General features: G+C 37.4%; 1 protein-coding gene across 1 annotated transcript; it reads left to right on the top strand.

Annotated features, from left to right (window-relative positions):
* The first annotated feature begins 23,947 nt into the window (after window positions 1-23,947).
* OPRK1 (opioid receptor kappa 1) lies at window positions 23,948-56,557 on the top strand. Its single transcript, XM_028518707.2, has 4 exons — window positions 23,948-24,273; window positions 24,635-24,939; window positions 37,864-38,216; window positions 52,503-56,557. The coding sequence occupies exons 2-4, from the start codon at window positions 24,683-24,685 to the stop codon at window positions 53,033-53,035; spliced, it is 1,143 nt and encodes a 380-aa protein (XP_028374508.1). The 5' UTR covers window positions 23,948-24,273; window positions 24,635-24,682; the 3' UTR covers window positions 53,036-56,557.
* The last annotated feature ends 15,532 nt before the right edge of the window (window positions 56,558-72,089 follow it).

The following is a 72,089-nucleotide window of genomic DNA, read 5'->3' as shown; positions in this document are numbered from 1 at the left end:
TGTGATACACAATATAGCAAAATGAAGGACAAAATCATATAATTATATCAGTATATGTGGAATAAGATTTGACAAAATTTAACATCTATGTATGATAAAAACTCTAAGCAAAGTGGGGATGGAAGAAACATATCTCAGTGTAAAGGCCATACATGACAAACACACAGGTAACATCATACTCAATTATGAAAAGCTGAAAGCTCTTTCTTTAAAATCAGGAGTAAGACAAGAATGTCCACTTTCACTACTCTTATTCAACATATTACTGGAAGTCCTAGGCCCAACAATCAGACAAGAAAAAGAAAAAAAAAGGGATCCAAATTGGAAAAAAGGAAAAAATACCATTATTTGCATATGATATGATATTATTGTTATACAGAGAACCCTAAAGAGTCCACTGAAAATGTATTAGAGCTAACAAATGAATTCAGGAAAATTGCAGGATATAAAATTAATTTTTAGAAATCATTTGCTTTTTTATATACCAGTAATGAACTTTACACAGAGAAACTAAGCAAACAATCCCATTTATAATTTCATCAAAAAAAATTACGTACCTAGGAACAAATTTAACAAAGGATGTAAAACACCTGTACTCAGAAAATTATAAGACATTACTGAAAGAAATTGAAGACACACAAAAAATGGATAACATATCATGCTTATGGATTGAAGAATTAAGATCATTAAAATGTTCATTCTACCCAAAGTAATCTATAGACTCAATGTAACACCTGTCATAACACAAATGACATTTTCACAGAACTAAAACAAATTATCCTAACAGGTATGTGCAACCACAAAAGGCTCAATAGCCATAATAATACTGAAAATGAAGAATAAAATTAGAAGGTTCATGCTACCAGATATCAAACTATACAATAAGGCAAAGTAATTAAAACAGCCTTGATGTGGACCCTGACCAGCGGAGTCCATGTGTTGTGGTTGCAATGAACAAATTCACATGGACTGCAGAAGTCCTGTGGAGAAAAAGGGACGTCATGGCCACTTGTGAGTGAGAGAGCCCCCTGACCCTTGCCTGGACAGGCTTTTAGTGCTTTTCTGGGAGCATTATATCAAGGATGGTTCTAATTTATTATGCACAGAAAAGGATGTTGCAAATTCAATGGGAAAAGTGGTCGAACTGGTTACACTCCATCCTTGGGAAAATTAGCACAGAGTTTAGAAAGTTACCTTAAAGATATACTGTACACATTTGCTGCTTCAATTCAGGGTGAGAGAGTTTTAGCAAAAGCAAGCCTCATAGCAGCTTAGGTACAATGCAGGCCTGGTTCCCCATGGGAAAGCCAATCTGTGAGCCTGCCTCCTGAGTACTGCCTCATGCCTGTAGGTTTTCTAAAGCAGGGGTGAGCTACATTCACCACTGCCACATGGACCAGTTCACTATACAGCCTGGCACTGGCATACAAACAGACATAGATCAAAGGAACAGAAATAGGGAGCCCCCAAATAAACCCATGGTTATATGGTCACTTAATCTATGACAAGGGAGGCAAGGATATACAAAGAGATAAAGACAGTCTTTCAATAAATGGTGATGGGAAAACTGGACAGATACATCTAAAAAATGAAATTAAGACCACCTTTTACCCTATATACAAGAATAAACTCAAAATGGATTAAAGATACATATAATACCTGAAAGCACAAAACTCCCACAGGAAAACATAAGCAAGATGGAGGCATAGGTAGATATGCTTTACTTCCTCAGCCAACCAAAAGAAGGACAACAACAAATTTAAAAACAAAAAAGAACCAGAACTGCCCCAAAATCGAACTATATGGAAGTCCACAACCAAAGAGTTAGAGAAGACACATTCATCCAGACTGGTAGGAGGGATGCATCCAGAGCAGAGAGGACATGCTACAGACTGGGAAGGTGAGGCAGTGGCTGGCAGACCAGGGGGTGCCACATTTGTGTGTGGATAAGCTGAGAGTAACAACTGGGGAGCGAGTCACACTGTGCAGCCTAGGGTTCCAGCACGGGAAATGAAAACCTCAAAACCTCTGGCTCTAAAAACATGTGGGGATTGCTGTAGCAGGAAAAAAATCCCAGCCTCACAGGAGAGAGTTCATTGAAGAGACACACAGGGTCCTAGAACATATACAAATCCACCCACCTGGGAATCATCACCAGGAGGGCCCAATTTACTTGTGGGTAGTGAGGGATGTAACTGAAAGCCAGTAAGAGCCCAGCAAGCAGCATTGTTCTTTTTCTGGCACCTCCCCCATAGACAGCAACACAACCCAGTGAAGTGGGTTGCCCAGCCCTGGTGAATACCTAGGGCTCTGCCCCATACAATGTAACAGGTGCACCAAGACAAAGAAATATGGCCCAAATGAAAAAGCAGATCAAAACTCCAGGAAAAACTAAGTCATGAGGAGATGGCAGAGTTCAAAACACTGGTAATCAGGATACTCACAGAAGTGACTGAGTATGGCTGCAAAACAGAGGAAGAAGTAAAGCTTACACAAAGTAAAATAAAGAAAAATATAAAGGGAACTAACAGGGAAGGGAAGGAAACTAAGACTCGGATCAATGATTTGGAACGTAAGGAAGCAATAAACATTCAACTGGAACAGAAGGAAGAAACAAGAATTTGAAAGCATGAGGAGAAGCTTAGGAACCTCTGGAACAACTTTAAATGTTCCAACACCCGATTCATATGGGTGCCAGAAAAAGAAGAGGAAAAGCAAGAAATTGAAAACGTATTTGAAAAAATAATGAAGGAAAACTTTCCCAATCTGGCGAAGGAAATAGACTTGGAGGAAGTTCAGGAAGCTCAGGAAGCTCAGAGATCCAAAAAAATTTGGACCAAAAGAGAAACACACCAAGACACATCATAATTAAATTGACAAAGATTAAAGATAAGGAGAGAATCTTAAAAACAACAAGAGAAAAGGAGAGAGTTACCCACAAAGGAGTTTCCATAATACTATCAGTCGATTTCTTGAAAGAAACCTCGCAGGCAAGAAGGGGCTGGAAAGAAGTATTTGAAGTCGTGAAAGGCAAAGACTTATATCGAGATTATTATGCAAAGTTGTTATTTATCGATTTATTTTTTAAATATATTTTATTGATTATGCTATTACAGTTGTCCCATTTTACCCCTTCATTCCCCTCCACCCTGTACACCCTCTCCCACCCACATCCCCCCCTTTAGTTCATGTCCATGCATCATACTTATAAGTTCTTTAGCTTCTACATTTCCCACACTATTCTTAACCTCCCCCTGTCTATTTTCTACCTACCATCTATGCTACTTATTCTCTGTACCTTTTCCCCCTCTATCCTCTACCCACTCCCCTATTGCTAACCCTCCACATGATTACCATTTCTGTGGTTCTGTTCCTGTTGTTGTTTGCTTTGTTTGTTTTTGTTTTGGTTTTAGGTGTGGTCATTAATAATTGTGAGTTTGCTGTCATTATACTGTAGATGTTTTTTATCTTCTTTTTCTTAGATAAGCCCCTTTAACATTTCATATAATAATGGCTTGGTGATGATGAACTCCTTTAACTTGACCTTATCAGGGAAGCACTTTATCTGCTCTTCCATTCTAAATGAAAGCTTTGCTGGATAGAGCAGTCTTGGATGTACGTCTTGCCTTTCATGACTTGGAATACTTCTTTTCAGCCCCTTCTTGCCTGCAAGGTCTCTTTTGAGAAATCAGCTGACAGTCTGATAGGAACTCCTTTGTAGGTAACTGTCTCCTCTCCTCTTGCTTCTTTTAGTATTCTCTCCTTATCTTTAATCCTGGGTAACTTAATGATGATGTGCCTTGGTGTATTCCTCTTTGGGTCCAACTTGTTTGGGACTCTCTGAACTTCCTGGACTTCCTTGAAGTCTATTTCCTTTACCAGATTGGGAAAGTTTTCCTTCATTATTTGTTCAAATAAGTTTTCCATTTCTTGTCTTCCTCTTCTCATTCTGGCACCCTTATAATTTGGATATTGGAATGCTTCAGGTTTTCCCAGAGGTTTGCAAGAGTCTCTTCATTTTTTTTGAATTCTTGTTTCTTCATTTTGTTTCAGTTGGATGTTTATTTTTTTTCCTTTTGTTCCAAATCAATGATTTGGGATCATTGGTTTGTTCTGGTTTCAAACCAGAGCCAGGTTTCCTTCCTGTCACTGTTGGTTCCCTGAATATTTTGCTTTATTTCACTTTGGGTATCCTTCATTTGTTTTTTCATTTTTCGACCAAGCTCAATCATTTCTGTGAGCATTTTGATTACCAGGGCTTTAAATTCTCCATCAGATAGGTTGGCAATCTCCTCATCACTTGGTTCTGAGGTTTTGCTCTGTTCTTTCATTTGGGCCATATTTCTTTGTCTTGACACAGCTGATAAGTTGTAAGGGGGCAGGGCCTTAGGAATTCACCCTATAAGGGCAACCCTCCTTGCTCTGTTGCAGCTCTGCCTGTTGGGGAGGGGCCAGAGAGGGAACAGTGAAGTTCGCCTGCCTGCTTGTCTCTAGCACACTTTCCAAGGGACTCTTGTGAGACTGGGAGTTTCTCCCACCGCCCACCACTGCAACCCCTGTAGTCCACAGCCACCTCTGAGTCTCAGTTTTTTCCCTTAAGTTAGCCCCTCCCTCACAGTCTGCTGAGCTCAGCAGCCAGCCCCACCCCCATGGTCCACCACTTCACAGCAGTTTTTCTAGCTGGCCTGCGTGGTCCGCTACCTTACTAGCCTGGTTATTCTGGTGGATTTTTTTTTAAATTCCTTGGTTGTTGTTGTTCCATGAAGTTTGATTTTCTGGTGCTTTTGGTTGTTTATTGTTTTTAGATTGGTTGTTAAATCCTCCTTTCGGTTGTGTGAGGAAGCCAAAGGTTTCTACCTATGCCTCCATCTTGGCTAGAACTAAACAAGCATTTTTACTACAGGTGCTGTTAACCATTATTCTATATGCATAAGAGTATATGTACATATTCCACTCAATGAAGGAATATTGTGCTAAATACAGTGTGCAAATAGGTATTTTATAACATCTTTTTTTATCATTAACACTATTACAGATATCCCCCATTTCCCCCCTCTTTTCTCCCTCCACCCAGCTCCTGCTCTTCCTCCCACCCCATACTTCACCACATCGTTGTCTGTATCCATAGCCTATGCACATATGCATGTATGTTCTTTGGCCATAATAACATCTCGATCACAAATGCTTTCAGACATGCTTTAGAGAATGTGTATGAATTCCACTCACTGAAGAATACTGTGGTGAATGAAATTTCAATGTAGGACCCTGGCTGGTGTAGCTCAGTGGATTGAACACAGGCTACGAACCAAAGGGTCGCCAGTTTGATTCCCAGTCAGGGCACGTGCCTGGGTTGCAGACCAGGTACCTAGTGGGGGCCATGTGAGAGGCAACCACACATAATGTTTCTTTTCCTCTCTTTCTCCTTCCCTTCCCTTCTTTCCAAAAATAAATTTTAAAAAATTAAAAAAAAAAGAAAAAAGAAATTTCAATGTAGGATAAAAGAAACATTTTCCTTACAAGTGTTGTTAAACATTCTACTACATGCATGACAAATTATACAGGCATTAAAATATGAAAAATAACCATACTGAACACAATATGCAAGTTGCTTAGTTAGAATATCTTTACTACAAGTGCTTTCAGGCATGTTACCACATGCATTACAGAATGTGCATGAGTTCCATTCATTAAATGAACACTGTGCTGAATGATGATTCAATGTAGCTTGGAAGAAACAGCTTTAGTACAAATGTTAGACATTCTACACTTGTTAGCAGGCAGAATCAAGAGACAAGAGTAAATAAACTCAACTCACCTCCTTCCATGATCTCATCAAAATTACCACTAAGTTGTAGAACAATTACAACTGAGAGCCGCCTGAAGACTAGCTGAACAATATCCCTTTAACTAAGGATATAAGCAAGAAGCCACTTGAGACTTGTAGAAGTCTGCAGTGCCAGCAGAGGCCAGATGCCTGCTGCTGAAAGAGTCTCAAATAAGGTGTTACTAAGGTGGGGTGGTGTCTCAGGAAGTCACTTGGTTAGGAGGAGTTGAGTGGTGTTCAATTGAGATAGATGGGAGGGGTGGAGATGCAGAATGAGCAGGTCCCACACCATCAGTAGGCCTATTAAGTGATGGGAGGGATAGCATGCTCAGGTACAGTGATCCCCACTGAGGAGTGAGGGATCCCAAACTCACATCAGGCTTCCCAGCCTGAGATACCTGTGCTGGGAAAAGCAGTTCCTATATTAACTGTCTTTGAAAACCATGGGGATTAAATCTGAGAGGGATAGTGCTTCAGGAGACTGAGATGCTGCTCTTAACAGGTTTTCGCAAAAACTCACTTGCTCTAAGCTCCAGCACAGGGGCAACAGTTCAAGAAAAACCGTGGATATATGGGGAGGAACTAAATTGACTAACTTCAGAGCAAGAGCTGGATGGACAAGAACTGGTGCAACTCTCTCCACAGACAGGAGCTCTGGCAGGAACAATTGTTTCTTTATTAATCTTTCCACCCACCCAGCTGGTTGGCACAGGCAGGCATAAAATCTTTCTCTCTCCATTAACTTGGCTAACATCATTCACCCCACCCTGGTGTCTCCCTGAGATCTATTCTATCCAACTTCCTCACCCAGAGGCTCTTTCAAACAAGTGACCTGCCTCAGCTCACACTGCAGACTCACTCAAAGGATTGCAAACCCCACACTAGCAGTAGCTGCCAGCTTTGGCAGGCATTGTAAGTCCTGCCAAGTGACCACAAGGCTGGCACAAATGGTAGCAGGACTTGTCTTTCATCGTAATTCCCACCAAATGGTCCAAGCCCAGCACATGTAGCAGCTGGCCTCAGCTTATGTTGTAGCATGCACCAAGTGGTACTGAGCCCAACAAAATTGGTGGCTGGTCTTAGCTCACATTGTAGCTGTAAAGGGGCCCGAAGCCCAGAACAAGCAGTAGCTGCCCTCAGCTTGCATTCTAGATCCAACTATGTGGCCCCAAGCCTGGAACAAGGAGCAGCTGACTTTGGCTTGTGTCAGACCCCATACTCTGAGGCTCCAGACCAAATACACTCAGAGGACAATTTTAGACCATACCAGATCTCTACCCAAACAACTCCACAAACAACACACATGATGAGTGGCCTCAGCAGGCACCAAAGTCCTTGGAGCCAGCCCCCACACAACAGTTCATCCACTATAGTCATGGCTAGCCATCACAGTCAGTCAGCCTAAGGGTTAAACCCACCCACCATTGTACCAGCAGCAATTGAGGCTGACTAAAATAGGAGGGCGCATACATCCTTAACAGGATCACCCTAAGAAAACTAGGTTAAGGTGACTGGGAGAAATGTGTCACTGGTCCCAACAGGATACCCTGTACCTAAGATCATTCTTTTAAGACTGGGAGACATAACGAATCTACCTAATACATAGAAACAGTCAGACAAATGAAGACACAATGAAACATATCCCAAAAGAAAGAAGAGGACAGAACTCCAGAAGAAAAACTAATAAATGAAATGGAGATAAGCAGTCAAATAGATAAAGAGTTCAGAACATTGATTATAAAGATGCAGGATGAACTTAGGAAGAATACAAAAACTCAGTGAGTACTACAACAAAAAGGTAAATTACATATTTAAAAAAAACAATCAGAACTAAAGAATGGGTGGATCTCAGAGCATTTTGCTAAGTGAAATAAGCCAGGAGGTGAAAGATAAATACCATATGATCCCACCTATAAGTGGAACCTAATCAGCAAATCAAACAAACAAGCAAAGTAGAACCAGAAACCCTGAAAGAACAAACTGACAGTAACCAGAGGGGAGAGGGGGGAAGATAATGGAAGCAAATAGAGGAAGGGTCACAAAGGAACATTTATAAAGGACCCACAGACAAAGCCAAAGTGGGGGTAGGATTGAGGGTGGGAGATGGGGATGGGTTGGGCAGAGGATAGTTATGGGGAGAAATGGAGACAACTGCACTTGAACATTAATAAAAAAAGAAGTTAAATAAAAGACCTAAGAATACAATAAGTGAAATTCAAAAATACACTAGAAGGAATTAACATATAATTAGATGAAGCAGAAGATCAAATCAGCAATCTGTAATACCAGTTAGTGAAAAACATCCAGTCTGAACAGCAAAAAGAAAGCAGAATAAAAATAAATAAGGATAGTTTGAGGGACCTCTGGGACAACATCAATTGTACCATTTGCATCATAGGGTTTCCAGAGGACAAGAAAGAAAGAAAGGTACTGAAAACCTATTTGAAAAAGACAAATACATGGCTAGCGTAGCTCAATGGATTGAGCGCGGGCTGCGAACCAAAGCATTACAGGTTCAATTTCCAGTCAGGGCACATGCCTGGGTTGCAGGCCATGGCCCCCAGCAAGCGCACATTGATGTTTCTCTCTCTCTCTTTCTCCCTCCCTTCCCTCTCTAAAAATAAATAAATAAATAAATTTTTAAAAAAACAAATAAATATGATCTCACTTATATGTTGAATCTAATCAACAAAATTGATAGACAAAATAGAAACAGAGGCATGGACACATGGAACAGAATGACAGCTGACAGAGGGAAGGGCAGAGTGGGAAGGGGAGAGACTGGTTGAAAGAAGATGAAGTAATTAGCCAAAGAACATATATACATAACCCATAGACACTGAAATCAGTGTGGTGATGGCCAGAGGGAAGAATGGCTGAGGCTGGGTGGAGGCAGGCAAAGAGGGAAAAAATGGGGACACATGTAATAGTGTGAACAATAAAAAAGGAAGTAGGTGAAATCAGAACTACTACACTGTCATAAACAACTATAAAATCTGAATATATATATTTAAAAAACAGATAAAACCAAGGCTATAATAAAGACAAAGAAGGGACACTACATAATGATAAAGGAAACAATCCAACAAGAGGACATAACCCTAGTAAACATTTATGTACCCATAGGAGTACCTAAATATGTGAAGCAAATGTTGATGGACATACAGGGAGAGGTTGATGAAAATACATAGTAGGGGATTTTATCACCCCACTGACTTCAATGGATAGATCTTCCAGATGGAAAATCAAAAAGGAGATGGTGGTCTTGATTGACACACTAGATCTAATGGCTTTAATCTCACATCTTTAGAAGATTTCACCCCAAAACAATAGAATATATATTCTTTTGAAGTGTACATGGAGCATTTTCTAGGATACATTGCATGTTAGGAAACAAAACAAGTACCAACAAATTTAAGAAAACTGAAATCCTATCAAGCATCTTCTTTGACTATAATTCTATGGAACTAGAAATCAATCACAAGAATAAAACTGAAAAATATACAAAGATATGGAAGCTAAATAACATACTGTTAAACAATGGGTTAACAATGAGACTAAGAAAGAAATCAAAATACCTCCAAACAAATAAAAATGGGAACAAAACAACCCCAAATCTGTGGGACGTGTATAGCATTATGGGCCTTTCTCAAGAAATAAGAAAATGCTCACATAAACAATCTAACTTTACATTTAAAAGAATTAAAAAAACAACAACAAAGTCCAAAGTGAGTAGAAGTAAGTAATAATGATCAGAGCAGAAGTAAACAAACTAGAGTCTTAAAAAACAATACAAAATATCAATAAATCCAAGGGCTGGTTCTTTGAAAAGATAAACTAAGTTGACAACCTTTAACCAGACTGATAAAAAAAAGAGAGATTAAGGACCCAAATATATAAAATTAGATATGAAGGAGAAATAACAAATGACAGCAAATACATACAAAGGATGGTAAGAAAAAATTACTAACAGCTGTGTGCCAACAAATTGGACAATCTGGATAACCTGGATAAATTCCTAGGAACATACAATCTTTGAAAACTAAATCAGGAAGAATCTGAGAATCTGAATAGACAGATTACAACTAGTGAAATTGTACCAGTAATCAAAAAACTCCCCACATTGAAAGTCCTGGACCAGATGACTTCACAGGTGAATTTTACCATACATTTAGAGAAGAACTAACACCTCTCTTTCTCAAACTATTAAAAGGAATTTAAGAGGAGGGAAGACTTCCAAGCTCATTTTACAAGGCCAGCATTATTTTAATTATAAAATAATTAAAGACACTACAGAAAAAGATGATAGGCCAATATACCTGATTAACGTAGATGTTAAAATCCTCAATAAAATATTACCAAACTGAACACAGAAATACCTCAAAACTATCATACCTTAATCAAGTGGAATTTATTCCAGAGATGCAAGGTTGGTATAATATTTGTCAATCAATAGAAGTGATACACCACATAAACAAAATAAAGTATAAAAAAAACACATGATCATATCAATAGAAGCAGAAAAAGCATTTAGTAAAATCCAGCACCCATTTATGATAAAAATTCTCAACAAAGTGGGAATACAGGAAACATACTGATAAAGTATGTGGTAAAGTATGTGGTAAAGGCCAAATATGACAAACTCACTGCCAGCATCATACTCAGTGGGCAAAAATGACAAGCATTCCTGTTAAATGAGGAACAAGAAGGGATGTCAGCTTTCATTACTCTATTCAACATAGTTTTGGAAGTCCTAGCCACAGGAATCAGACAAGAAGACAAAGTAAATGGCATCCAGTTTGGAAAGGAAGAAGTAAAACTGTCATTATTTGCAGATAACATGATACTATACTTAGAGATCCCTAAACATTCTGTTAAGAAATTGCTAGAGCAGATAAATGATTTCAGTAAAGTAGCAGGATCAAAATTAATATTCAGAAATCAGTTCTATTTTTATACACCAGCAATGAACTATTAGAAAGGGAAATTAATAAAACAATTCCATTCATAATTGCTTTAAGAAGAATAAAATACATAGAAATAAATTTAACAAAAAATACAAAAGAATTCTATTCAGAAATTTATAAGACACCAAAGAAAGAAACTAAAGAAGATACAAATAAGTAGAAGCATATACCATGTTAGTGAATAGAGAGAATTAACAGCATTAAAATGTTCATACTTCCCCCAAACAATTAGATTCCTCACACATCAAATAGAAATATCAATGACGCATTTCACAAAAGTAGAACAAATTTTCCAGAAATTTATTTGGAACCACAAAAGACCCTGAATAGCAACACAACACTTCTCTTCTTCTTGAGAAAGAAGAACAAAGTTAGAAGAATCACACTACCTAATATCAAACTATAGCATAAGGCTATAGTAATCAAATCAGCATGGTACTGTCATAAAAATATACATATTGATCAACAGAACAGAATGGAGAGCCGAGAAACCCTCACCTTTATAGTCAATCAGTATTTGACAGGGGAGGAAATAACATACAATTGGCTGAGGATAGCTTATTCAGTAAATGGTGCTGAAAAACTGAACAGATATGCAGAAAATAAAACTAGAATGCCTTCTTATGCCACACACAAGAATAAATTCTAAATAGCTTAAAGACTTAAATTTATACACAAAACCATAAAAATACTAGAAGAAAACATAGGCAGTATAATCTTGGGCATTGCTAATAGCAATATTTTTTTTCTGATATATCTTCTCAGGCAATGGAAACAGAAGAAAAAATAAATAAATGGGACTATATCAGAGTAAAAAGTTTTGCACAGCAAAGGAAACAATCAATTAATGAAAACACAACCCACTGAACTGGAGAACATGTTCACTAATACATCTGATGAGGGGTTAATATCCAAAATTTATAAAGAAGTTATACAACTCACCACCAAAAATCCCCTAAACAGTTTAACTAAAAAAGGGGCAAAGGACCTGAATAGATATTTCTACAAAGAGGACAGAAAGATGGCCAATAGACATATGAAAAGATGCTCAATGTCACTAATCATCAGAGAAATGCAAATTAAAACCACAATGAAATATCACCTCATATCTGTTAGAATGTCTAGCATCAATAAATCAACAAACATCCATACAAGTGCTGGTGAGGATGTGTAGCAAGGAAAACACTGCTGGACTGTTAGTGGGAATGCAGATTGGCGCAGCCATAGTGGAAAGTGGTATGGCTTTACTTTGAAACATTAAAAATGGAACTGCCTTATGACCCATCAATTCCACTTCTGGGAATTTGTCCAAAGAAACTTGAAACACTATTTCAAAAGAATTTATGCACTATTAGGTTCATTGCAACATTATTTACAATAACCAAGATTTGGAAGCAGCCCAAGTGTCCATCAGTAGATGAGTGGATATAACACCTATGGTACATTTACACAATGGAGTAATGCTTGACCATAAAAAAAGAAAGTTTTACTCTTGGTGACAGCAAAAATGGACCTGGAGAACATTATGCTAAGTGAAATAAGCCAATCAGAGAAAGGCAAATACTATATGATCTCATTCATATGTGGAATCGAATGAATAAACTGAACTAACAAGCAAAACAGAGATAGACTCATAGATAGAGAATAGACAGACCACTCTGGGAGGTGGTTGGGGGTCATGAAGTGATCAAGTAAAAAAAGAAAACAACTTGTGAACACAGACAACAGTGTGGTTATTGTGTGGGGGTGGGGGTTGTTATAGATGAAAAAGGGGATTCATGGTAATGGAAAGATACAATAAAATTAACTATTAAAATAAAATAAAATGTCAATATTAAGATAGAAATTAGTTTTAAAAATTGAAGCTCAGAAAAAAAATTCATATTACTTTTTAAGAAAAATCTCATTTAAACACACAACTCTTAGATAGAAGAGGATTTATAAACCAAAATTAGAGAGTTTCCTGAGAGCAAAATAATGAAAATATTATATTTAAAAACCTTTGAAATAAAACAAAATCAGAAATCACAAGAAAATTTATAGCCTTAAATATTTTATCTATTTTTTAAAAGGAACACATTATCCACCAAATAAAAGCCTTAGTAGAACAGTAACAAATTAAATCAAACAAAAACAGTAGAGAGGAATTAGTGAAATTATATGCAGAAATTATGAAATTAAAATAATAAATTTAGAATTGATTCTGTGACATAATAACTACAAATACTAAAATAGTTAAACCACTAACTAAACTATTTTTGAAATGGGGGAAATTTTTAATATAAAAGCAATAAATCATTATGGGGAAAATAAGACATTATATGAATGTATAGTTTACCAAGCCTGACACCATAAAAGACACTGATTTCTCTAATTACATTCTAGTAAAAAGAACATATTTTTACTGAACTTATACAAATAACCATATTGTCATGAAAGGTAAGGAGACTCAAAAGAAGTGAATTCTGTGGCAGGTAAGAATGAGATGTCAATTAAAAATGTTTAATTTCAGTTCACCAAAGTAAAATCTACAAAAGTGTTATGAACAGCAAATAGTTTAAAGTCATTAATGAGTGGTATGTGGCTAAATGTTCAACAACTAGCTCTGTATGCGGGGGCGGGGGCGTTAGAACTCTGATTCCTAGCATTTGCCAGTTTCTGAGTTTTAACTACTTCTATCATTGCTAATTTCAGCTACTAATGTGATTCTACAGAACATGGAGTTGGGAAGAGATGGGCAGTAGCAGCCATTATAAAGTTTCCTTCATACTGATAACAATATGGAATGTTCTGAAGAACATAATTTTTAAAAGAATGAGAAAACTATGTGTTTATATAGAAATATCTTCAGTATATACTGCTATGTGAAAAATACATGCAGAATATTGAATATTTTTGCATAGAAATGTAGAGAAAGCAAGTTAATTATATTTGCATAAAATACACACACAAAACAAAACTCAAAAATGTGGTTTACTTATATAAATTAGAGATAGAATGGGAAGATAGTGATAGGTCTGGAAGGAGCAAAATTTCTCAATACCTTTGTAAATAGTTCTGATATTTGGTTCATGTGACTATATTACCAAAGCAAGTAATGACTCTTTGAACTAATAAAAATAAATCTTTGTCTATTTTGAACTATAAATGGTATTTTCTCAATGTTTACCAACTAAACTTGATAAATTGTAATTATTTATAATATGTTATTTTCACATGTGCTACATAATCTGGCTTGTCAATAATTTTTCTCAAATAAATGTGTTTGCAGTATTCACTTATTCAATATCTATCTTTGCATTGACTGTGGAATTGATCAGTCTTTCCCTCTCCTTGCTTTAGTTGTCTAAATATACACCTTAATACACCTTATAAAAGGGAGGTTAACATAGTAACTGATGTATTTTTTCACAAGAATTTCTACTGTGACCATTTGTCTGTGTTTCATAAAGTACAAAAAAACTGGTTTTTGTACAAGAGAATGAAACTGCAGTTCATATATCAATGTTAAAGCAAACACTTGACATTCTTCTCACACTTTAATTTTACCTTTATGATTCATCCCTGCTTTCATTCAAACTAAAATTTTTGTGCATCCTGGGGAGGTAAAAAGATCACTGGGTAAGGTTTAAAAGAATGATTCTATTCCTAGTTCCTTCACTTATTAAATGATCATGGTTATGTGGCTTAACCCCTAGGAGACTGTTTTAAATTACAAAATAGAGACAGTCATGGTTATTCTGCATAAGGCACAAAGAGATTATCATGACCAAATGAGATATTATCATACGAAGTACTTTGACAAAAGCAGACTTGTACAAGTTTATGATATTGCCATCAGCACAAAGAGATGTTTTGATATGCTGCATTGATTCTGAAATCTGAATATAACAATACTTTTGAAGTAATAATAGGTTCAAATTTTGTTGTACTATTAAAAATATTTATATATTATGTTTATATAAATATTTATATTTATATTATCTATTTGAATTTATTTTTATCTCTTTACCAAAAGTAATATTTCACAGCAGCTACTCCCTCTAGTGTTCAAATGTCCTTGTTTTCATTTTGTTAAACTGCAGGTTTGGAGAGGGAGAAAAATCAGAAATAAAATGAAACAGAATTTACCTCTGTGCCACCTGAAATATTTTTTTCTTGTAATTATCTCTTTACTTCTTAGGGTAGATTGTTCAAACTTATTTTTTTGAGAACCAGTCTTTGATCTTTTTAAAGATGACTTTTTCAGCACAGTCTAAAGTTTTTAATTTTAATGGCATGTGCTGTAAAAATGCCAGAAATTGAAGAAGATCTTTTTTCTTATAAGACAAAAGAGTCCATCCAAAATGGTATTATTAGATACCATGAGCTATTTGTGGCTTCTCCACTCAGTGGATTTTGTTTCTAGACTCTAAGTGCTAAGTGAATAATTGTGAAATTTATTGCAAAACAAGTAATATATTGGCAAGCACTGACTTCAAATACTAATCTGAATCTGAATCTGAATCTGAACTTTTTGGATTTATGAACTAAGTTTTGTTAAACTCAATGAGTTTATTAATCTTAAATGCACACAGTGCTATGTAGGACTCAAAGGAGTCCATAAGCTTGTTTTCTGCAGATTCATTACCCCTTTAGTTCTATCACTTTGCTCTTAAGTATGTAGATATGGAAACAACCCAACAGAAGAGTAGATAAAAAAATGTGATAGATGCATAAAATGTAATATTACTTGACCATAAAAAGGAATGAAATCTCACCTTTTGCATGGATATGGATAGACCTAGAGGGTATTATGCTAGGTGAAATATGTCAGCAAAAGATAAACACCACATGATTTCATTTATATGTAGAAGCTAAAGAACAAAATAAATGAAAAAACTGAAACAGAAACATAGATAGGGAAAGGTAAAAATGAAGAGATTAAGAAATACAAATTGGTCATTAAAAAATAGTCATGAGGATATAAAGTACAGCATATGAAATATAGTCAATAATATTGTAGTAACTATGTATGGTGCCAGGTAGGTACTGGAAATATCAGGGGGACAATTTGTAAAACGGTATTTGATTATTTAACCACTATGCTGCACAACTTAAACTAATACAAAATAATATTTAATGCAAAATGTAATTTAAAAATAAGTCTTAAAATTATGTAAGAAAAAGAATAAGAAAATACTATTAAAGTTGGTAAATCAAATCAATGACTGTCTAAAGTCATTGCTACCTTTCAAACACTTTCTAACTTTCTATCTGTACCTCTTCTGATTTCTTTTTTCTTAATATCCTATAGGGTATTTTGTTTTTTATTGTTATTTAAGCACAGTTATCTCCATTTTCACCCCACCTCAGCCGCCTGCCACACCCATCCCCATCCCCGACCCTCAAACCAGGCTTTGGCTTTGTCCATGGGTCCTTTACACATGTTCTTCAATGGACCTTGCCCTACTTTCCCCATTTTCTTTTTCCCCTCTCCCCTCTGGTTGCATACCTTCTCTTATTTCAAGCTCATTAATCCTATTTTGCTTCTTTACTATGAAGTGTAATGTATAACCTGCCATTATTCTTAATTCATTCAGTCAATATATGTTTTGTGGATGCCAGATATGGTATTGGGGAATATCAGTAATAATATCATTATGAATATTCATTAAGTCAAAATGCTCTTCAACCTTTGCATATAAGACAGAGATTTTGGCGAAGTCAAGTGAACTGAGTGAGAGGAAGGAGGGGTTTGTGTCTGTGGGATGCCCTGGCTACACTATAGGGATTCTGTGCCATCTCTTTGGGGCCATTCCAGGGCAAGGCAGAGCTCTTCAGGGTCTGAGGAATGCTTCAGTTCTTGGAAACTCTGTCATCCTCCAAAAGAGCAGCCAGTCAATCCCTCAACCATCAGCAATTTTGTAAACCTAACCTAAATGTCCATGCTTGCTGGGTTGTGAATTAGTAGTTACAGTTATTCCCAAAGACTAAACGCTCCTGACCTTCTTGTTCTTTCTTGAAATTCATGGTTTTATACATAAAGTGAAATCATGAGACAATCATATGAACTATGAGCAATACTTAAATAATGTGTTCATGTTTTAAAAATATTTTTTTCTGATTCAATTTTCAGAAGATGAAGATCTGAAGTGCCTTCAGCTACACTGCAAATCAGTGTTTTGCAAGCAGAGAGAGGCAATAAGGATGGAAGTGGAGAGGCATCCTCCTCTCCTCCAGGCCTGTTTGAGGTAGACTATACCAGAGGAGGAAGGATGGGTTCAGGAAATGTTTATGAAAAGGATCCCCAGGAGGATCCCATCTTTCTATATCTTTTCTAAGCCACATGAGTTGCATACAAACACTGGGAGAGAGAGCATAATTTTCAGAAGAGTAGCCTTAGTAATAACTAATATACCCATTGGGGCTGAGCTTAGAATGGGGGACTCATTATAGTAGAAAACAATGAGAAAAGAATAAAAGAATCCCTTAAAATTCTAATATGTTCTGCAAAGTGTTACACAAATAAAATTATGGGAAATATGGTATCACTAGGAATCACATGAAAAATTTTGACTTTACAAATAATGCAAGTAGTATCTAATTAGTTGAGATACAATGTAGCTTCAACACGTATAACCCCATTGACTGGCAGAATTGGATCAGGTGGCCATGTCTCTCTACAATAATCAAAGAGTAAGTACATGGTCTAATTATGACCTACAATGTGTGGGGGTGACTATGTTTTAACCACAGTGGGAATATACTTAATGCTGATGATTAAAAGCGTGAGGGAACATCTGCTTGGGGTGTCTCCATGTTGATGTTGCTTTGTGGCACTGATGAATTATTTCACTTATTCTAAGGTAATTCTAAAGCAAGTTCTTCCCCAGAAAATAAAAGTTGGGCAAGGCAGCATCTTTTCATATTCTATTGGGGCATTTGGAAAGACAGGTGATCAATCACAAGAGTGTAATCTTTCAAAATGAGCTTAAAGAAAGTCAGAACCAACTTCCTTTACTGTTATGTGGGTTAAGCGTGAACAGGGTGATGTATGTGTTGCTTCTCTCCAGCTCCCTTCCTGTAACAGGGTGAATACAACCAGAAAAGATCTCCCACGAATCATGGAATGTGGGTCCTTAAACTTGGTGACTGAGACTTCAGTAAAGGAATATTTATAAGATGGGGGAAGGGAGTTTTTCCACTTGGTCTAAATGGTCAAGAGGACAGAAGAATTCTTGGTTTTGAGAGTTCAGCTGTGTAGGGTGAGCTACTGGGCAGGAGCTCTGACCTCAGCCTGGGACACAGAGCCCTGGGGAGAGGGCATTGAGACAGAAACAGGACTTCATTCTCAATCTCCCCTTTGATCTTTTGCCAGAGTGTTCCTATACATGGACCCAACCAAAACTTTCCAGGCACAGAGCAGGGCAGGAAGGTGCAGAGCAGATATGGAGGGGCTAACTAAGAATATTGGCATGGTTCTGGCTGTTGTCCTCGTGACCCAGAGTTGAGTCCTTGACTCCCAAACATCCCATAAGCTGAAAGCCTGGGACCTTGTCTAATATAGAGAGGGAAACCCCACCCCCTGGAGTGCTCAGGTCTCTCATCTAGCAGATAACCTGGATGGGTGGGCTTCCCTGATCCTACAGTGTGACATAAAGTGAGAAAGGGTCTCAGGGCAAAGCAGAAAAGGCAGTGTCTTTCACACTAGCCACCTGACATAACTCTCTCTCCCAGTGTAAGAATTCCTTCAACAGGAAACTCTAATATCAAGTGAGCCTTCAGAATTTCATTGTTTCATTATGTTTATTTACATTCTATAATTCAGATATAAATAATAATTTTAATTATACATTATGCTAGGACTCCAGTGATTTTCTCTATGTCAAATATCTTATTTACATCCTCTGTCATGTGGACACTTGATCACTTCTACTTCCTAAAATTCTGTCCTCTCTTGATTTCTCTGATCCAGTTTCTCTTTCCCCTCTTTCTTTTATGCCCATTATCAAATACAGAAGTGGGTATTTAGCAAGGACAAAAATGAAGAAAGAAAAAGGTATTACTTGAAAAGATTTAGGAACATTTTAAGGAGGTGAAAGCTTTGAAGAAGTTTCCAAGTTGGTACAATGCCAATAATTCTAACTCTTGATCTCCCTTTCTTACATACATACAGGGGTAGGCAAAAGTAGGTTAAATTACCAGCCATCATTATTGAAAAAATAAATAATAAGTAAAGATATGAGATAATAACAATGATAATAAGATAAATAATACAAATAAATACTACAATAATAAGTAAATAATAGTATAAAAATAAACTGTGTGTCATGTACTCATAACTGTAAACCTACAATTGCCTACCCCTGTATAATGTGTGTGGAGGGGTTCAGCTGGGAAAATACTTCTGTAACAAAAATAGAATGCAGAAATCTGCCTGAGACTTTCAAAGTATAAAGTGATATTCTAATTTTGATCATTAATAGGATACCTCTACTAGACAGTTTTTTGAAGACAAAAGAATTACTTATTATGATAAAAGCAGTTTTGTTTCATTTGAGTACTTCACTCTCCCCCATTTTTTTTTTTTTTACCAGATTGGTGGCCAAAATAAAGTGAAGACCAAAATTGCAGACCACTGATAGGCCTTCAGGCCACTCTGGTTGCCAGGGGAACCTGGCCTGTGTCTCTCAACACAGTGAGGACAGCTGCTTATGTGCTGTCAGGTTGTCATGAGTATGAGATTTTATCATAATATTGGAGAAAAGCTTATAAAATAGAAAGGAAAAATAAAGTGCTAAAAACTGTACATGATTATACACTGACATAAAACACATGTTATTAAACTTATTAGGGTTTTACCTCTAATTCTGCTCACTCTGCTTATAACTACAGAGTGCAAACACTCTGCTTATAACTATAAGTAAAGCACACTGAGAGCTGAAAACTGTGTTTTCAGTGATTTTTATTAGTTAATGCTATAAAGAATTTTTAGTGGTGGATGCTTTGGTATTTCTATCATGGAGACTAGAAAACCTACCAGCAAATTGTGATCAACTCACTTTCTTGTGAATCTGAAAACAGAGATCAAACTACAATGAGTTTATAGCTGAAAAAAGCAGTTCCATTAGCCTAAGACTCCTGGTGCAGCCCACACAACTTTGAGAAATCCAGAATGCAGCCAGCTCCAGGTCACTTCACTCACCAGTTGTTGCTGAATGTCCTTGGTGGCAGATGAGAAGGCTAGACTTGTGGGTGCAACAACAAACAGGACAAATACAATCTCCTTCCAAAGGGGATGTATAATCTGCTGTGAGAGACCAAATCTAAATTTTTTAAAGTTTGTGAATAATTATTAACAAGTAAAATTAACTCTGGTAAGTGTTATATAGGAAAAGTGTTTAATCAAACAGAGTAGCCAAAATGGTTCCCCTTTTCCAAGACACTTTATTAGTATCTATTAGCAAATTGCCATAATACATATTCAAGTCCCCTTCATGTCTTTGGCATGAAAGCATGCTGTGAGCTATTGCAGCTGTGCAACCTGCCCATGTTTGTAGTGGCCCTGTAGACCAGATGTCACTAAAACTTAGTACAAAAGCATTAGGGAAGTCCTTGATGAAGTGGCATCAAAGCTGGCATATAAAGACTCTGTGCTATCTCTCTAGGTGAAGAGACACAAAGGGACCATTCTAGGAAGGGAACAGCATATGTGAAGGACATTGATGGACCACAGTAGAGCACATTTGTGGAGCTGAAGGGAAGCAAAGGTACCTGAGCCTGGTGGCCAACAAAAGTATGAAATAAAATAAAATGTCAGTCAAGGCACTCTGGACCCTAACAAATATGTTTATGATTTTGGATTGTAGCATAAGGGTAATAGCGAGACACTGAAGAATCTTAGGCAAGAGGGTAGTAGGCTCAGATCTGGGATTTTTGAGACATTACTTATCTTTAATTTGTAGAATATATTGGAGGGGCAAGAATAGGTGTGAAGAATTCCATATTGTATCAGCATCATGCACTGTTAAAACAGTCAACACTTGGTTCTATCCAAAACATTCATAGAGACATTGGGTCTATACCAAAAGATCTTTGAAATTTGATGCTATCAAAGACCTACATCAGTATATATGCTCCATGTCAAATGGTTCTTGATATTGGGTCCTGCTCAAAGTGTCCATGCTTAGAAAACATCCCTGAGTTCAAATAGCCCATAAGGTTTATTTATAGTTTGGGTTTATAGGATTAATACATACAAAATACTATTATATTTTTGTATGTTTTATTGACCTGATGTGCTCTGGTTATATTGCCAATAATAACCTTTATCACCTTGGTAGCCTAACTGGTAATGACACGTGGGATTAGGTAGATGACCAAATGTCTTGGTGGACATTTTGAATAGGACCTAATATCAAGAACCAAATATTAAGGACCTTTTGGTTTGGTCTAAATGTCTCAGTGAAACTTTTGACAGGACCAAATGTCCTGCAAGGGCACTGTTATAACAAAAAGGCATCTTAGTGTGCCACACTAGTGAGCAAGAACTTATCATGAAAAAAAGGCATGGAAGCACACATTCAAAGGCATTGGAACCTGACACCTAGTTGTGTGTTTGCAGTGTTACCAGCACCCATGGTGCTAAGGTGAAAATCAGGTGGAGAATGGAGGGACATGGAAGTGGAGAGTCACAAAAGTTGAGTGCTGCACAGACTGAGAGTATGTGTGCTAAGGCTGTGGGTGGATTGCTTAGTGGAAGTGGTATTTCATGGATTTGAGGAGGGAATTTTTGGAGAGAGAACACTGGTAAAGCTGTTATAATGGTCTAGGTGAGAGATGATTCAACCCAAAAGCAAGACAATTGCTAAGGAAATAGTGAGGAGAAGATAGTTTTGAGAATCATTTAGAGAATTAAATGGGGAAGACTAGTGGTTTGAATGTATACAGAAGTTAAGGAGAGGGAAGAACCTAGAATTACTGTAGGCTTATGCTTGAGTGACCAAATGAATGACAGTGCCATTCACTGAAACAGGAAATCTAGGAGAAATCACAACAAGCTTGGGTGAGGGGGGGACGAAACTTAATGAGCACAGGTTTTTTGAAGCTATATTTGAGGCACTGGTGGAGCATTTGTCTGTGTACGTGGTGCAGAACTATTTAATGCTGGGGAGATTCAGTGTTGAAGAGATAAAGGGCAGTTGGCACCATCATGAAAAGGAATAAGGGTGCCAAAGTGAGAATGGCAAGAAAATCAACTTAATGAGAAAATGCTGCAGAAACATTACCATTTAATAGGGATCTTTCTAAATACACCCTCCTGTATCTATTGATTTTGGAAAAGACTGTTTCTGCATTTCTTCCCTTATGTGAAATCATTCTGTTCAATCAGCATATTGCTAGAGCCAGAAACACCTGTGTTTGAGCCCAGCTTTAATATTGCCAGCTGTGTGAACCACCTGAATAGGAAAAAAGAAAGAAAGAAAGAAAGAAAGAAAGAAAGAAAGAAAGAAAGAAAGAAAGAAAGAAAGAAAGAAAGAAAGAAAAACCCAGCCTAACCAATATGGTAAATGAGTGCAAAGGAATGATAGATATTGCAAACACTCTTTCAAAAATGTGTAGCACAGACCAATTGTATCTTTGATGCATGAAATTATAAATAAATAGCCAAATAGATAACAGATATATAGAAAGATAAATGGATAGTTCTGCCCTTCCCAACTGTTGTTCTTAACATATTATTTTTACTGACTTGAGACCTCTCAAATTTTGTGAACTTCAAACTTTCCACTAGCAGAAAGTGAACTCTCAAACATCTGAAAGTCTGCTATCTTTCTAACAGAGACAGAGAGAGAGAGAAAAAGAGAGAGAGAGAGAGAGAGAGAGAGAGAGAGAAAGCGCGCAAGCTCGCACTCCAAGACACATGCAGATATCAGCTGGTCCAGTGTTTTGTGAAAGCAGATGATATCTTCTAATAAAATTTGCAATCAGTGTTAAAAGAAATATAAGATTTGATACTACTTATCAAAACTTTGAAGATGTCCAAAGTTGAAGGGAGATTGCTGGGCAAAGGGGAGGTTTTCTGTTCTTCATATCACACTGGCTCAAGAGACCTGAGCGTTTCCAAGCTGGATAAAACTGGTGGCTAAAATTTCTCTTTGGAAGTAACAGTGTCTTGAAAGAGATAGGAGTCCTCTTCTGCTGTCAGCTGATGGATGGAATAACTGTATCCATCTTAATGGTGTCCCATTGTGGACATGGATATGAGCTGTGGGAAGCAGTGGGGAACATATTTGTCTCAAGAAGTCAGTCCTAGACAGGAATCCACTCAGGAAAATAGGGTGCCTTGGTCTTCTGGAAACCTGCCTGCAAAACCTGATTAGGAAAGGGGACCCTCCCCACCCCCCTTCTGGATCCCTCCTGAGTCCTGGCTTCCCTCCTCCAAACTACCCTTGCTATTCTACCTTTGCCATTGTCTCATGGGTTCCTTTGCTTGAGGGCCTCTTTCGGCTAGCAGAATCTGACAGCGATCCCTGGACAGGCAGAGTTATGCAAAGAAATGATGATATCTGAATTTCTCTATGGGGGTTCAGTTTCTCAGAGGTATCATAGAGAAGGCTTATAATCAAGAATGGGTGACGGGTTCAGGGATTACTGTAATAGAGACATTATCACCTTACATGGATCAACACTGAGGCTTGAGTAAAGAGAGTGTTTTGTTCTTCTGCAGGCAGTACAGGTAATAACTGCAAGGTTCATTCAGTCTGTATATCAGTTAGAGGATACTGAAGGGAATGGAAATATTCTATTTATGCATATTAAATCATTAATATTTTATGGTCTGTCTATTCTAATCAGATCATTTTGCAATTGTATTCGGATGGGTCATTCAAATAAACAAAACTACAATTTTTCTGCTCACCTGAAAAAAGATGTGTGCTGAGAACTATGCCTACAATAAGTTCTAGGCATATTAAGAATAATTTAGATGCATACTTGCACTAAACAGGCACATGCTTCCTTACTACTAAATCTAAACGACTCAGCGGCTCTCGGTATTAGAACGAGAACGGTGGAAAGACTGCCAACCCATCCAAAAGAGGCTGTTGTGAGGGTCTGAGAACTTCACACGAAGGGGGAGCTCGAGAGGCGAGTTTGGGGCGCACGGCTGAACCTTCAAGCCCCCCCACAGGTTGTGAGCGGCCAGGGCGGGGCGAACGCGCCACCCGAGCTCCCAGCCCGCAATTAGGGTGAACCCGACACGTTCTCTCTGAGTCCCGCCTGGCTGAACGCCGCCACTGGGAGCCGCGCGCTGAGCCGGGGGAACGGCGCTTGGCCGAAAAGGTGCCCTGGGGCAGATCACGGAGCGGTGGTCTGAGCGCCCGCGCGTGGCTGCGGGTGCGCAACAACGTAGAGAGCTGAGGAGGACCCAGGAACGCTCCGTTCAGCTCCGGCCAGGGCGTCCTCTGGACTTACGCTGCACCTGTCCGAGAGCCAGAGGTGAGCTTTGGGCTTTGGAGGCGCAGTCCTTGGGAGCTGAGACACGGCGTTTGGGGTCTTGTCCCTAGGGACTCCCAGCGGCATTCTGAGGACCTTTCCACCAGGGGACTACGCCTAGGAAAGGAAGGGTGCATCTCAGGAGCTAGAGAAAAAGATCAAGAGCTCTCCGTTCCTCCCAGCACCCAGCCTTGTGCGTGTCACCTAGGATGGCAGCTGGACATCCTTCTGCTCGTCCCGCCCCGGGATCGTACAGATGGGGTGGGCATCAGTGGGCCGTACGTCCCCAGCACCGCTGGCCGCGCGCTAACCTGGGTGCGGCAAAGTTTGCCTCTCCACGTCCAGCCCTTTCTCTCTTCCACAGCCCCGCAGGTGCAGCCTTTCCTCACTCTCCGCCAGCGGCCGCCCAACCATGGACACCCCGGTTCAGATCTTCCGAGGGAACCTGGGCCCCACCTGCGCCCCGAGCACCTGCCTGTTTCCCAACAGCAGCAGCTGGGACCCAGGCTGGGCCGAGCCGGACAGCAACAGTAGTGCGGGCTCCGAGGACGCGCCACTAGAAACCTCGCACATCTCCCCCGCCATCCCGGTCATCATCACGGCAGTCTACTCGTTGGTGTTCGTCGTGGGCTTGGTGGGAAACTCCCTGGTCATGTTCGTGATCATTCGGTGAGCGCAGGGTCCGGGCTTGCAGTGGCAGGAGCCAGGAGAGGGGTCAGGGACAGCTACCGAAACCCGCGGTGGGGCGCCAGCCAGGTGGTGGGGCCTCTATTCCGCCTGTGCAGGGCTCCAGGGATTCTCAGAAGGTGGCCTTTTAGACGTGAATGATTTCCTAGGACAGTTTTTCTTGGGGGACTGCCAGGCTCACACAGGGTAAATCCCAGCGGCCAGAGGTTCTTGAGGATGTAGGAATTACCTCATTCCTCCAATCCCTCCTGAAAACTCTGTGCAGGGTAAGTATTAGGGTGTGGAACAAGGCCGAAGTCTGCTGGAGAGAAAACTAGTCAATTTGCTTGGCCTTTTGCTTGGTTTTCTGTGCCAGAGAACTGTTTTGTTCTTTGAAAATATGTTTTAAGATAAAATTCTGACCCATAGATGCTCTGATTTATCAGATTAGTATTATGTTTTATGAAGCAACTGCGGGTTTACTATTTAAAGTTGTTGGTATACATATATGAACCTTTTTAGCACTGAAATTGCATTGTGTTTTATTTCCCACCATGAGAAATCGAAGTTTTTATGTTATTGTTCTTTCATGGAATTATGTTGAATTCAACTTCCAATAATAAATATCCAGTTATCCACATAATGCTAATTTTCTGGTAAGTAGAGTGATTCTTATTTTGGCCTTTTTCAACAAAGAAAAAGAAAAGAAAAAAACACCCCAACTTTGGTCTGGTTCCCCTTTGAGATGTATTTCACTTTCTAGGAGACATAATACTCTGGAGATGCACCTGGCAGAGTGAATTAGACACTTACATTCAATTGAGAAGTTCCTGTGAAGTAAAGTGGGCAAGTCACTCAATTTAGGGATATTGAAAAAATGAGGGGTTAATTTCTTTTATTTTATTGTGACTTTAGTTTTGAAACAGCCTTTTAATTTTTATTATGAACTTTAAATTCATAAAAGCTATTTATGAAGGTGCCATAATAGCTTTAAAAATCTATTATGAACTTATTTTATTATGAATATCTACAGTAGCAGGAGTCTGATTCTTTTGGGAAATCATTGTCATACAAATGTCTTTTATCTTTTTCTTTTTGTATTGGGAATGTCAGGTTTTTTATCCTTATCCATGCTCCAGAACTAAAAACCATCATTTAATGCTCCACATACATTATAAAGCTCCTTTTACCTACAATTGCTGTCTTTATCTTGGTACCCTTGGTTTCCATAATAGCTTAACAGGAATTCTATCAGTGATGAGTAATGGCTATAGGAGAGGGAGATATTTTAAAAGCAAATTGTTTTTCCAAGTCATTGGTAATTTCAATGCTGAAACTAAAAGAAAAAAGACAGCTGTATTCTATAATTCAAATTTTAAGAGATCTATGGTACAGAGCTTTTGTTTTGTGATAAAATGTTGTTACACTTTTACATAAAGAGAGGACGCTAAGAAAAACCTGTCTATTCTTGCTCTTATTATATTTAAGGGCTTGAGTAAAACAGATACAGCTTATTGTCATTGGAATGAGCACCTGATGTTTTTGCTTGAGAAGAGTTCCTTAGCTGCTCTCAGTTTTTTTATATGGCCCTGCACACTGGGATTAAAGATAATGAAAAATCCTAAAATATGTGTAAAGACAATGGAGAACATTAGACATGTCAGAAAGAAAAAGAATCATTGCACTTGATATATATACACATATATATAATGTGTATAATATCTCATATATAACATATATAATATTCAGAACTACATTTGTTAGAAAGGGATAAACTCAGCTAAAAATACAAAAGTGAGTTCATATAACAACATCATTGATCCTCCCACCTCATTCTCAACTACTTGGAGATTAAATTTGGTAATAAGTAAAACATGAAGAGTTGTACTAGCATCCTGAAATGCTAACCTATTAATGATAGTTCTCTTAAACCTGTAGCTAAAAGGATTGCAGAGTATTTAGAATTTGTTCAGACTGATATATAGTCAAAGAATTGAAAAATAAAACTTCAGAGGACAAGTTGGGAGACTTGGGTTTAGTTGGGTTGGGTGAAGAAAGGACTGAAGATTGGAGAAGGCGGCACCAAGAGGGCCCTGGGATGCTCATCAGAAAGAACCGAGAGCAGAGCACAAGCGTGGATTCAAATGCAACTTTTATAACTGATGTTGAGGGCTGAGCAAGATTACTTGAAAAGATGGAGGCTCACTTTTGAGAAGAACACTATTTTAATATACATGCAAAGGGTCTTGGTGTAGTTCGGTCATCTGAGTGTAGCGACTTATTCTGGAGATGGAATTTAGATGCTCAGATGGCAGGGCAGGTGCCAGTCTAGTATAGCCAGCTGAGACCTGGGGAGAAAGTTAGGGCTGTGGGAAAAGCATTGACTGTTTTTTGACCTGTGTTACAAATTAAAGTTTCAAATGTTTTCATCATTTAATATGCAGCATCTGCCTCGGTTGCCTAATACTAGGGCACATTAAACCCTTTCACTGTGAAAACCTTAACATTTGTGGATTCCAGTCTCCTCTCCCTCCAGGCTTTAGGGTTTGTGGCCCTGGAATAGGAACTTCTTCCTCAGCCTTTGATTGACATTCTTGGGTCCCACCTATGTGCCTATGGGTGTGACATTCAGGATCCAAACCTCATGCTTTCTTCACCCCCACCCCTGACTAAACCCTGGAACTTGCCAGGCAGTGCCACCTCCAACATCTTAAACATCTATTGTCCCACTCTTCTTACAACTTCCCACACAGACAGCTGTCTCTACCCTTCGCAAAATATAATTAAAATTTAATGAACACTTAATATATGCCAGGCTGGTAAAGTTGCCTATTTCATGTGAATTATTTTAATTTTCCAGCCAGGGGTATGTTACTATGACCATCTAGCAGATGATTTAATGAAGGCAAAGAAAGATTAAATAACTTAGGGTCACATCTTTCTAACTTGTGGGACTAGAATGATCCTAGCAGCCTGACCCCAGATCCTGTGCTTTGATCCATTCTGCTGTTCATTTTCCACTATATCACTTCTGCAGACATTGGCATACTCCTTACCTGGCGGTCCTTCATTTTTTCCCAGACTGCCATATTTCATCTTTTCTTACCTAGTCTAGACCCCAAGAGCAATAACTTTGGCCTCTCTGGATAGTATACTCAACTACCTTGCCTTCTTGCTCTTTTGTCACTGCCTTCCACCAAACCTTAATCCTGGATCAAGCCAGTAACCCATCTTCCTTGTTCCTATACCCAGCTAACTGAATGCTGCCAAATAAAATTAATTTTATGTTTGTCAGGGCAATACCTCTGCCTTCAAGTGTACCTGACTTTAATTTTGCCTAGTTTCCCTGTCTCTATCCTATTTTCCAGAAGGAACCAATTCTTTTTACCATTTCCTATTACAAAAATTAATTGATATTAATTCCCAAGCCCTGTATCTGACCATACTCCCCTCATGGTCAGCAAGCATTCACTGTAATACCAGCATCCAGCTACTAGGAACACTCCTCTTACCTATGGGCATCAGCAGCCATCCTCCCCTTACCACCTTTCATTTTGGTCAAAGGCAAATTCCCGCTCCTGTGTTTGAACCTCATTGCCTCCTGCTTTCCTGGCATCTTTGCCATATCAGTTATCTTCTTTCTACTCTATCCATAATCTCTCCCTTTCCACTACTTTTGTCCCTTAAGCACTTGGGTATACTCAAGTATCTCTCATCTTAGAAATAATCAATACCCATGAACATTTCTTTTTTTTTTAGTTTCCTTAGCTCTTGTCTGCCATAGGTACACTTCTTGGAGGAATCATCCCTCCTCTTCATTTCTTAGTCTCCACCTATTCTTTAGCTCAGTGCACTTAGTTTCTCTCCCTGACACTTATTCACCGAAGTGCTAGCACTCATGTGTCAGATGTTCACATTAGGCTGGCCGGCACTTAACTTCTATGGAGATTTAACATAGTAGACCAATCTTACATTCCTCACTTTCTCTGACAGCATCCTGTCCTTGACTTCTTTCCACATCCTTTGGGTTTCTTTTCAGTCTCCATCACAGACTTCATTTCCTCTGGTGTTTCTTTTTTTTTTTAAGTGTCAGAATGCTGTTTTTTTTTTTTAAAAAAAGATTTTATTTATTTATTTTAGAGAGGGAAGGGAGGGAGAAAGAGAGAGAGAGAGAGAAACTTCAATGTGAGGTTGCTGGGGGCCGTGGCCTGCAACCCAGGCATGTACCCTGGCTGGGAATCGAACCTGAGACATTTTGGTTCGCAGCCCGCGCTCAATTCACTGAGCTATGCCAGCCAGCCTCTGGTGTTTCTTAAATGGTCATATTTCCAGAGCTTTCTTAGCTCTCTTCAGTTTTCACTTGGCATGCAGGTTTTCACTAGAGAAGCAGAACCCATCAAGGATATACATGGTAAGAGGTTTGTTGTAAGGAATTGTCTTACATGATTGTGCGGCTTGCTAAGCAAGTTTGGAGCCCATAGACCAGGCATTAAAAAAAGGCAGGCTGCCATCCCCAGGTGGAATTTTGTCTTTCTTAGGAAAGCCTCAGCTCTGTTCTTTAGGCCTTTTAACTGTTTGGATCAGGTCCACCAGATTATCTAAGATAATGTCCCTTGTTTAAAGTTAACTGATTATAGATTTTAACTACCTCTACAAAACACCTTTACAGCAATACCTAGGTGAGTGTTTGACTAAGTAGTTGGGGAATGTAGCCTGGCTAAGATGGCATATCACACTGACCATCACACTCTCAAGGATATCATTCATTCCTCTGGCCATAACATTCAGAGGAATTCTGACCAATCCTAAATCTGTGAGTCTCTCTCCCAGGTACTCATACCTAGCTGCAGACTCAGTTGACCTCCTTCCTTCAGGATGGCTCTATATCACTATCTTGAAAGTACCTCAGGTATCTAGAAAATCTGCCTGTATTAGTTGCAAAGGTGGCTACAACAAAGTATGACAGACTATGTGGCTTAAACAGCAGATATTTATTTTTTTATACTCCTGGAGGTGAGAAGTCCAAGATCAAGGTGTCAGCAGGGTCAGTTTCTTCTGAGGCTTCTTTCCTTGATTTGCAGATGGCTGTTTTCTCCTTATTTCTTCACATGGGCTTCCCTGTGCACGTGTCTGTTTCCTGATTTCCTCTCCTTTCTTACAAGGACAACAGTTGTACTGGATTAAGGCACATCTTAAAACCCCATTTTATCGTAATTTTACCTCTTTGAAGGCCCTATATTCCAAAACAGTCACACTCTGAGGACAGGAGATTGGGACTTGAACACATAAATTTGGAGGGTGGAGGCACACAATTCAGCTATAAACACTTCCTGTTCCTTTCCTGTTCTACTTAGGAAACCACTCTCCTCAAACTTTAATCTTCATTATAATTATATTCCCTTTTAATTTAAAGAAAAGCTTTACCTGACTCATTCTGGGCCTCATGGTTGAACTTGAGCCAGTGATACCAAAACTATATGGCTGTAACCAAATTGGGGAAATTGGGAGGGATGAGTGACCCAGTCAGAATGTCCATTACAGTGCATGCCTCTTTTCCTTCCCAGCTGTTTTATTCTTTCTCCTTGAATGCTCATTATAATTACTGCAGTTTATGTGCACTTATATTCCATAATCTCTCAAATTGCAACATGACCTACTTTAGATAATATTGTCAAACTACACCTAGAGAGGAATTAGAGAAAAGACAGAGGTATGTCATGTTATTAGCCATGTGCTGGTCTCTAGTATCTAAAATTAGTCTTAATTTACCCTTTTGTTTAAAAAAATGTTCTTGTTTATCCTAAATTCTCTCTTGGAGTCAACATTAAACATTTCCTTCAGAAATTGTTTGCAAAAGACCCTTCCCGCATTTCTCAAAGTACTTTTATCATTTGACAAACTCTAAACAAAGAGATTTGATTTTATTCCAAATCTTTATGTAGATTAGCTAAATGAAATTATTTTCTTCTCTGTGGGACATGTGATTCCAGATGAAGTCTAAATCCTTGTGGAACTATTTCAGAGATGAGAGACTAAATAGTCCCCTATCCAGAAAAAGAAAAAGGAAAAAAGGAAAAGAAAACTAATTTGGAGATCACTATAGAATCCCTAAACTCTTACAGGCTCCAGGAAAAATTGTAGTCTCTATGATCACTTCTTGATTATGTTGACTTTACAAGACAGCAGTTTTTCCTGGTGCTTGTTTTAGAATTAACTCCAAGAGGAACTTGTTCCTCACTCGGAGCTGATAGATCCTCTCCATTAATCATTAAGCTTTATCTTCTGAGCAACAGTATCTCTGTGTGAATTGAACTGTGCAGTTGGCATCTCTTTCTGTCCATATTAATTTATGAATACACTCACTTGTCACCCTGGGAGGCTCTGTGCTCAGTCAAAATCCTATGGCTTCAAGATGGGCTTAGAACTATATTAACAAAAGATGGTTTCAGAATAACATTTATTTATTCAACAGAAAATCAACCAATAGATCTTTTTGTTTCTTTATTTGGAAAGGATGCTGGTTTATGACTTAGATAAGGAAAACTTATCTAAGAAAATTAATTTTAGGAGTGGGAATAATATTGCAAAAGACTTGCTGATCAAACAAGTCAGAATTTACATGAGCCTGGTGGGTTAGCACAGTTGGTTAGAGCATCATCCCAATTCACCAAGGTTGGGAGTCTGATCCCTGGTCAGGGTACATACAAGAAGCATCCAATGAATGAACAGATAAGCAGAATAACAAATTGATCTCTCCTTCCCTCCCTCCTATCTGCCTTCCCTCCCTTTCTTTCTCTCTCTGAAATCAATAAATAAAATAAAGAATTTACATAAAAGACAAGAAAACATAAAATGTGATAAATTGAGAGATTCCAATGGAATTGTTCTATAGGTGGGCAAGGAGCTATCAGATTAAGAATGGCTAGTTATGAGCATTTTGAGATCAGCTGTAACAATAGGAACAATTCTCTGAGTTCCTGTTGAGCTCATTAACTCATTGTTTCACAACAAAACTGAAAACTCTATGCTTTATCATATTTTCCTATCTACAAAGGGCTCCCTTCCTCTGACAGAGGACAGAGCAGGAGGGTAATTGTCTCTCCTCTCTGCCAGCTGTCTGTAGCCTACCTTAGCATGGGATTTGGTACTTGATAATTGCTCAGTGAATGCCAGCCCTCATTGTCATCATTGCTATTCCTGCTGTTGTTATTGTTATTGTTAATGTTATTATCAGTTACCTACTACTGTCCTACTAACCTGTTTCACAATCCTGTAAGATGCCAATGCCCTCACCTTTTCTAAAGATGATTTTTAGGTGTTCTCAAAGCCCATTATCTAATAAGTAAAGGAATTCAGGACTGTCATTCCAAAGCTTCTTAAAGAGTTGGAAATTTTATCAGAGAACTCAGTTTTCAGTATAAAAACAGAAAAATAACTTAAGATATTTACATGTATATCCAGATAGCAGTACCCTAGAAACAGCATTTCAGTCATTTGAGATTGGTAGTTTTCCACCAGGTGTTATTGACCATTGTAAGTACACTGCATACAAAGTTGAATGGACTTGAACATAGTTCTGGGAGTCAGGGCCCTCACCACAGACATCATGAGTAGTTCCTGGGGTGCTGGCTATTCGAGTGCAAACATTACTTTGACATTCCCCTTCTTCCACTCTCTCCACCACCACCCTCCAGGGGGTGTGATGCGATACCAGAAGCCCACCTTTCTGGCTGTGTAGCTTTTCTAGATAGAACTGTGTAGTCAGTTCTCTTTGTAGCTTTTGCTCTTTGCATAAGAGTAATTCTGAGGAACTGAAAGGTACTGACGCCTATGGGAATATGACTCCTGACTGCAGATCAAGGCAAGTTCAAAGTCAGATCATTGAAGAAAAAATAACTGAATTTTCCTTCTTTTTCTAAAATAAAAAGCTACTTCCCTTTAGGAAAGGATATTAATTTTAATAGCAAATAGTCCAAAAGGACAGATAGAAAGTTAATTTCATCAAGATAAACTGAAAGTATCTGCATGATTTAATCAAGCAAATTCATTATGTTTTCAAATTAATTTTCTGAGAATTCACATAAATACAGTCATCATTATTTCTGACCATTTCAAACATAAAATCTAGAAAGCTATGTGCCTGGAAAATACACCCAGGAAAGTGAGTAAATTGTGCTTTTTGGCAATGCAGAGAAAAGAGTGCCAAAACTTGTCTCTCACTATGCTAGCCTCCACTGTTGGTTAAAGGACTGCATTTCTCAGGGGCTGCAGAACTTTCTTCTTACTGAGTTTGGTACTTGGAAGTCTTCAGATTCCTGGTGCAGCTCCAGCATTGCAAGTTAAAGGATGCTTGTAGGTGTTTGTTGTTTTCATTATGTTGGAGCTATAGCTTGACGAGTCCTCAAAAGGCTTAGATTTTACTTCTCACCATCTCACAAATTTGTAGTTTCAGGCAAGTCATTTACTCCCTTTTTACTCAGTTTCCTCACCTGAAAAATGAGTACTGCCTTTGGAAAAACTAAAACACCATAATGTATATGGAAGCATTTATCCACCGAGGAGCAGTATGCTAATGTTCTGTATCAGTATTATCTTCTGGATCATGCCCTGTTTCCTGATGCCAAATGTTGTCTACTCTCGTGGCACATATGTGACCACACTAATCAGAATGTTTTTTAATCTTAGCTGATGGAATTTTCAGAATCACCTTTAGCTTTATGATCATGCTATCATAAAGCTAAAAAGGAACTTCTGATTAATGAATCATTATTTAAATTTAAATACTTGGGCAATATACCTCAATAGCAAGTTCAATATTCCTCCCACTAGTGTCTCATTTCTTGGGTGGTGAGTGTCACACTTCCTCAGAAACTCTGTCTGGTGACATTGGTTCCTGATGGCTCAGCAGATAACTTTGTTCCCTTTGGCATCACACAAGCATGTACGGTTGCCAATTTAAAAGCCATGCCTAAATTTTCTCTAAAGAGAACTACACTAGGAAGGCCTTGAGTTAAGGTGTCATGGAGAGCATTTTTAACTCCTGGAAACACCTCTGCCATGTTGTCTTACAGCTGGTACTCTTAGCTCCCTAGCTGACCCCTCTTTCTGGCCTGCTCCACTGCTCCTCCTGGTGTACTGTCCTGTTGTTTTCAGGGTTGGAACATTGTCAAGTTCAATGAGGACATTCCACAGACTTTGCTCTTTTCGTGCCATATGCTCCTGTGGTATGTGTGTTAAAAAGGGCAACCACTTGCTGCCAGCCCTCCTCCAGCTTCCCCTCGTGAGCCCCCGCTCCCCACCCACATGTTGCCATTTTGCTTGAAATACTTGTGAATTTTTGTAGAGCAGTGTAGATGAAATGGAATCTAATTTTATATATTTATCATAGTAAGAAAACTTACTTTTTTCCCACCAGTGGACATACAGTGACTGGGAGGACTAACTACTGTTTCATTTTGGTTAAATACAAGCAATATCCAAAACAGCTCAACAAGACTACTGAGGCTGAGAGCTTTGTCTTATAATGATGTGTTCATAGGATCCAGTACGGTATGGTATATAAAAGATTGTCAATAAACATTTGTTGAACTCATTGTTATTTATTAATTTTAATTGTGCCTGTTTTGTTCTCCCCTTCCAGCATTTTAGGTTTATAAGCATGTGTCTTTCAGAAACATCCATATCCTCCCACTGAGCCCCTGCCTCTGCAACCACAAATTTTGTACCTGAGTCAAACTTTCTTCAGCTAAATTGAAAAAAACCCATAAATCTCCAGGGTAAACTTGAAGGACAGTTTTTGTGAGAATCAAATAAGGTACAGAGAGGTTAAAATACTGATTTTTGTACAATAGATTATGCAGTGCTGAGAAGAGATAAGAGTATGGGAGCTGGGATCATACTTCTGGGTTTGAATTCCTGCTCTGCTCTTTATAATTATATTCCTTTGAGAAATTTACAGACTAGGGAATTTTACAGAATTTATGCAGTAGGGAGACTGATATCTACCACATAGAGTTGCTCTGAATACTAGATGGGATAAAAGCATGTGGAATATACAGCAGAATGCCTGACACAGGGAGTGTTTTGAAATAAATGGTTATTATTAGTGTTGTTGTCATTACTATGAAACTTCTCAAAACAGGAAGGTAATGCCATGACATTGGGATGTTGGCAGATCCAGGGTCACCACGGCAGGAGAGTGCAGGCACCTCTAGGTCCCTGGTAAATGTTCCCAGCCCATTGGGATGGTAACAGTGGTAGCTCCCACATAAGCGATGTGGGCTGAGCTTGTTTCTCTGGGAGCAGGGGCTTTTGCTACAATTGATGTAATTTGTAGAGATTTTGTTGTGGGTGTTTCTCTCTCATGTTCTGAGATCTGATGACAGGATTTGAATTCCTTATAAGTTCTTAAACAATTTCATACATTATTTGTTATAAATACTTTTGCAAAGGTATGAGCAGGTTACCACTCAACATTTTATGATTACTTAAGATGTATATTGTGTTATAATATTATAAATCATTCTATTCTTGTTCTTCCAGTATATAAGACTCTGGGCTTCATTTTACTCTTATCTTCTATTCAAAATAAATTGGGTAGATACAACCTTGGACCTTAACCAGAACCTACATTCCCCTTTGCTTCTAGTGGTAACTGATGTCTTCTACCCACAGGAGAAAAGAAAGATGAGTTGGGAACATGAAATAAATTAGACATATTTTCCAGATTATGTGCATGCTACTAATTATTTCAGTGAATTTTATGAAGTTATGAAGAAACTTTATGAACTTTCCCATTTTATAGTTTGGAAACTTCAACTCAGCATTTTTAATGACCTATCCAAAGTCTATCAGTTGGAAGGAAAAATGACTAGAACCCAGGCCTACTTAATAGTGTAGGGCAGGTCAGGCTAACTTTATTAAAAAAGCAGAGAATATCAGGGAAAAAATGTGAGAGTAGAAGTCAAAGATATTGCCTGCTAAAATCTTTGCTAGTAGTAGGGATTTGAGGAGAAAATGTTGAAAGGGTAAGAAGTGAGTTCATAAGATGCATTTTTCTAACATAACTATATTTTAAGAAGATATTTGAATAGACAGAATTTCAGCCTTGCTCACTAGAAATATTTGGCTGTCTCAGTAAATGTACTTGCTTAGTTGTCTATGCCTTTATAAAACCTATGCTCTGAGCATTGGCCTTGCACGTTTAAACACTTTCTAAAGCTTACAGGTCATTAAAAATATTTTAGTAAGAACTAGCCCTGGCTGGTGTAGCTCAGTGGATTGAGCGTGGGCTGGGAACCAAAGTGTCCCAGGTTCGATTCCCAGCCAGGGTACATTCCTGGGTTGCAGGCCATAACCCCCAGCAACCGCACATTGATGTTTCTCTCCCCCTCTCTCCCTCTCTCTCTCTCTCCCCCTCCCTCCTTTCCCTCTCTAGAAATAAATAAATAAAATCTTAAAAAAATATTTTAGTAAAAACTGTAAGGCAAAGCATAGTTTTAAATAAACTCCTCACTGTCCAGATTAAATCACTGTTTAGTCAACAACATCAAAATGAAAATCAAAAGATGTTGACTCTAGTACCAGTCCTTATAATGCCTTCATCCAAGTACAAATACCTCTCCTAACAAGAAGAGAAGAGAGAAAGGAAAGATCAGAGGCATGGGGGGTGTTGAGAGAGAAGTGTGATCCTGTGAGTGAGATCATACTTTTGAGTCAGGCCATCGACCACCTTTATCTCATGTATTGCCAGTTAGGTTTTACTAACATTACGTGACAAGAACTGAGACTCAGAAAAGTCTTATACTGAGTTCATACCCAGGACTAGCTGACTTCACATTAGACCACACTGTTTCCAAGGGGAGCCAAGGCTGCTCTATCATTTCGTGGTAAAATAAGTTTCTCATCTGGAAATTTATGTCTTGAATGATACCAACACAGTGACCAATGAATACCATTGATATTGACTTTTATAACCAAAGCAGAAGTGGTCTTCCATAAGATAGATCCTTTTTAAATGACCTTAAATAAAAGTCATGACCATAACATTGATGAAGCCTGGCTCCTTGAAGGTTCATGGGGCATGGCTGAATTAATTGTGTTAAAGTCTACAAATCTGAAGTGTGTGGAAAGTAATTAATATATGGATTTCCCTAACATATACTAGCATTTGGCCTCTGAAAACCTGCTGATATAGACTGGAACATTTTATGCCATATAGATGCCTGAGGAAATGTTCTAAGTAAAAGAATTCTCTTAATTTGGTTTTAGTTGAAAATGGAATTATTCTAAATTTCATGTTGTAATGAAAAGAATAATTTGGGCTTAAAGGCAATCTTTCTTACCTATCTTGAAAATTATTCTCTCCTCAGCTGGAGGGTGAAACAAATTGTGTTTTTGAAAACTCATTCAAGAAGGAAGTAAAGAAAAACAGACTTCTTGCACACCTACTGCAGTGTATTACATTTAATGCCATGACATGTATAAGGGAAGAACTCAGCCTGCTTTGTTTACATAATGCATTGAAAATGAAAAACCAGTGCACAGTAGCAAGCAAAAATCAACAAACTTATGTATGTTAGCCAGTGAAATTAAAAATACCTGTATTATATACAAGTCTGTTGAGAAGATCTATACTGTGTAAACTCATCTATGTATTTACACTGTTTTCTTTACCTGTTAATTTTTCATTTAAATAAATTTTTCACAAAACACTATAATAAAAGCTAAAGTCAGAGATTTTTGCCCATTTTTATAGTATCCCTGAAGTCTAGAACAGTTCTTTTACTAACATTAGACACAAAATAAACATGTAAAGAATAAGTGAATAAAAAACAAATTTTGTAATCCAAAGGTTTTCACAAACACATTACCCTCATGGATTTGACATGAAGATGGAGGGAAATGATCTTGTTTCTTGTCTTTTAGATACACTAAGATGAAGACAGCGACCAACATTTATATATTTAACCTGGCTTTGGCAGATGCTTTAGTTACTACCACTATGCCCTTCCAGAGTACAGTCTACCTGATGAATTCCTGGCCTTTCGGGGATGTGCTATGCAAGATAGTCATTTCCATTGACTACTACAACATGTTTACCAGCATATTCACCTTGACTATGATGAGTGTGGACCGATACATCGCTGTGTGCCACCCTATCAAAGCATTGGACTTCCGCACACCCTTGAAGGCAAAGATCATCAATATCTGTATCTGGCTGCTGTCTTCATCTGTTGGCATATCTGCTATTGTCCTGGGAGGAACCAAAGTCAGGGAAGGTAAGGGAAGGCATTTTCATTTCATTTTTTAAAATATAACTTCCAAGGAAACAAACTTAATTTTGGAGTGATTAGGAGATTCATCTGTGGGAAAAGCCAAAAGACAATAGAAATATAAGCCTAAATTCATGGAAGATGAAAAATAAAATGATTTTGTGTTCCTTTCCACATTTAAACAGAAGATGAGATAATGACATTACCTGAACACAGAACCCAACCTCTCTCCTGTTTCAGAAATGCTAGCAGCATGTGGATTTTTAAAGTATAATTCCATTGTATTCTGGCAATTCTGAGATACACCTCCTCACTGCTCTTGTTTTTTTCCCCCAAAAAGCACCCCAAATCATTAGAGACATATTGCTATTTACCCTCTTCTCCTTAAGGATTAATCTCCACAACACGATCATAATAGCCACACTTGATTGTAGGCCATTGAAAATCAGGTTCACAGATGGGTGGTAGTACAGATAACTAGACCATTTTGGACATAATAGTTCTTTTTTACCCCATGCCAACAAGTTACTTGATGTTTTCCCTGTATTTCTAGACAGTGGTTCTCATCCTGGGCTGCACATTGGAACTACCTAGGTATTTTTTAAAACACTGCTGCCTGGTCCCACCCTGTAGGGCCTGGTTTAACTGACCTGAGGCACAGTCTGGATATCAAGATTGTTAAGCTGTCCCGAGGTTAACCCTGACCTGCAGCCAAGGTGAGAACTACTGTTCTAAGAGTTTTGCTTTATCAGTAAAAGATAAAAGAGTAAAAATATATTTGGTCTTAATAGAGACTTGTGGGAAAAATGGAGTAGAACCATCATTTTGGATGTTATTAATGTTATTTACTGCCTTAGCAATTGTCTAGATCCCCCATTGTGTTAGGGAAGTTCATGAGACCTTTGAGTACAGATAACTGACTGTGCAGTAGGGACTTTCCAGGTCATAGTGCAAGGACAGGTGCTAAAAGTATAGCTTATCTTGCATGGTACACATTTATTTAATGGAGCACAATTTTTTTTCTTCTGAAACTATAAAATGAATTTCCAGCATAACCACTGCGGGTGTTAAGCTATAATACTTCGTAAATTTTAAGAAATGAGAAACTTTATCAGAGAACACGTTTTTTTTTTAAAATATGGTTAATTGCATACAGGAATTTTTTTCTTCAGAGATAGAATAAATAGAAATAAAATTGCAAGAAAGTCTGAGCCTTAGATATTTATGCATAAGTAACTTGGATTTAAGATGAGTTACTGCCTATATGGTATAAAGTTGAGAAAATAAGCTAAAAAATAAAAAAAAACATGGATGGTTTTTCCCAGAACAAATAAAGAACTGATTTTCATATTTCACATGATACTTGTAGACTTAACCCCTACACTCCTGTAATCATTGTCAGAAAATGACATCCTAGAAGGAACGGTTATCAATTGAGATTTTTGAAAGAGGAAAGATAGATGTGGGTTTTCCTGGTGAGAGTTGCTGTAGATTTACATGTGCATATGCAATGGAAGAAAAAGTCCACCAGTGTAGGCAGAAGATTAACTTGTGCAACAAATAGAGTGGAAAATGGGTGAAAATTAAAGTAGTCTTCTCACAGGGCTCCATTCTTTCTTCATGTCTTTCTTTCTTTTTTTTCTATTGTTGTAATCATTGTTCAAGTACAGTTTTCTCCCTTTTACTCCCATTCCAGCCCACCCACCCCTCCCTCTCCCCCTGCCTCCCATTACCACAGTCCCCTTAGTTCTTGTCCATATGTCCTTTAAATTTGTTCCTGTAAACCCTTCCCATTCTCCCCTGAAATTCCTTCTTCTCTCCCCTCTGGTCACTGTCAGCCTGTCCTCTATTTCAGTGTCTTTGGTTATATTTTGCTTGTTTCTTTGTTTTGTTGATTAGGTTCCTGTTAAAGGTGAGATCATATGGTATTTGTCTTTCACTGCATGGCTTATTTCACTTAGCATAATGCTTTCCAGCTCCATCCATGCTGTTGCAATGGGTAGGGGCTCCTTCTTTCTTTCTGCTGCATAGAATTCCATTGTGTAAATGTACCGTAGTTTTTTGATCCATTCATTTACTGATGGGCATCTAGGTTGCTTCCAGCACCTAGCTATTGTAAATTGTGCTGCTATGAACATTGAGGTGCAAAGGTTCCTTTGTATTGGTGTTTTAGTGCTCTTAGAATATAGTCCCAGCAGTGGAATTGCAGGGTCAAAAGGCAGATCCATTTTTTGTTTTCTGAGGAAGTTCCATGCTGTTTTCCATAGTGGTTGTACCAGTCTGCAGTCCCACCATCAGTGAACTAGGGTCCCCTTTTCTCCACAACCTCTCCAACACTTGTTGTTTGTTGCTTTGTTTATGATGGCCATTCTGACTGGTGTAAAGTGGTATCTCAATGTGGTTTTAATTTGCATCTCTCTGATAGCTAGTGATATTGAACATTGTTTCATGTGTTTTTGGATCCTCTGTATGTCATCCTTGGAGAATTGTCTGTTCAAGTCCTTTGCCCATTTTTTAATTGGGTTGCTTGTCTTCTTAGAGTGGAGTCGTGTAAGTTCTTTATATATTTTGGAGATTAAACCCTTGTCTGAGGTATCATTGGCAAATATGTTTTCCCATACAGTTGGTTCTCTTTTAATTTTGATACTGTTTTCTTTAGCTGTGCAGAAGCTTTTTATTTTGATGAGATCCCATTTGTTTATTCTTTCCTTTTGTCCCTTGCTCTAGGGGACATGTCTATAAAAAGGCCTCTGTGTGAAATATCTGAGATTTTCCTACCTACGTTCTCTTCTAGGACTTTAATGGTGTCACGGTTTATATTTAAGTCTTTTATCCACTTTGAATTTATTTTTGTATAAGGTGTAAGTTGGTGCTCGAGTTTCATTTTTTTTGCATGTAGCTGTCCAGTTCTCCCAACACCATTTATTGAAGAGGCTATTTTTACTCCATTTTATGTTGCTGCCTCCTTTGTCAAATATTAATTGACCATAGAGACTTGGGTTTATTTCTGGGTTCTCTGTTCTGTTCCATTAGTCCATGTGCCTGTTTTTATGTCAATACCAGGGTGTTTTGATTACAGTGGCCTTGTAGTTTAGTTTAGTGTCAGGTATTGTGATCCCTCCTACTTTACTCTTCTTTCTCAAAATTGAAGCAGCTATTCAGGGTTGTTTATGGTTCCATATAAATTTTTGAAGTGTTTGTTCTATGCCTGTGAAATAAGCCATTGGTACTTTAATAGGTATTGCATTGAATGTGTAAATTGCTTTGGGTAGTATGGGCATTTTGATGATGTTAATTCTTCTGATCCATGAACATGGTATATGTTTCCATTTGTTTGTGTCTTCCTTGATTTCTTTCCTGAAAGAAATTCTTTTATGTAGTTTTCTGAATACAGGTCTTTTACCTCTTTGGTTAGGTTTATTCCTAGGTATTTTATTTTTCTTTTTGCTATTTCAAATGGGATTTTTTTTCTTGATTTCTGCTTCTGCTGTTTCATTGGTGTACAGAAATGCCTTTGATTTCTGGATATTGACTTTGTATCCCGCTGTTTTGCCAAATTCATTTATTAGATCAAGCAGTTTTTTGGTGGAGTCTATAGGATTTTCTATGTACACTATCATGTCATCTGCAAACAGTGACAGTTTTGTTTCCTCCTTTCTGATTTAGATGCCTTTTTTTTTCTTGTCTGATTTCTGTGGCTAAAACTTCCAGTACTATATTGAATAGAAGTGGTAAAAGTGGACAGCCTTGTCTTGTTCCTGATTTTAGTGAAAAAGATTTTAATTTTTGCCCATTGAGTATGATGCTGTCTGTAGGTCTCTCATACATGGCCTTTATTATGTTGAGGAATGCTCCCTCTATTCCCACTTTGCTGAGTGTTTTTATCATAAATGGGTGCTGTGCCTTATCAAATGTTTTTTCTGCATCTATTGATATGATCATGTGGTTTTTGTCTTTGCTTATATGTGATGTATTACATTTACTGATTTGCGAATATTGTACCATCCTTGCATCCCTGGAATGAATCCCACTTGGTCATTGTGTATGATCTTTTTAATGTATTGTTTGATGCGGTTTGCCAGTATTTTGTTGAGGGTTTTAGCCTCAATGGTCATCAGCGATATTAGCCTGAAGTTTTCTTTCTTTCTTGTGTCTTTATCTGGTTTTGGAATTAGGATGATGTTGGCTTCATAAAAAGAGTTTGGGAGTCTTCCATCATTTTGGATTTTTTGGAATAGTCTGTGAAGGATAGGAGTTAGCTCATTCTTAAATACTTTGTAGAATTCTCCTGTGAAACCATCTGGCCCACGGCTTTTGTGTGTCAGGAGTTTTTTGATTACTACTTCAATTTCATCTGCTGTTATTGATCTGTTCAGACTTTCTGATTCTACTTCATTGAGTTTTAGAAGATTATTTTTTTGTAGAAATGTGTCCATTTCACCTAGGTTTTCAAGTTTCTTGGCATACAGTTTTTCATAATAATTTCTTACAATCCTTTTTATTTCTGTGGTATCAGCTGTAATCTCTCCTCTTTCATTTCTGATTGTGTTTATTTGGGTCCTCTCTCTTTTTTTCTTGATGAGCCTGCTTAAAGGCTTGTCAATTTTGTTTGTCTTTCAAAGAACCAGCTCCTGGATTCACTGATCCTTAGAATTGTGCTTTTAGTCTCTATGTCATTTAAATCTGCTCTGATATTGGTTATTTCCTTCCTTTTACTTGCTCTGGGCTGTCTTTGTTGTTGTTACTAGAGTTCTTGTAGATGCAGGTTTAGGTTCTTTGTTTGAAATATTTCTATTTTTTTAGGTATGCCTGTATCACTATGAACTTCCATCTCAGGACTGGCTTGGCTGTGTCCCATAAGTTTTGGGTTGTTGTGAGCTCATTTTCATTTGTTTCCAGAAACCTTTTCATTTCTTCCCTAATTTCATTCTTGACCCATTCATTGTTTAATAGCATGCTATTTAATCTCCATGAATTTGAGTGTTTTGGGTTTTTTTCCTTGGGGTTGGTTTCTAGTTTGTCTCTTGTGATCCAACAAAATGCTTGGTATGATTTCAATTTTCTTGAAATTGTTGAGGCTTGTTTTGTGTCCTATCATGTGGTCTATCTTTGAAAATGTTTTGTGTACATTTGAAAAGAATGTGTATTTAGCTTCTTTGGGATGGAGAGCTCTGTATATATCAGTTAAGTCCATTTCATCTAGGGTATTGTTCAATGCCACAATATCTTTGTTGATATTTTGTTTGGAAGATCTGTCCCTTTTTGATAGTGGGGTGTTAAAATCCCCCACAGTAATTGTGTTGCTGTCCATATCTTTCTTGAAGTCCTCTAAGATTTTCTTTATGTATTTGGGTGCTCCTATGTTGGGTGCATATATATTTACTATGTTTATGTCTTCTTGGTGGGTTCTTTCCTTGAGTATTATGAAGTTACCTTCTGGGTCTCTCTCTATGGCCCTTTTTTGGAAGTCTCTTTTGTCTGATATGAGTATTACTACCCCAGCTTTTTTTTTTCCTGTCCATTTGCTTGGAAAATTTGTTTCCAGCCCTTCACTTTCAGCCTATGCAGGTCTTTTATCCTGAGGTGGGTCTCTTGTAGGCAGCATATGTGTGGGTCATGTATTCTTATCCATTCAGCTATTTTATGTCTTTTGATTGGAGCATTTCATCCATTTGTGTTTAAGGTTATTATTGATAGGTACTTATTCATTGCCCTTTTTGTACCTGTGTTCCTCTCTCTTTCTCTCTTTTCCTTCCTTTCCTTAAAGCAGTCCCTTTAGCATGTCTTACAGAGCCGGTTTGGTGGAGGTGTATTCTTTTAGACTTCTTTTGTCTGGGAAGGTCCTTATTTGGCCTTCTATCTTGATTGAGAGCCTTGCTGGGTAAAGTAGCCTTGGTTGCAGATCTCTGGTTCTCATTACTTGGAACATTTCTTGCCATTCTCTTGTGGTTTGAAGTGTTTCCATTGAGAAGTCAGCTGCTAGCCTTATTGGGGCTCCCTTGTATATTACTTCCTGTTTCTCCCTTGCTGCCTTTAATATTCCCTCTTCGTCTTGAAATTTTGCCATTTTAATTATGATGTGTCTTGAAGTGGGCCTCTTTGGGTTCCTCTTGATTGGGACCTTCTGTGTTTCCTGGATTTGTGTGACTTTTTCTCCCATCAAATTAGGGAACTTTTCCATCATTACTTTTTCAAATAGGTTTTATCTCCCTTGCTCTTCTTCTTCTCCTTCTGGTATCCCTGTTATATGGATATTATTATGTTTCATATTGTCTTGCGTTTCTCTTAATCCCTCTTCATCTTTTCTGAGCCTCTTTTCCTTTTCTTTCTCTTACTGGGTTTTTTTTTTCTACTTTGTCCTCCAATTCACTAATCCCATCTTCTGCTTCATTGATCCTGCTTTTCGTTCCTTCTACTCTGTTTTTCAGTTCAGAAATTGTATTCTGCATTTCCTCTTGGCCCTTGTTGATAGTTTCTATTTCCTTTTTCGTGTTGATATAGTTTGCAGTGAGATTGTTGTAGCTTCGCTGTAGTTTCTGGTAGCTCATTGTGAGTTCATTGAGCTTCCTGATAATCATTGCGTTGAACTCAATATCTGATAGTTGAGTTGCCTCTGTTTCATTTAGCGTTCATTCTGAGGCTTCCTCCTTTCCCTTCATTTGGGAATTTTTCCATTGTCTTCTCATTGTTCGTGAGGCTCTTCTTGTTAGCCTCTGTTCCTTAAATTGATCTGTTCTGGTTCCCTGTGATTATGGTGTGAACTTCTGTGGTAGAATACCTATGAGATTCAGTGGTGCAGTCTGCTTCATGTAGCCTGATGTTCACAGCTTCCCTCTACTCTTTTTTGTGATCAGTTGGAGGAGTAAGGCAAAATGGTTTAAGACAGCAAGACAGTATTCTATGATATTTACAGTAGCAGCCAGTAGAGAAGAGATGGGAGATCCTTTGGCTACTTATAGTGTTAACCATGATCTTCCACCCCACTAGCCACGTTTTAGAAAGGATGGAAAGAAGATAAGACTCTTATTGGGGATGAAAGGATTGTGAGTTGGATCTAGAAAGCTGTGAGGCTGTGGGAGGTCAGATTCTGAGGTAGGGTGGGAATAAAGATTAGTAAATAGGAGTAGTGTGTAAAAGAATAGAGACAACCCCCACAATAATATAGTTCAGGAAATTGCAAAGTGGGCTGCGATCGGGGAGGGGTGTGGAGTAGTATTTACAATTGTATGAACTAGGTCTTATTTACAGTAATATTAAAGCAACCATCATGTGGCAGAATCTATGAGATCTAGATAACAAGAATAAGGAGTATAGAACCTTGAGAGGTGTACTAATAGAACACAAATGAAGGACAGTAAATTATCAACACACTATGAATGAGATAACAGGGGGAACCTATCAAATACAGTATAACCAGCCAAGCAAAGAAGGTTATACAGAAAGAAAAAGAATACCAAAATACTATTAAAATAAAATATGTCCTAAAAGTGAGAAAAATATAATACAAATTTTCAGTAACTTGCAGGCTCAAAACAAAACAAAACAAAACAACAAAATGGGAAAAAGGGAAAAAAAGCAGAAGATGGAATCCAGGAGAGATAAATTTGGAGTGAAAGGAATAATACTAGGATGAAAGGAAGAGAAACATAAGGAATTGAGAGCTATAAAAATAATAAGAATTAAAAAATAAAGTCACTAAAAAAAGATAAAATCAAACAATCAAACAACGACAACAGCCAAAAAAAAAAAAAAAAACCCTCTTGTTTTTTTCTAACTGGCCAAACCAGTTTTTCTGGTCTTGCTGGCTTCAGCAGGCTGAGGGATGTTTGGAATGCTTTTCACCTTTCCCAGTCAGAACTCAGTCAGTCTCTTGAGTACTGTCCCAGGGCTAGCAGCAGGACTTCCCCAGAGCATTTGCTATGTCTTCCCGCTGGACCCTGCATGTGGGTATGGGCACTCCCAAGCATGCTCTCTGGAGCTCACTGCCATGGTCTCTGGGCTCCAGGGCCCCGCAGAGTTCCTGTGTCTTTTTCCTTGTTCACGGTGCAGGCTCCTGGAATCGTGAAGGGGCATGCACTTCCACCAATTTCCCTGTTGTGGGCTCCAGGAACCCTCTAAGCGCCGTGTGTTTTCCAGGTTCACAGCCCGATAGTTGGGAATCCAGAAGGGGCACGTGCTCCCCTGAGTTCACCACCGCAGGCTCCAGAAACCCTCAAACACCCATGCCCTTTCCTAGTTCAGGGTTGTGGGGTCTGGGTCTTCCACAGAAACACACTCTCAGCGGGTTGAGGGCGCCAGTGCACGGCCAGGCCACCCTTGGTCGTGCAGGCTGGGGGCACTCACCCTTCCCAGGGCTATGCATGGGTGCTTACAGTCCCTGTGTGACTATCTCCCAATCTAACTCCCCTTTCTGTGCCTTCAAGCAACAAGGCCTCCCCTGGTGCTGCTCAATCCTTGTTGTCCTGGGAGGGAGCAGTGACTCTGCTCTCCTGGGTGCCCTGAGGCAGACCTGGGAGCATCAGGCCTGGGGGCTGCAACCTCCCTGGTCTCTGAGCTGATCCCTGGGTCCTTGTTATCCTGAAGCGGTCTCCTTACCATCTGGTTTTTCAATGTCCGCTGTAATTTTTGATGTCCTGTTTTCATAAATGTTGTGATATCCTAGGCCCCTTGCTCTGTTCCTCTGCAGATCGGCAAGTTTCTCTCCCCTGCATAGAGGAAAGGGATTATGCTCCCTCCAACAAAGTTGCCATTTTCCTTCTCTGTCTTTATTTTCTGAAGCAGACTTTGTTCACATAATGAGAGACTGTCTCTAAAACTTCCAGTGAGCTCATTTTGGAGTGTTGCATCACATTGCATATCAAGAATCTTGAATGACCAGGAGGAGCATGTAGATAATTTTTATATGCCAAGTCAGAGCTGAATGGTTTAGTATTTCACAGTGTTATTTGTGGAGAGTGCTCACTAAAATGAATCTGGCATTAATTGTATAGAACACATCCACCTGGACAAAAAATCTTGATTACTGCTTCTGAGTTGACAGTATTTCTTTCTGGTTAAGGGCACAGATTCTAGGAGCAAACCACCTGGGATTGAATCCTGATTTCACCATTTATGGGCAGTGTCACTTTGGAGACATTACTTAGACCTCTATGCCTCAATTTCCTCATCTGAAGAATAGGACTAATCATAGGGCCTATCTCCTAGGGCAGGGGTGTCAAATTCACTTTCACCAGGGGCAACATCAGCCTCATGGTTGCCTTCAAAGGGCTGAATGTCATTTTGAGATTGTATAAATGTAACTACTCCTTAACAGTTAAGCGAGAGCTGGGGGCTGCCCCAGTAGAAACAAGGTGCTGGCCAGATAAAACAAGATGGAGGGCCGGATTTGGCCCGAGGGTCTTGTGTTTTCCACTTCTGTCCTAGGATGTTTTCCTGATCTTATGAGTCAATATGTGGAAAGCTGATAAAGCAGTACCCAGGGTCCGGTGAGCACTTGAAATATGTTAGCTGCTAACATCATCATCTGACATCATAAATTAATAGATCCTGCCTAATTGCTTTTGTTTATCAACATCTGTAGGGTTTTCATTCAATACTGAAGGGCTCTTGTGTAAAGGAAAATTTTCATTTTATGTATTTAATATACTAAATATAACATTTAAATTATATTTATGTTATATGTGTGTACTATTTATTTTGGGAATTCATAGCGTGCCTATTATTTTTATTATTGTTATTATTATTACTACTACTAGAAACAGAATTATTCTTTAAAAATACACACCAGGAAGGCTTTAGTTTAGATATTAGAGCTAACTATATTTATGACAGCCATGAAGCACTGAAACATGTACAAAGAAAGCTATAATCTTCTAATATTAATACAAAAGGAAAAGAAATACTGTTTTAAAAATAATTTATTATGTTATTGTTGACATGTAAAAAGCTGTGCATATTTGCTGTATACAACTCAGTAAGCTTGAGGGTAACTACATACCTATAAAACCATCACCCCCATCAACATATCTGTCACCTTCCAAAATTTCCTCCTGCCCTCGTTATTATTGCTTTTGTGTGAGTGTTAAGAGCATTTACCGTAACATCTACCCTCTTAGCACATTTTATTTATTTATTTATTTATATTTCTTGTTTTTATTGTTGTTCAAGTACAGTTGTCTCCATTCCCCCCTCACCCCACATTTTAAATCTACAGTATAGTACTGTTAGCTATAGAGTCTATGCTGCAGAATATATCTCCAGAACTTATTTATTACTTGAATAAGTGAAACTTTGTATCCTTGACCATCACCTCCCATATTCCCTTTAACTCTTCCCCTGACACAGCCCCTGGAAACCACTGTTCTACTCTCTTCCTCTCCAAGTTTGACTATCTTATATTTCACATATAAGTGAGATCATACAATGTTTATCTTTCTGTATCTGGCTTATTTCACTTGCCATAATACACACCAGGTCCATCCACATTGCTGCAAATGGCAGGATTTTCTTCTTTTCTAAGGCTGAATAATGTCCGATTATTATATACCTCGTATTTTTTATTCATTCATCCATCAATGGATATTTAGGTTGTTTCCATTTCTTAGCTGTTGTGAATAATGCAGCAATGAACATAAAAATAAAGGTATCTTTTGAAATTCTGATTTCCGTTCCTTTGGATAAATACCCAGAAGTGGGATTGCTATATCATGTGGTAGCTCTGTTTTTACTTTCTTGAGAAACTCCATACTGTTTTCTTAAAATGCCTGCACCAATTTACAATCCCATTAATAGTGCAAAAGCCTTTTTTCATTTCTCTACATCCTCACCAACACTTCTTATTTTTTTCAATAAAAGCCAGTTTAGCAGGTATAAGGTGTTATATCATTGTGGTTTGATTTGCATTTCCCCCGTGATTAATGATGTTGAGCATATCTTCATAAACCTTTGGAAATTTATATGTCGTCTTGGGAGAAATGTCTATTTAGGTTATTTGCCCATTTTTAAATAAGGTTATTTTATTTTCTGCTATTGAGTTGTATTAGTTCCTTGTATATCTTAGATATAACCCCCTTTTTAAATATATGGTTTGCAAATACTTTCTTCTATTCTGTAGGTTGCCTTTTCATTTTGTTGATTGTGTTTGTCCTTTGCAGAAGCATGTTTGGTTTTATTACTTTGATGTAATCTCAATTTTTGTTGTTGTTGCTTGTGCTTTTGGTGTCATATCCTCAAAAATCATCACTGGAACCAATATCAAGTAGCTTTTCCTGCATGTTTTCTGTCAGGAGAGTCATGGTTTCAGGTTTTAATTTAGATTTTTAATCCATTTTTAGTTGAATTATGGGTCTGTTATGATAAAGGTCCAATTTCATTCTTTTGTATGCAACTATCAGTACTCCTAGCATCATTTAATGAAGAGACTCTTTTCTCTACTTTGTATTCTTGGCAAACTTATTGAAGATTATGTAACCATATATTTATGAGTTATCCAATTTTCTGCCTCATACTGATTTTTCTTTTCATGTGGTTTTCATATGGTCAAAAGAGATACACTGATATGATTTAAATCTTCTTAAATGTATTAAGACTTCCTTTGTGGTCTAATGTATGATCTACTCTGGATCCATGTGTGCTTGAGAAGTATGTATATTCTGCTGCTCTTGAATGGAATTTTTTATATATGTGTTATGCTTATTTTATTTATAGTGTTGTTCAAATCTGCTTTTTTCTTATTGACCATTCTATTTGGATTACCTATTCATTTTTGGAAGTGGGGTACTGAAGACACCTACTATCAATATTGTTGCCTATAGCTCCCTTCAGTTCTGTTATTTTCTTTATATGTTTAGGTGCTCTGATTTGGAGTGCATACATATTTATAATTGTTATATCCTCTTGAGGAATTAAAACATTTGTAATTATATAATGAGTTTCTTTGCCTGTTGCAACAGTTTTTAACTTAAAATGTCTTGTCTAATGTAATTATAGCTTCTCCTGCTTTCTTTTGCTTACCATTTTGCATGGAATATCTTTGTCTATCTATTTATTTTTAGACTATGCATGTCCTTAAAGCTAAAGATGCACTTTTTTTTCTGAAACAGAACATTTTATAAAAATGGTATGCTGGACTTGAGTTTTCTTCATGATTGCCTCAGTACTTCCCTTTCTCTTTTTGGTATAAATTAAGCTTCATTGACATTTCTGGAGTATATTTCTATGCTATAATTAGTTTCCAAATTCTTGAAAAAGTACCTGTAGCCATAGTTGATTATTTCTCCCATTTATCAAATATTTTAGAGCTTCTACTAAATGTATTAAGACTTCCTTGCAGGACAATTTGTTCAAGAGGAAGCTGATCCTTAGAGTCAAAAAAATGTATCCAAGTTAAACATCAGCCCTTATGGTGCTTTGCTTATCTTAGCAGATATTCCTTCATAGTAACCACTGTGTGACTACACTAGTACAGTTCATATTTTTAAGGGTTTCCATGTGGTATTCATTTGTTCATTTATTTCACAATTTATTCTTCATAAGCACCAAATGTCTCTGCCACCCTATGTAGTAGGGATTAAATATTGAATATGGCAGTCTGGATACCTGTCTTAGAGTAGTTTACAATCTGGATGGAGAGAAAAGCATTAAGAAAGGTAACAAGTTATTACAGAAGAGCTTCTGTCATGACATAATGATAAAAATAGGATGAGTATAATATAAAGATAATATAATTTGCAGCATAAGAGGCTATTCACATGGATCGATTTCTATATAAATGTCTCTGAAGTGATATTCAAGCTGAGGTCAACAGCAAAAAAGAAAATATGTTGCAATATAGAAAAGTTAAGCAGAAAAAACTACAAAAAATTCTCTACCTTTAAGGAAGTCAGATCCAATAGACAAGTAAAACTCAGAGTAAAATATATTTTTTAAATTTTAACTGCTTTTTATTAGCAATGTATAAGAAAAATAATTCTGAATACTTTATATATAGCCTACACCCAAGCTATATATATACAAAGTTGGTTTCCCAAATGTTATTGCAAAATAAAAACTATAATATTTTGAGATATTTCTTTTTAAAACAGTATTTTTATTTTTAATTACAGTTTACTTTCAGTATTATTTTATATTGGTTTCAGGTATACATCATAGTGGCTAGACAATCATATCAGGGTGAAATATTTTTTAACACCAGATTTTTGCAATGTCAGAGAAAATATTTTCATTATAGAAATTACACTCAATATTGCTCACGATTACTTTATCTCTAAAGAAGGATTAGGACAAAGAGAGTTATACCTGTTCTGTGCTCACTGACTGCTCAGAGGCAGGAAATAAAAATGCGGGCTGGTTGTTGCTTGGGGAAAATGGGGAGCTGTGGAGGGTTGGGCAGACCCCCAGTGAAAATATTATCAAAGGTACTTATCCTGGGTCTCTGCTCTTTTAGTCTCTGTTGTTCTAATAACAATATGACTCCAAAGAGAGGAGCAGAGCAAATAAAGCAGTTTTCTAAGTAATCATATAAAAATATTTATTTTACCTGTTATGTCATCAATATTTGGTAAAAATGAAAAATGTGTATGATTTTTTTAATTTCCTTGATAATGATGATTCTTTTCTTTCTTCTTCTCCCCCTTCCTTCTTCTGGTGTTTCTTTTCCTCCTCCACCTTTTTCTCCTCCTCCAAAAGTTGTTCACATTTCAGCCATGTCCTTAATCACAAGGGTCACTGTTTATTCCACTAAATCGCAATACCTGGATCATATTTAGACAAATTTTATATAAATTTTTACTGACCTTCATAATGGTTTTTTGTAAACCAGTTAATGTTTTAGGACAAATTGGCTTTTGTTCATTTAAATGGCTAGATGTGCAATGTTTAATCATAATACTAATAAATACTAGCTTTTATTGCCAGAACCTTGGGTCTAGGAGAATTGTTAATAAATATAAATGTAAATAAGTGCTTATACTATAAATTAACAATTTAGCTGTTCTGAAAATCATCAATGTGAAACCAGTATCCACAACTAGATAATTCATATTGATAGCTAATTTAATTTATTCTGTAGTTTAGTGTATATTACCAATAAATGGTGACGTTCTAGGTTCATTGTTCCATGCAGAAAGATAAGATGGTTAATACACATGGCTTTCATTCCAGTTAGGTAGTCTGCTTCAAGTAATATCATCACACTATAATTATACCTGTGCAATCAAAAGTATTTAAACACTTTGTATCCATGGTGATAATAACTTTTTTGTATTTCGTTTTGCTTTTGTTCACCTCTTGCAGACATGGATGTCATCGAGTGCTCCTTGCAGTTCCCAGATGATGATTATTCCTGGTGGGACCTCTTCATGAAAATCTGTGTCTTTGTATTTGCCTTTGTGATCCCCGTCATCATCATCATCATCTGCTACACGCTGATGATCCTGCGCTTAAAGAGCGTCCGACTCCTTTCTGGCTCCCGAGAGAAAGATCGCAACCTCCGTCGAATTACCAGGCTTGTCCTGGTGGTGGTGGCAGTCTTTATCATCTGCTGGACTCCCATTCATATTTTCATCCTTGTGGAGGCTCTGGGGAGCACCTCCCACAGTACCGCTGCCCTCTCCAGCTATTACTTCTGCATTGCCCTAGGTTACACCAACAGCAGCCTAAACCCCATTCTCTATGCTTTTCTTGATGAAAATTTCAAGAGGTGTTTCAGGGACTTCTGCTTTCCAATAAAGATGAGGATGGAGCGACAGAGCACTACTAGAGTCAGAAATATGATTCAGGATCCTGCTTACCTGAGGGATGTTGATGGGATAAATAAACCAGTATGACTAGTCGTGGAGATGTCTTCTTATAGTTCTCCAGGAAGAGAAGAGTTCAATGATCTAGGCTTAACTCAGATTACTACTGCAGTCTGATATGGAAAAATAGAATTCCTAACAAACTTTCAGAAATCTCATGGGCTGAAGTTGTAAATGAGGCTGCTTTATCCACCCAGGTCAGTGGAAGCATCAAGGCTCAAGGATTGAGTACAAAGGTTCAAGAAAGCGAATACCACTCCTCTCTAGCACAGGGAAGCAAGGCTGGCTCCCAGTTCCTTTGATGAACAAGAAACAAGCCTTTTTCTTGTAGTTACCTATACTTAGTTCAGGACTTAGCTGCTGTGGCCTTCCAATGCAATATCATTTCAAAAGCTCTGTTTGAAAAACAAACAAACAAACATTGGTTTCAGAGCTTGGGCATACAATTCAGATGTTTAACATTGACAATATCAACCTCAGTAAGAATACCAACATTACCAGGACCCATTCCACTTGCTTTGTACTATGTGGACATGCATTTCATGTGGCTGTGTGGTGAGGATTCTACCTTAAGAATGACATGGACCAACACTTGAAGTGTCTAATGTTCATATACAGTAGAAAAATATCTTGGTATTTAAAATGCAAAAGATGGTTTTCAACATAGTTTAATTTCTTGAAAAACTATACTTTTAGCATGCTATTCAGATAAGTAATCTCATGATAAAGTGTGTGCTGCTGTTAAGGAACATAAAGTGGTTTAAATACTACCAAAAGTATATATATTTCATCTGTAAATAATTGTATATATGAAAAGAAGGGTGGATTTGCCTTCCAGCCCATCAGTTTCTTGAGGGCATGTTAATAATATCCTGAGTTATCTAGAGTTGATGCAGAGGTATTTTGTTGAAATGTAAGCTTCTCTCTGGAAATCAACAGCGCCAACTTTTTCCAACTACCTGAGCACCAATTAGTCCTTTAATAGTGTCCATAACTTCTGTGTTAATGAATCACAAAATACTTAACTCACAACTAGGTGGTAGCCTGGTTGCAGAATCTAGTCTATATGCAACACCTCTTTATGAATACATAGATATTACCATATTCTTTGTTTTCATGAAGGGAGAGCATTTTGCTCATTAAATCTCAAGATATTTTGTGGCTTTCAATAAACACTAAGAATGCTCCTAACTAAGCTGAATGAGGACATCATGTCACTTGTGGTGCTCATGCATACCTTGCACTGTACTTGAGAGGAAAGTGCTGTGAGCATCACATTTAGGGTGATTTTGCTGAAACTTCCAGATGATATATTAATTCCCCCTTTCCTTTTCCTCCTCAGGTTTTAGAGATAATGGCTTTTGCTGTAATTTGCCTAGGCAGGAAAAAGGGATAACGTAAAAACAACACCCATCTTTTCTTTAGCCTATATGTTGTGTTATTAGGACAGCACCCTCTGAAATTTAGTTGGAAAGTCAAAAGTGTATACAGGCTTTACAAAGACATATAAATGTAGACCTATATAACTGTAAGTTCTGTTCACTGTGTGTTGTCTCTTATGTATATGCTCTCTCCTTTTGGATTGAAGGTGGCTTCAGAATTTTGGTATGATGGTGTTTCTCAATTAGTTTGTCAATTTCTGATTTTCATGGAACCTGATACAGATGCCTAATGACAGTGAGGTGGGGTGTTTCAAGATGAAAACATAGAGCTCTTTTGAGCATTTCTTAAATTTTATTCATTTTTCTTAGGTGTCCTTGTAGTCTTATAAATGAACATAGATAGAAATGACTTAAATGCTGGTTAACATTCACCCCATGGTTAAAAATCTTGCCTATCATAGAGGAAGGATATCTACATATCAAGTAGTTCCAGAAATAAATCCTACTGAATTTGGAAATATAGAAGCATTTTACAACAGTAAAACCTAGGAGATTTTCTTTTTCTTTTTTTAAGATTTTATTTATTTTTTTTAGAGAGAAGGGAAGGAGAAAGAGAGGGAGAGAAACATCAATGCATGGTTGCCTCTCATGTGCCCCCGACTGGGGACCTGGCCCACAACCCAGGCATGTGCCCTCACTAGGGATCAAACTAGCAACCCTTTTATTCACAGGCTGGCACTCAATCCACTGAGCTGCACCAGCTAGGGACCAGGAGATTTTCTTGAAGGATTCTTATATAGTGCAAAACTTTAACAGAGATGAAATAATGAAACAAACTTAGAGTAATGTGTTTTCTTTAAATTAGTACCCACATTCCTTCATAGCATCAGTTGCTGTTTTTGGACCCTGTGCTTTAGCCTGCTTATCCTCAACATCTTCATATCTAAGTTTGCAGCCCAGGGAGAGGGAAGTAGCTCTAAGTGTCCATGAGGGGTGTTATAAGCTTCCCCATTATTGTTAACACCAATTTTCCCAAATTCAAAGAGGAGGGAGAAGAGCTATGTCATTTTAGGGCACTGTATTAAACAAAAAGTGAATCATGTATGAGTATACTAGGAAAAATACCACTTACACAAATATGTTTTTTTTGTTAATAGTGGGTATATGCATAAGACTGTGTTTTCATGCATGGGTGCGACAGTGGGTATGTGCAGAAGTGTGTGGTGGTATGTGTATGCATGGATGTGTGAGAGTATGTGTGCATGCCTCTCTGTGTGTATACTGTTGTGAAGCTATTGTCATATTGCAGTTCCTTAATCATTCCATATAATACATTTGTCCAAGCCCAAATATCTCTCAGTTATCTCTTTTCACTTAATGCTCCTGTTCTCCCATCACAGAAAGGAGAGAACTTCTCACTTTTCTCTTTGAGAGTGGAACTGCATGTATCCTAGAAATTGTCTCTCTACATGAACTCTTCCAACCTGGGTAACAACTTTGGGAAGAGTCTAGTGAGGGATCAGATAAAATTCAGAGAAATGAAACAGACATGTAAGAGGCAGGTGCAAAACCATAATTCTAACTGGGAGGAGAGTATTAGTGTCTCAGATTACTTTTAGGAACCTAGGAGCACCCACTATGTGAAGAGTTTAAATAAAAACTCCAGACCCTATACTAAAAATAGAAGCATAGTTTGGAAAAATAGTTTGGAAAAAAGCAAGAAACATTCACACAAGTCTTCAGGAAATAGCTCCATTCTATTATGTATTACTGAGAAATAAGAGTGTTCAAATTTGTATAACCATTATCAGACAATTAATAGGTGTTTCATCTATTGTATGGACATAGTAAGATGAATTAATGAAATAAAAGAAATACATTGGCTGGCTTTAAATGAGAGGTTTTTAAGGAGAAAACTATGACAAGTTTGTATGTCCATTCAATGAGATTTATTTTCTAAGCAAGAGCTGTTTGCAAGATTTAGCATAAATATGAAAACATCATCCCTAAGGCAACTTTATTTTCTGAAATAAAAGTATATTTGTATATACTTTATTATAATGTTTATTATTTATATCTTGTATTTTTAGATGATAATTTTGCATTGTATATATGATTGTGTGCCTTGTGATAAAATAAAAATTGTACTGCTAAAAATCAAAGCAGAGGATTAATGTGGTAAATAATTTATTCTTTAATGCCTGAAATGATGCTGTACTTAAGGAAGAATAATATTAATTGTTTCTTAAAACTGTAAAGATTTCTTTAACTTTCCATTAATAACAATTCTTTGGACGATTGATGGAAGGATCAAAACATGTAGAGATCTAAACTATGATGTTAAATGTCCAAACCTATAAGTTTCTTAGGAAAATTTACCTGTTTTCACAGCAATGCTGTCAAGATCCCAGAAGCAACATTTCATAACTACCCTCTATGAAAAACTACATGTTCACTATGAAAATATGCAAAAATCAAAATCAAACTCTCATACCAATAACTACATAAAGTCAACCTAGAAACACATGCAGCCTTCTGCTCTGCTCCTAATACAATATAAGCACATCACTGCCATAAATTATCTGTTTCTAAACCTTATGGTATTTGTATACGCAAAGAGTAATGTAAAAAGCAGTATCCACGGCATCACTGTGGAGTGAAAAGACTCCATTATTTCTCTCCTTAAATTTACAAGTCAGGCAGTTATAACTCAACAAAGGATAACCTGTTCACCATACAAACACACCAAAAGATCGACATATCCATACATCTGAAGATGGGAAATACTGGAACAAGTACAAGATGATCCCCTAATACTCCTCCTATCTATCTGAAAACCATCCCTTTGTTCTCTGTATTTATGAATCTTTTTCTGTTTTCTGCTAATTTTCTTTTTTATATTTCACATATAAGTGAGATAATGTGGCATTTTTTCTCTTTCTAAATTGTTTCAGTTTGCACAATACCCTCTATGTTCATTCATGATGATTCAAATGGTATGACTTCATTGTTTATGGCTAAGTAATATTTCATTATATATATGTAACATATCTTTTTTATTCAGTTTTCTGTAGCTGAATACATAGGTTGCTTTCATATCTTGGCTATTGTAAATAATGCTGCAATGGCTATAGTAATCAAAACAGCATGGTACTGACATAAAAACACATAGATCAGTGGAACAGAATAGACATGAAAGAAGTAAACCCCACCTAAATGGTCTATTAATCTGTGACAAAGGAAGGAATAACAACAGTAGGATAAAACCACCATCCTCAATAAAAGATGTTAGGACAACTGAACAGGTACATGCAAAAATGAAACTAGACCACTCTTGTACACAATACATAGAATAAACCTAAATAGGTAGTAAACTCTGTTACATTGATTTTAGTAATATTTTTTGGATATATCTTTTCAGGCAAGGGAAACAAAAAATAAATAAACAGATGGGACCACATCAGACTAAAAAGTATTTGCATAGCAAAGAAAACCATCAAAAAAATGAAGAACATACTTCCTGATTGGGTAAGCTATTAACCAATTATACATCCAATAGGGGGTTAATATCCAAAATTTATAAAGAAGTCATGGAACTTATTACCAAAAAAAACCTAACAATCCAGTTAGTTTAAAATGAGCAGAGAATCTGAATAGACATTTCTCTAAGGAGGATGTACAGTTGGCCAGTAGACATGTGAAAAAATGCTCAACATGACTAATCATTGGAGAAATGCAAATTAAAACCACAGTGAGGTTCACCTCATATCTGTCAGAATGGCTGCCATCAATAAATCAACAAACAACAAATGTTGGTGAGAATGTGGAGAAAAGCTAACCCTAATGCACTGTTGGTGGGTTTGAAGACTGGTGCTTTCCCAATGGAAAATAGTATGGAGGTTCCTCAAATAATTAAAAATACAGCTACCTTATGACCCAGCAAGTCCACTTCTGGATATTCATCTGAATAAATCCAAAACACTAATTAAAAAAGATATATGCATCCTTATGTTCTTTGCAATGTTATTTAATTAAAATTTAAATACAATTTAACTATGGGATTTTTAGAATATTCCAAATTTCATAAGATTTCTCTCCAACAAGGCACCTCAACTTTCAACTTTATTGAAATACAATTAACATAACATTATAGAGCTTTAAGATGTAGAAAATGTTTATTTTGTACCCTTACATACTATGATATTATTACCACTATAGTGTTAGCTTCCACCTCCATCACATCATATAATTACCATTACTTTTTTGTGGTGAAAACATTTAATATTGACATTTAATGCTGTCTTCTGGTAGGATCATAAAACATTGGCAATGGAAGTGATTTTAAAAATAGTTCCTCTCCTTTATTTCAAAGCTAAGCAAGTATTACCATGCAACTCAGCAATTGTGCTCCTAGATATTTCACCCAACTGATCTGAAAACTTATGTCCACAAAAAACCCTGCACATGAATGGTTATAGAAGATCTATTCATAATTGACAAAAACTGAAAGCATGCAAGAGATCCTTCGTAAGTGAATGGATAAACACACCATATACACATGCAATGGGATACTGTTCGGTATAAGAAGAGCTATCGAGCCATAGAAAGATATGGATGAACCTTAAATGCATATATCTAAGTTAAAGAAGCCATTCTTAAAAGACTACATACTGTATGATTCTAATTAAAAGGCATTCTGGAAGAGCCAAAATTATAGAGTCAACAAAAAGATCAGTGATTACCAGAAGTTCAGGAGAAGAAAAGAAGGTTGAGCAGGTTGAGCATAGGGGATTTTTTTAGGGAAGTGAAACAATTTCCTGGATACTGTAATGGTGGATACATAACATTATGCATTTTTCAAAACCCTTAGAACTTGAAAATACAAAGAGTAAACCTCAATGTATGGAAATTTAAAAATAATTTAGCATATTGGGGGAAATCCCAGAAAGGAATGCAGACCATAACAAGACAGTTTAACTACATTTCAAAAATATAAAACAAGTTACGAAAGGGGTGAAGGGAAAGGAGCTAACCTAAATAACTTTGGAGATGAGTTCAATCTGTAAGGCTAAAGACACAAGGAACACATGAACAATGTACTCTGGCTTATAAAGTTGCTTCCCATGTGGCTAAGGGTTAACTATGCTTATATTTCTATACATACATTGGAATTGAACAATTAAGTGAATGGCAGATGGCCTTCGCAGTTGGAGTGGGAATTAACAAACAAGAGGAAGAAGTCAGAATAATCCATGTAGTAGTGGGTTAGAGTTGGAGGTCTCAGTATAACTTCATGTTTATCTTAATATAGATGCAGATGGTTACATGTAGACAAATTTATAGGTGTATGTGTATTCATGATTATATAAAAATGTATTTCCTTTCTCTGCCAGCTGAGAAAGCATAAAATAAATGACACTGTAGTAGTATTGAGCATACCTAGTGCCCAGATCACAATTCCTAATTTTATATCCAATAACCAGGAAAGATTCTAATTCTAGGACAAAGATAAGTAATGTAACAGATGAGCCTGAAGTATCTTGTAGTACCAGAAAGTAAGGATGTTCTCAAAATAAGTAAATAAACCCATAATTCTGAGAAGATGTCAAAGAGACTGAGGAGCCAACTAAAAGATTTCCCAATGGCCAAAGCTGGAATGGGTTGAACAACAAAAATGTTTAAAGTAATGTTGGATTATAGCCCAATTTATAAAATAAGTACTCATGAGTCCATACTCATAGACAAATGAGTATAAATAAATAAATTAAGGAGCAGAGGCAAACTCCAAATACTTTATATAGATATTCTTCCCTTTACGTCTAGGAGGTATGTTACAACTCCCCACTCTTCAAGTGCAGGCTACACATCCTGACTGCCCTCCAAATAGGACAGCATGGAAAGGAAAAAATAGTGAGTTTACAGCAGGGAAACCTGACACACACTGCCTCAGCCAGGTGACCAAGGTCAACATCAGTGATATGTCATGTTGATAGTATGTACGTTTGTTGTTGTGATGACAATGGCATTTTACCTTGGTCTTCCTCCCCCCAAAAACATAACTCAAGTATATACCATCATAAAAATGCCAGACAAATCCCACAAATAGCACTCCTTAACACTGTCAGGATCATCAAAAATAATGAAAGTTTGAGCAATTGCAACAGCCAGGAGGTGCCAAAGGAGACATCACAACTAAATGTAATGAGATACTGAAACAAAAAAAAAAGACATTGGTAAAAAACTAAGATAATCTGAATAAGGTATGGACTTTAGTGAATACTGATGTCTCAGTATTGGTTTGCTAATTGCAAACACATGTACCGTGCTAATGTAAGATAATAAGGGAAGCTAGATGCAAAGCATATGGAAAATCTCTATACTACCATGTCGACTTCATTAAAATCTAAATCTGTTCTAAAGAGTAAAGTCTATCTAAATAATAATAATCCTTCCACTATTCTTTTATGTTTAGTTGTGTTTTCCCACATTTTTTAAATCTTTGCTTTTCAGTTTGGAAAGTTTCTACTGTCATATGTTAAAGTTCACTGATTCTTCCCTTAGCTGTATCCAGTACTGATGAGCCCATCAAAGGCATTCTTCATTTTTATTACAGTGTTTTTATTTCTATCTTCATTTCTATTATAATGTTTTTGATTTCTATCATTTTCTTTTGATTTTTAAAAAATTCTCATCTCTCTACTTACACTACCCATTTGTTCTTACATGTTGTCCATTTTTCTGTTCACTTTAAAGCCCTTAACATATTATTCACAGCTATTTAAAATTCTTGGTCTGATAATTCCAAAATATCTGCCACATCGGAGGCTTAGTTTGCCTCTTCAGTCTGTGTTGTTGCTTTTTAGCATGACTTTGCTATTGTTGAAAACTGGACATGATGTACCTGGTAAAAAAAACTAAGGTCAATATGTTTTTTACCGTTGCTGTAGCACTAGGTGTCAGAGGCTAGTATTTCCTCCAGTGCCCTTGCTTTTGTTTCCTCTGATGCCTTTAGATTTTCTTAGAGCCTCCTAAAACAGAGTCTGAGCCTTGCAGTTCTCTGTGGCTGTACTCCTCTGCTGTTATAAAGGGGTCTTTTTGCTGTGGTGTAAGGTTTGGGGAAGGGAGGTGCATTCTATATTTCTATAATTAGGTGTCAGCCCATGCCCCTAGGATGTGACCTTCACAAGTGTTCCTCAGCTGTCTTTTTTCTCTTAGGTGAGATAAGAAGACTAGAAAAAGTACATGTGGAGACAACTGTACTTGAACAACTTAAATTGAACAACTTCAATTAAAAAATAGAAAGAAAAAAAAAGACTAGAAGAGGCTGCAATTGGGTGTTTCCCTTCCTCTGGTGGTTAGATTCTGGTTAACACCCAGCCAAGCTCCTTAGGCTCTGGTAAAACAAGTTTCCTTTGAGGGCAGGTCTTCATAAATGGGTTTCCTCTTCCTGCTTCAAGCAGGCAGAGATTTTTCTGATTCATCTTGTGAACCCAGTAGGTTCCTGGAGGTAAAACTTACAAAAGGGACCCCCCTAAGACTGGGCCCGCAGGAATTGTTGTTTTTCCTGGAGCTAGTACACATTCAGCTACTAAGAACTGGTCCATTATCCTTTCATCCTTCCTACTAGGTGCAGCTTCTGCTCCCAGTAAATTCTGATTCTCTCTGTCTCCCTTTCTCCAGTTTTCAGGTTGATAGCTTGCCTTGTGACCTGAGTTCTCTGATGGATCTAAAATAAAAGTCATAGATTTTTAGTTTTTCTTAGTGTTTTTTGTTGTTGTAAAGATGGAAATAATAACTTCCAAGCTCTTTACATGTCAGACCAGGAACTGGAAGTCTCCAGAAATAAGTGGAGTAATGCCACATTGCTCGTTTGGTGAACTCAATGCAGGGACCTACCCTTTCTTGGAAATGAAGAATGACTTTTAGTTCTCTTGAAGGCAGTTTGGCCAGAGACCATGTAAAATTTGGATGTAAGCTCAATGCAGTGGTATGTTAGTACTCATCCACCTTTTGACAACTCACTCTGTTACTATATGCTTTGAGCAAATAGCTCAACACAGAGGATGAAGAAACTAAGCAGCCTAAATAGGCAACTTCATATAGAAACATTATAAATATATTTTACACTTTCTTGTAAGTGTAACCAACTTTATCTCTGGAAATAAACATATTTTGAGAAATGAGGGACTGTAAAATTAAGGAAGCCAGGATACTCATGACAGATCAAATGTTCAGTTAAGATACTTGTGTTTTATGAACAATGGAGATGTCCTGTCAGCCTTATAAGGGTAGTGGTTCAGATGCCAATGAAATCAGAATTGTCTACGTTATAGGAGAAAAATGTGTTGCCAATTCTACTGAATGTGTCACTTAAAACTGGCACTAAGCTTTGGCTAAAGGTCAAGGGTGTTCTCTCTATAGAATGCAAGAAGGTTAAATAAAAGGTTTTCTTATAGTGCACAAATGATTTTTTGTGACTGTCATCAGAAATCTATGATGTTGCTTGTGCCAAGAGACATACAAGGTTATTGACCAAAGAGATAACTACTTTACATCATGGTTTTACTTTGGTGGGTAAAAGATATGGGCAATGTATGAACATTTGTCTCAGTTTTGTCCAAATCTTTTTTATTTTTTGTAGACTTTTGGAAAACAGAAGTCAAATAAAATATCTACTAGGCCTTAATATCCTTTATATTGAACTTTCTCTTCATAAGATGGTTTCCAGATTGGTATCCCATATGTAAGCAATGAAAAATACAGCATTTACTGAGTTTCATTTTGTATACTATATACCTTTTGGACTAGTAGGTAATGCTACCTAAGTGTAGAATTTTCCTTCAAGGATTAAATCTAAATGCCAAAGTCATGATTGTAATCACCATGGCAAGAACTGCTGGTTAGTATTAAACCTCCTCTGAGACATTTAAGGCTGTCGTAGAAAATAAAATAGCCATTGATTAAGAGTGTTTGCATAACAGCTATTGTCTAAGCACTTTTTATGTATTAATTTAACTCTGTAAATAACCAAATGATGTAGGCAATACCATTGTTCCAATTTTACAGGTAATGAAATCAAGATTTGAGAAGGTTAAACCACTTTTTCAAGCTTGTGCATGTAATAGTCTCATGTTATGTGCATGCTCTTAAGCCAGGTGCTAAACATTTTTGCAAAGAAAGGCCTATATCCTTCGCTTTAATCCATGAAGGTTATCTCAGATTCAAAGTCTCACAGGCACCATTTTATAAAACACTACTGATCACTGAGAGAAGAGGCCCTGAGTCTCTAGTCATACTCTCTGGCTACACTTTACCATAGAAATACAATAAAATGCAATCATAGAGAGTGACCAATGGCCTGCTGTTGACTAAGAGATGCCTACAGCTATGACCTCAAAGGAAATATTTGTTTCTTATACACTTGTGGAGGATGGATTGAGAGCAAGAAAAAAAAATCATCTATTTCACACTGATTTAGTTTCAACTATTTAGTAATAAATCTCTGGAAACATTTTATATCTCTACCAGATCTCTTCTGTATTAGATATTATGATTGCCATAAAAAGTACCACAAACTGAGTAGCTTAAAACAACAGAAATTTTATCTCATAGTTTTGGAGACTAGAAGTCTGAAACCAAAGTGTCAGCAGAACCATGACATCTCCAAAGACTCCTACCTCACCACTTCCTAGCTTCTGGTGGTTACAGGCAATCTTTACTGTTCCTTGCATTGAAGACACAGCATTCTAAGCCCTGACTCTGTCATCACATGACCTTCCCCTGTGGGTCTTTCTTGTCTTTCATTTTCTCCTATTATAAGGACATCAGGCATATTGGATTTAGGGCCCACTCTAATCTGGTATCATCTCATTTTTAACTGGATTATATCTGCAAAAACCATATTTCTAAATAAGTTATTTTCTGGGGTTCTGGATGGACATAAATTGGGGGACACTATTTGGAAGCTGGGGAGTTAAATAAATATCTGTCCCTCAGCAATTCTGTGGTAGAGCAAAGGAAAGTCTAGAATCCAGTTCTTCTTTGTCACAGTGACCAACAGAGCAGCTCCTGAAGGCCACATCACATATCTTCATGGTGATCTCTGATGACTCAACTGACAAATGCTTGCAAACCAATTACAACATCTGGCATGAATGGAGGAAACTGAGAGCAGTGTCAGAATCATTACAAAATGCTATTGGTTTACTCAGTCTCAGGCTCTAAAAGTTTTTTAAAGTAAAAGTCTAAAGAGTAAGGTTGGTTAACGTCTACTATGATGCTAGTCATCTTGAGAAAGTTAAAGATTGTATTTTGAAATCTAATATAGTTCAGATCATTTTGATGCTCAGATAATTTTAAACATTAGTGTTCAGGATAATTGCTATTAGTCCTGTTGCCAGCTGTTTGCTGGCTTGTACCCTATGACTACATATTTAAAAAGCAAAGGATCTGTATGGATTTATTTTCACATTCAATGAACAAATAAAGCATCACAAACATGAAAACAGAGAGGCCATGGCTGAATTTCATTGGGTTCTATATTTGATTCACAAGCTTATTTGATAATGCTGTGTGCTTTTTTATTCTCTTTAAATTTGAATTTGGCATCTTCAGCAATTTCCTAAATCTAACTCAAAGCTGCATGGCATCTGGTAATTAGGAACCTTATGGTTAGCACAGGTTCCAGAGATGCCACAATATTAGATCTCTATATAAATTTTTCCGCTTCCTGCATCTGCATATTGGAGGATCATATGCTATATTTAGTCAATAAATGTATTTTTTTGGATACAGTAAACCCATCAAAACACAGCCTGTCAGAGAAAGACAAATACCATATGATTTCACTTATATGTGGAATCTAATGAACAAACTGAATTAACAAGAAAAATGGGGACAGATTCATAGATGGAGAGCAGGATGACAGCCAGTGTTGGGACAGGTTAGCAGATGGAAGGTTTGAGCAAAACGGAAAAAGGACTCAAGGACATGGACAAGAGTTAGTGATTGCTGAAGGGAGGGGTATATAAGGGGACTAAATGGTAGTGGAAAAAAATATAATAAAGATTAAATTAAAAAACCCCAAAAACAAAAACAAAAACCTCACTTCAACAAAATATCAGAAGTTCTTTTATGATCACTCTCTTTTATGTTTGGGTCCTGCTTCATTATCAAGAGTTCAGTAAATCAATACACACGATTTATTTCAAGTATTATTCTGGAGCAAATACATTCTATTTTCTGCTATTGCCACTACTGATGAGACATGGTGAGGTGGGGGTCAAGGAAAAGAATTCAATGCTTCCAATTTTGATATGAATTCTTGGAGGCCACAGGAAGCACCAGTGCAAAAGGTTCTAGTGAGCTTTATACAATGGAAACAAATTCTTCCCTTTTTAAATTTATTTAGACTAACAGTGACAATAACATATCTTCAAAGGTCCATGATGCTGGTATTTATGTCCTCTTCTTCCTTCCTATTTCCTATTTTCTTCCCTGGGCACTATGGACTTGGTAGTTTCCAGTGGCTGAAGTATTCTGACTTACATGGGAGAGAATTGGCTAACCAGCATGCTAGGTCATTACTAATAAGTGTACCCCTGAGAATACAAATTTGTATTTTGAAAGTCAATCCACTACCACTGAGTTATATCACTTGCTTGAAGAAAAGGCAAATAAATAATCATTTACCTTATATCTGTGCTGGCAAGGAAGAAAGGCACAACAGTGTAATAATGAGGTTAGGCCAGGAATCTATAGTCAGACAACCTGGGTGTGAAACCAAGGCTGCCATTGAGCTCTTTGAATTCTGGACTGTGTGCTTATGCTTACATAAAGATACTAATAGTTTATATTATGTAGAATTATTTACAATATACAGTGGCACTATCTACTATATAAATTTCTATGGTTTAATCAGGAGAAGTATGTTTCTTTTCTTAACATTCCAAATGTCCTTCACTCACTTTATTATTAAACTGCCAGCTTTTTGCTTGCCATAGATTAAACCAAGACATATGATGATATATATATATATTTAAATTGCTTTATTGTTGTTTAATTACAGTTGTCTGCATTTTCCCCCCATCCCATCCATACCCACCTCTCTCCTTTGCTTCCACCCTCCCCCTTGATTTTGTCCATGTGTCCTTTATAGTATTTCCTGAAAACCCTTCTCCCCACTGTCACCTCCCCCCTTCCTTCTGGCTATTGTTAGATTGTTCTTAATTTCAATGTCTCTGGTCATATTTTGTTTGCTTTTTCTCTTTTGTTGATTATGTTTCTGTTAAAGGTGAGATCATATGGTATGTGTCCCTCACCACCTGGCTTATTTCACTTAGCATAATGCTCTCCAGTTCCATCCCTGCTGTCGCAAAGGATAGGAGCTCCTTCTTTCTCTCCTCTGTGTAGAATTCCATTGTGTAAGTGTACCATAGTTTTTTGATCCACTCATTTGCTGATGGACACTTAGGTTGCTGCCAGAACTTGGCTATTGTAAATTGTGCTGCTATGAACATTGGGGTGCATAGGTTCTTTTGGGTTGGTGTTTCAGGGCTCTTAGGGTATAATCCCAGCAGTGGAAGTATATTTCTAAATCACAGAAATTTTTAAAAGAAAATATTTCTGATAGGCAAGTAATCTATTGTTCCTTTAGTGAGTTGGAGTCTCTCCATGTTGTAATTTCACTGCCGTTAACATAAGGCACCAAGGTTATGATGTTTCCATTTTGGTTGCATCTTCACGTTAGTTTTTATATATTAAATAAGTTTGCTATAATTCCCAGTTTTTGTGGGATTCCTTTATGTAATAGGTGTCCTGTCAGGTCCAGTGGTGAGGTCTCCTTAATCATCTGAGCTGGGTCCTCCAGAAATATCCTTTGTGTGGATTATGTGGACCTTCCCATCTTGATTTTGATTGGCCAGTTTGTTTTGTGGGACTGATCCTCAGGCTGGCTGACTGTGAAGCTCAACCCCAACCACAGCGTGGGAACTGCTGTGAAAGTACTGACCACACAAAGTGGAATCTGCCTCAATAGGGTTTGGTTCCTGCCAAACAGTGAGATCAAGGAAGAAATCAAAAGATACCTTGAGAGAAATGAAAGTTAGAAACACAGCCACCAAATCTATGGGATAGAGCAAAAGCTCTCCTAAAAGGGAAATTCCTAGCAATATAAGTCTAATACAGCAAAAAGAAAAATCTCACATAAACCGTCTAAACTTATATGTAAAGGAACTAGAAAATGAGGCAATTTGGGGTCTTCTTTGGTTCTGTATAACTTTTAAAATATTTGCTCTGTGAAATATGCTATCAGTATTTTAATAGGAATTGCTTTGGGTACTATGGACATTTTAATGATGTTAATTCTTCCAGTCCATGAATACAGTGTATGCTTCCATTTATTTGTATCTTCCTCAGTTTCTTTCTTCTCTGTTCTATAGTTTTCTGAGTACAGAACCTTTACCTTTTTGGTCAAATTTAGTACTAGGTACTTTATTTTTCTTGTTGCTATAGTAAATATATTTTTTCCTAGTTTCTTTTTTCTGATAGTTCATTGTTGGTGTACAAAATTGCTATCAATTTCTGAATATTGACTTTGTACCCTATTATTTTCCCAAATTCACTTACAGGTCAAGTAGCTTTTGGTGGAGCCTATAAGCTTTTCTATGTACACTATCATGTCATCTGCAGATAATGGCAATTTTACTTCCTCCTTTCCAATGTGGATGCCTTTTACTTCTTCTTTTCTGATCACTGTAGCTAGAACTTCCAACACTATGTTGAATAAGAGTGGTCTTAGTGATCTTGAGACAGAAGAATAAAGCTGGAAAGATCAAAATACCTGATATAAGACTACACTACAAAGCCACAGTAAATAAAGCAGTCTGGTGCTGACATAAGAACAGACACATATAATCAATGGAACAGAATAGAGAGCCCAGAAGTAAACCCATGTTTCTATGGTCAGTTAATATTTAACAAATAGGGCATGGGCATATGATGGAGTAAAAATAGTCTCTTCAATAAATAGTGTTGAGAGAACTGGATTGGTACATGCAAAAAATGCAACTAGACCACCAGCTCACACCATACACCAGAATGAATTCAAAATGGATAAAAGACTTACCTATATCATGACACCATAAAAGTTCTAAAGGAAAACACAGGCAGGAAAATTTCAGATATCCCATATAGCGATATTTTTGCAGATATATCTTCTAGGGCAAGGGAAATAAAGGAAAAAAATAAACAAATGGTACTACATCAAATTAAAAATTTTTCTTGCTAAAGAAATCATCATCAAAACAAAACAGAAACAGATTTATACATGTAGAGAACAAACGGACATTTTCCAGGTAGGAGGAGCGATGAGATTCTGGGTGAAAAAATTAAACAGGCTAAGAAGTATAAATTGGTAGTTACGAAATAGTCATGGTGAATAAAGTACAACATAAGGAATATAGTCAATAATGTAATAACTATGTAGGGTTTCAGGGGATCACTTTGCAAAATATCTAATTGTCTAACCACTATGCTGTGTACCTTTAATATAAAATAATAGCAAATATTAACTGTAACTGAAAATAAAATTAAAAAATAAAATAAAATCAATCCATAAAATTGGTAAGAAAGAAAAGGGTCACGGCCAGTGTTCTCTGAGATTCCCTATTTCAATATTTTTGCCCCTATTTTTAAAAACCAAATCTCTTGAAATGACCCTGGCTTCTGTTGTCAAAAATGATTTTTCAAAGTTTGCACTGTTTCTGGACTATTGCTACAGAGGACAGTGCCTTTGATAGTTTTGGTTTTTTTGTTTGTTTGTTTTTTGTTTGTTTTTTTTAGGAGTCCAATAAATCACTCTCTTGTCCTCCTCAGTTTGGAACCAATTGAGAGATATTCGCAGTTACTGGATAAAGATAAAAATGTTAGCTTCGATCCTGAGAAGAGCTTGATTGGAAGATATGTCACAAGAGGTAAAGTCATGTGGATGTTTAGGATTTGAAAGACTACCCTGGTCAGTGGTGCAATTAGTCAGGGGCAAGACTGAGTCTACTGCTACAATGTGGAAAAGAAGAGAAGATAGCTTCCAGAGGCCTGACTGACTTCAAAAGAGCTAAGCTTTCTTCCTTCATTTACTCACCAATTACATATCTTCCTTTTGGGGGAAAAATAAAAGAGTTTTTTGTTATTTTTCCATCCTGAGAAATTTCCTCTCTTCTATGGAAATGCAAGGTGTAGGAAACAATTCTCTCCAAGAAAATATTTCCTCTTAGGAATATTCACTTCCATTCCCATTTATCAGACATAGGATGTTCCACTTGGAGAACCAGTACCCAAATACCTGTTTTTAGTAAGGCAAATTGTGTATTAGTCAATAGATTAGGCAAATAGTTGTAACAAACAATCCCCAAAACCCCCTTGCACATCACAACAGAGATACAGTTCTCTTTCAAATCACAGTCAAGTGGGATTGTGGGTAGGCAGGTGGGATGTAGGTGGCGTATGAGGAGAAGGCTCAGCTTCATGCACTTTCTCAAGCACTCAGTCTCCTTTCATTTTGTGGGGGAATTTTAAATGGTTTTTGGTGTCATGGTACATTATCTTTCAGGGCCTCAGCATCCTCTATTGAATTCTTTGCAGGTTGTGAACAAATTAAAAAAGAGCATGTAGAGGATTGTACAGGAGATTTCTGGGGCCAGGTTGAAACCAAAATATGTCATTTCTGCCCACATCTTATTGGCCAACAGTCAGTTATGTGGTCTCAACTAACCACAAGGAGGCTCAGAAGCAAAAGTCTTCCTGAGAGTCTGAGGTACATTAATTGAATTTGAGAGAACAGAAAGCATTGTCTCAGCACAGCATCACATTCACATGAACAGTACCCAGCCAACCAAAGCAGTTTTACAGTAGTTCAACTCTTTCCTTTGAGAAGTTCAAAGAACAGGTCCACTACAATGGTGCTGCCTTAAAAAAATAATTTGCATTATAAACTGTTTATTTAGAGAATTGCACACAACCTATATTTACAATGTGATGAGTTTTTACAAACTGAATACACCTGTGTAACCAACATCTGGATCAAGATACAGTATAACCAGCTCCTCAGAAGCCCCCTTGACCCCTTGATGGTAACTAAGACCCCCATATGAACCACTATAACAACTTGTAGCCATGTAGATTAATTTTGCTTGGTTTTGAATATTCTATAAGTGGAACTGTACTGTGAAAAAAATAAAGTCTCATAAGTATTCTTGTGCATGTCTTTTTGTGGACACATATATTTAACTGTCTTGAATAACTAGCAATAAAAATTGCTGGGCAATATGGCAGGTATATGATTAGCTTTATGAGAAACTGCATATAAATGATCCTTTGAAAATATGAAAAAAGAGCTCATAAGAAACAATTTTCATGAGGCTAGTGATTCTTTTCACTGGCTAAGAATAAAATGAATTGGTCCCTATTGCAATTATTTTAGTATGGAGAATGCACACAATTATTGAGAACCACAATTCTTCTACAACATTAGCATGATTTTAGTTTTAAACATATTAAAATCACAGGCAAAAAATACATGCTTCCTTAAATTAACTCCTGTGAGTCTAAAGACCATAGAGAAATTCTAAAGGTCCAACCAAATAAAAGTCCATGGTTATGATGTTTAATTGAGTTCTGGTGAGTCAACTACATGTTTATGTCACCCACAAGATGGTCTCCATTTTAAATATCAGTTTAGGGATTATGCTTATAGATTCAGAGAAGGTGGATACTCTTCCTTGCCATAGATCCAGAGGGAAAAAATGATTGTGAAACATCAGATCATCAGATTGTGTCTATTCATCTGTCACCTGCTCTTCCCTCCAATTTTTCTTAGTCCTTGGGACCCTTTTGATACCACCTCCAACCCAAATTCACCTTAAGAATCCAGAAAATATTACATAATATTGACATATTATATTTATTTCTGTTCTGGTTTTTAGTAAAATGAGCCTTAGAACTATAATATCATTCTTACAAGTTATCATTACTTTGCTAGTGCTATTAGGAGGTTATTTTTGGAGGATTATGACTAAAATTCAAACTCTTTGTATAGAAGAAGCTCATATAGCTCCCTGACCTGTGTGGCTCAGTTGGTTGGAGCATTGTACCATAAAAAAGGGTTGGGGGTTCAAACCCAGTTAGGGTACATGCCCAGGATTCCTGTTCAATCCCTAGCCTAGATGTGTACAATCCCCAGTCTGGGCATATACAGAAGGTGAACAATTGATATTTCTCTTTCTCTCCCTTCCTCTCTCTTCAAAAAGCAATGAAAAAAAATTGTCCTCAAGTGAAGTTAAAAAACATTTTTAAAGAAGCTCATTTAGTTGTGATCAAGACATGCCCTTTGCAGACTTCTGGCCAAGATGGAAGCATGGGTAGGCACATTTTGCCTCCTCACACAACAAAAAAAAGGACAACAACAAATTCAAAAACAAAAAATAACCAGAATTGCCAGGAAATTGAATGGTATATAAGTCTGACAATCAAGGACTTAAAGAAGAAACATTCATCCAGACCAATAGGAGGGGCAGAGATGGGCAGCCAGGATGGACAGGAATCATGGCAAGATTGTGGCTGGAGGACTGAGGCAGACAAGGCAGCAGCTGGCCAGCAGGCGGTCCCACATTTGCATGTGGATAACCTGGGAGGGACAACTAGGGAGC

The sequence above is a fragment of the Phyllostomus discolor genome, chromosome 7 (assembly GCF_004126475.2).
Source record: "Phyllostomus discolor isolate MPI-MPIP mPhyDis1 chromosome 7, mPhyDis1.pri.v3, whole genome shotgun sequence".
Lineage (NCBI taxonomy): Eukaryota > Metazoa > Chordata > Mammalia > Chiroptera > Phyllostomidae > Phyllostomus > Phyllostomus discolor.
Note: the sequence above shows the minus strand (reverse complement) of the source record. Positions and strands in the feature narration are given on the sequence as shown.

What these genes read in the sequence shown, in the direction of transcription:
- OPRK1 (XM_028518707.2), top strand. Translation starts at nt 24,683, where the DNA reads ATGGACACCCCGGTTCAGATCTTCCGAGGGAACCTGGGCCCCACCTGC. An exon ending in GTCATGTTCGTGATCATTCG is followed by an intron (nt 24,940 to 37,863) that starts GTGAGCGCAGGG and finishes CTTGTCTTTTAG; the next exon opens with ATACACTAAGATGAAGACAG. An exon ending in AGGAACCAAAGTCAGGGAAG is followed by an intron (nt 38,217 to 52,502) that starts GTAAGGGAAGGC and finishes CACCTCTTGCAG; the next exon opens with ACATGGATGTCATCGAGTGC.